Source organism: Diceros bicornis, chromosome 26, assembly GCF_020826845.1.
Source record: "Diceros bicornis minor isolate mBicDic1 chromosome 26, mDicBic1.mat.cur, whole genome shotgun sequence".
NCBI classification, from domain to species: Eukaryota; Metazoa; Chordata; class Mammalia; order Perissodactyla; family Rhinocerotidae; genus Diceros; species Diceros bicornis.
This window is the reverse complement of record NC_080765.1, coordinates 40,352,372-40,424,165: the sequence shown is the minus strand read 5'-3', so window position 1 is coordinate 40,424,165 and position 71,794 is coordinate 40,352,372. Positions and strand designations below refer to the sequence as shown.

General features: G+C 45.0%; 1 protein-coding gene across 1 annotated transcript; it reads left to right on the top strand.

The window, feature by feature from the left end:
* The first annotated feature begins 35,066 nt into the window (after positions 1-35,066).
* HAPSTR1 (HUWE1 associated protein modifying stress responses) lies at positions 35,067-60,626 on the top strand. Its single transcript, XM_058570081.1, has 4 exons — positions 35,067-35,670; positions 36,197-36,277; positions 45,808-46,083; positions 58,217-60,626. Exons 1-4 carry the CDS (start codon positions 35,445-35,447, stop codon positions 58,459-58,461), a joined length of 828 nt encoding a protein of 275 aa, XP_058426064.1. The 5' UTR covers positions 35,067-35,444; the 3' UTR covers positions 58,462-60,626.
* Positions 60,627-71,794: the final 11,168 nt, after the last annotated feature.

Sequence of the window (71,794 nt, the reverse complement as noted above, 5' to 3'; positions counted from 1 at the left end):
AGACTTAGCCGCTCTGCAGGCCCTGGCCGAGAGCCTGCGGTCTCCAAGAATTTGGTTTATCTGTAGAGACAGGTTGGGAGACGCTTTTCAAGGAGGAAAGAAGGAAGGAGAGATGGGAGACTTAGGTCTCCAGAGTCCTGAGGCCCTCCCTCTTCCTCCAGGGAACTGATTCAGCAAAGGAAGGCAGGCTTTGTTTCTGAGCCTCCTGGGGAATGATTTGTAGCTCCGGGAAAGCATCTGCTGAGTAATGTCCTACCACTATTGATGGGGATGGCGATGATGACAAAGGGTCCTCGGTGTGACTAGCCGGGAGGCCTGCCAGAAGCCGCAGAGAGCAGGCTTCTTCCCTGTGGAGAACGCCTCCCTCTCAGGAGACAGGCTAGCTGGACAAGGCTGAGCCGCTGGGGCTGGGGGTGCCCACAGCAGCTTGACATCGCCACACTGTAGAGTGCAGGTCGTCAGAGCAGAACAGGGAGCTGGAGTGGTAGGCAGGGTCAGTGCACAAAGCGGGACCTGAAAGCCAAGCTGGAGGCGGGGCGAGGGGCTGTGACAGCAACCCAAGATCCGTGGGTCACCACCCACCGGAGGGGCGTCCGAAGTCAGGCAAATATGCATTTGTTAGAAAGACGACGCTGGCTGTAGTATGGAAAGCAGACAGCAGGGGGCGAGAGGAAGACAGCGGAGGTCATCTCTGGGAAGTAAACCAGCAAGTCCATGGACACCCTGAACCAGTGCCCCGTGCTGCTCTAGATGCTTCCACAGACACAAAGCCAATCCAGGATGTGGCCACGGCCCTCAAGGACACCGCAGCCACGTCGGGGCAGGGGACACGTGTTTGCTGTTCCTGTGCTGCAGCAAGTAGAAGGTGAGTGCGTTTCAGCAGCAGTTCCTTACTGTGGCACGAGTAAATAAATAGCCAAACAATAAGGCAAATTCCTTGTGAGGATGTGCTTTAACCCCCAAGGCCAGTTGGCTGCATGTCATGCCCAGCCACAGGCACTTGCCACCCAAATACCACGCCTAGAGTTTTTCCTAGAAGGCAATATGTGCGTTCGTAAGGTCATGACAATTCACTCCTGTTAATTCACCTTTCTGAGCTTCAGTTTCTTCATCTGTAATATAGGATCAGAAGATTATCTCCATTGTGGTGTGCTTCTGAGGATTAACTGAGATAATGCATGCAAAGTGCTCAGCACAGGGCACTCAATAAATGCTAATGATTATCTTTTTCTATTATTATCTATTATTTTTTCTTGATTAAGAATGTAATCCACATGTCATTATTAAGTTATTATTATTCAACCACATAGCTGTCTCTCCCAGAAGACTGTGAGCTCCCTGAGGGCAACGTCTATATCTTAGTCATCTTTGTATCTACTACAAACCTAAACTAACTACCGGGAGTGGGAGTGGAGGAGAGAGCCGTGCCCCTGTCCACAGTGCTGAATCTTCATGGCCTGGGTATCTCTTGTGATGCCTCCTCTCCAACCCACTCACTTTGTGCTGTCTACAAAGATGCCCTCCAGAGCTGTGCAACACAGTGGTCCTGGTGTCAGCCCTCATCTGATCTCCCAGACACATTAAGTGAATAAGGCAGATAGTAAAAGAGCACGTACAGCAGGATCTCACTGTCTAAAAACACACACTGTACGCGCACCCATTTTCATAGAGCACAAATTGTGCACAAATTATCAAACATATTTATAAAAATATATGGGGGGATATATACCAAACTGTGAGTGCTGTTTATCACATTAAGTGGCATTGGTGACTGCAGGGGAATTGCTCTTTTTAACTTATACTTTTTGGTATTGTTTTTTTTGTTTGTTTTCACAATAGCCCTACATTATTTTTGTCAAATTAATTTGAAAATAATGTGTTTAATCAGAAAACAAAGCTAGTTGGGAGAAACTGCAGAGGGAGGGTTTGGGAACCACCTTCAGGGTCCAAAGGCAAAAAGATCAGCTTCATAATTAAGTGTCACATGTTTATAGCAGCATCACAGTCCCGGGACATTCAGAAGACAATGGATTTTGAAGTTTTGTTACTTATGGGTATCAAAGCATCCCAGAGAGGGAAAGGACTTTAGAAACCAGCAAATCCAGCCCCTCATTTTACAGATGAGAAAATAGACTCAGAGAGTAGAAGGGAAGAAGCCAACATCACTTGTCTAATCAGAGGCAGCTCTGGGATTAGAACTCACGTCCTCCTGGCTTCCAGGCACAGCCTGTGTATCAGTTTCCTCGGCTGCCGTAACAAAGTACCACAAACTGAGTAGCTGAAACAATAGAAATTTATTCTCTCCTGGTTCTGGAGGACCGAAGTCTGAAATCAAGGTGTCCACAGGGCATGCTCTCTCTGATGGCTCTTGAGAGGGATCCTTCCTTGCCTCTTCCTGGCTTCTGGAGGCTGCCAGCAATCCCTGGAGATCTTAATTTACATTTTAATTACATCTGCAATGACCTAATTTCCAAATAAGGTCACGTTCACAAGTACTGGGGTCAAGACTTGAACATGTCTTTTTGGGGGACACAACTCAACCCCCAACACCCTGTTTCAGCCGTACCAAGATGCCTCATCATTCAATAATAACTGTTATTAACAATGGCTTCTAATTTTCACTGACCACTTGTCGTGTCGCAGGCACTGTGGTACGCACTTTATATACATTATTTCACGTGATTCTCTCTCTGTACTGTAGACTCTATTATTATCCCCATTTTAATGATGAGGAAACTGAGGCCCAGAGGGATGAAGCAACTTGCCTGGCATCTCATACAGTTACTGCGGCAGGTTGTAATTTCCAAAAATGGCCACAGCAATATTTCTGGTCCATGTGCCTTTCCAGAACCTTGTTGCTCCCCATCAAGAAGCAGAATCTATTTCTTCTCCATCTGAACTTGGGCAGGACCTTGAGACTTCCTCGATTAATAGGCTATGGGGAAAACGACTCTACGTAATGTCCAAAACTAGCTCATGATCAGTGATGGAGTTGCATCCCAGCTGCCTCTCTCTTTCAGGATGCTTGGCCCTGGAACCCGGCCACGGTGCTGTGAGGAAGCCCAAGCCAACCACGTGGAGAGGCGCACGTGGAGAGAAACGGAGGCCCGACCCAAGAGCAGCATCAACCGCCACGTGTGTGAGTGAGGGAGCCTTCAGATGATCCAGTCCCTGGCCTTCGAGTCTTCCAGCTGGGGCCCCAGATAAGGAAGAGCGGAGACCAGCCATCACGACTGCTGTGCTCTGTCTGAATTCCCGACCCACGGCATCTGTAAGTACAGTAAATGGCTGCTTTACTGCACTAAGTTTGGGGGTACTTTGTGCCGCGACTGGAACAGCTAGTAAGTGGGGGAGTCAGGGTTTGAAACTGGGAATCCCAAGCTCTTTCCTCTCTACTTCCGCCCTCTGCCACTCTTGCTCTCTGGTGGCACGCCAGCACTATCAGCAGTTAGCAGCCTCCTCCCTCCCAGCCTGGGGACCTCTGACTAATCTCAAGAGCACTCATTTTTATTTGGAAGAAAAATCTGAATTCAAAGACAATTGTTCACAGGATGTGTGAAAGCCTCTCTTGGTGACAGCTGTGGTTTTTTCCACAAAGGAGAGCCACCAGCCCACTTATCACCACCCCCACCCCACGTGAGAGAACCTGAGTCAAACAAAAGTAACGAGAATGTCTGTTCCTTCCGGCCACCTGTGCGGTTTGCTCAGATCACAGAGGCTCCTCTTTTTTTTTTTTTAAATACGGTCTCTGAGGATCTGCTAGGCCAGGCATTGTCTTTTCCATGCTACCTTTCCTCCCTCCAAAACAGTGGGCCTCATTCCTTCCGTTTGGTTTAGCACTAAAAAAAAATCGCATGTAGCTTCTCCTGGGCAGGTGTAGAAGCACATCCGTGCACCTTCAGGCTTGAGAGCCAAGTTCGACTGAACGTGAATCTGTTTCCTTCCTTCTGGGCATGTGGTTCAACTAGGACTCACGGCAAGGTGGGAAATGAAAAGAACAAAACCCCAAAAACCCAACAATCTCCATCTAAGCCGTTTAAAAATAATGATAATAATTAAAACAAAGAAATGTATTCACTTACACAAGTGGGAAGTTCAGATTTGACTTCGGATGAGGCTAGATCCAGGGGCTCAGATAATACCATCCAGACTCAGAATCTCTGCCTCCCTCAGCTTTGCCTTCTCTGTGGTGTCTTCATTTTCCGGCTCCTCTTGGGGATCCCTGGCAACTTCAGGTTCCCCATGTCACTGAACCAAATGCAGAGATTCTCTGTCCGATAGTTTGAAAGGAAGTCGAGGAAAGGAGCCTTGTGTTCTCTGGCTGGCCCTTCTGGGGTCATGAGCTCTGCCCTAGACCAGGCGCCATGGCCCAGGGAATGGAGTGTACCTGTTGGCTCCCTTTAGGTCAAAGGCTGTGGATCTGACTACACAGAAGGCTGGTGAAAAAGACACGGTGACTGTTATCACAGGAAAGGGGAGAGGATTTGGACAGCAGGAACACAAGCAGCTGCCACAGGGTGGAACTGGGGTGCACTGAGAAAGGAACATTACATATCCACAGCCCTAAGAGACTCCAACAGGCCATTCACAGAAGATAATATAGAATGGTCACTACAAACATTTGAAGAGTAAACAAATGGGACTATATCAAACTAAAAAGTTCTGCACAGCAGAAGACACCATCAACAAAATGAAAAGACAACCTACCAATTGGGAGAAGATATTTGCAAATCATATACCTGATAAGGGGTTAATATCTAAAAATATATAAAGAACTCATACAGCTCAACAACAAAAAAAACAAACCACCTGATTTAAAAAAGGGCAAAAGATCTGAACAGGTATTTTTCCAAAGAAGATATACAGATGGCCAACAGCACATGAAAAGAAGTTCAATATCATTAATTATTAAGGAAATGGAAATCAAAATTACAATGAGATATTACCTCATGCCATCAGAATGGCTATTATTAAAAAGACAAGAAATAACAAGTGTTGGAGAGGATGTGGAGAGAAGGGAACCCTCATACACTGCTGGTGGGAGTGCAAACTGGTGCAGCCACTATGGAAAACAGTATGGAGATTTCTCAGAAAATTAAAAATACAAATACTATATGATCCCGCTATTCCACTTCTGGGTATTTATCCAAAGAACACGAAAACAGTAATTAGAAAAGAGGTATACACCCCTATGTTCATTGCAGCATTATTCACAATAGCTAAGACTTGGAAACAACCTAAGTGTCCACTGACGGATGAATGGATAAAGAAGATGTGGTATAGATACACAATGGAATACTACTCAGCTACAAAAAGAGATGAAATCTTGCCATTTGTGGCAACGGGGATGGACCTGGAGGGTTTTATGCCAAGCGAAACAAGTCAGATGGAGAAAGACAAATACTGTATGATTTCACTCGTATGTGAAAGATAAACAAACACATAGACACAGAGAACAGACTGGTGGTTACAAGAGGAGAAAGTGGGTGGGCGGAGGGTGAATGCAGTAAAGGGGCACATGTGTACAGTGAGGGACGGCAACTAGACTTTTGGTGATGAACATGATATAGTCTACACAGAAGTCTAAATATTATGACGTACACCTGAAATTTATACAATGTTATAAACCATTGTTACCTCAATAAACATTTTTTTTTGAAAAGATGCTTGAGCTCACTGGTAATCTGGGAAATGCAAAGTAAAACATCACATGAGATCTAACGTTTCCACCTCCCCCGTGGCAATAAACGAAGGCTATGTCCATCCAGTGTCGGCAAGAGCGTGGGGATCAGGTGCTCATACACTGATGATGGGGTGTAAGTTGGGGCATCCTTTTGGGAAGACAATCTAGCAATATTTCTCAAAGATTTAAATCCTCACTTCCAGAAATCCCTAGAAATAGCTCTGAGTGCATAAAGACATGTACAAGTAATGATGGCCAAAGGATTGTCTGTAAGAATGAAAGACTGGAAAACACCCTAACAATCCATCAGCAAGAAATGGACAAATAAATTACAGCGTCTTTGTGCTGTGAAATACCACTCAGTACTGTGCCATCATGAACATGAGAGGAGTAGACCTGAAAGAGCTGATGTGGGATGCTCTCTAAAATATATCAAATGCAAAGGCAAGATGTAAAAGGCACACAAGGTATGATCCCATTTATGGAAAAAAGAAAATATTTGAGAGACAATCGAATGCAATGGTTATGTATATAGACTCTGGGCCAGGCTGCCTGGGTTTGAGTCCCAGCTCCTCCTCTCCAAAGCTGTGTGACTTTGGGGAAGTTACTTCACCTCTCTGGGGCTGAGTTTCCTCCTCTATAAAAGATAATAATAGAATTTGCCTCATGTGTTTGTTGGGAAGGCTAAATAAATTAATCTATGTAAATTGCTTGGAGCAATGCCTGACATGTACTAAGTGCCCATAGTGTTAGCTCTTAGCCCTGTGCACGTATCTACATAAATGCAAAGAAAAGAGACTGTAAGGATGTGCTCCAAACTGTTGATAGTGGAAGATGATGAAGAGGGACTTCATATTTTGCTCCACATAGATCTGCATTGTTAGAATCTTTCACAACAAAAATATATTCTTGTATTACTAGGGTAATAATTTTAATATCTCCCACCCTCAAATCTCCAATCACAATGTCAACAAACATTCTTCCTTTTGTGGAATATTCTCATTCTGTGTGAGACATCATGGTCTAATTCTTTGTGGGACAGCACAGGGTCCAGCATGATCTAATCCCCAATTTTGTACAGTTGGAGCAAAGGAAGCTGCCAGAGGTTAAACCACTTGTCCAGCCTCAGCCTTTGACTCACTGACCAGCCTGGGGCCCACACCCAGAACCTTGTTTACCTCCAACCCCACCCCGTTCCCATCTCTGCTGTGGGGTTCAGTGCCTTGTCTTTATGCCCTTAGAGCATGTTTTCCTCCTTCTGGCTCCCACTCCAAATGTCCTCTTCTATCCTCTTGCCAACCCTTGGAAGCAGATAATATTATTACCTCGTTTTCCAGGTGAGGAAATTGAAGAACAGAGTGGTCAAGTAGTGTGCCCAAGGGCACATAGCTAGTAAGTGGCAGAACTGGGCTTCAAACCCATCTCTTTGTGATGTTAAGGTTCGTGGTCTTTTTAAAAAAATTAGATTGGGGCGGGCCCGGTGGTATAGTGGTTAAGTTCGTGTGCTCCGCTTTGGTGGCCTGGGGTTCACAGGTTCGGATCCAGGGCATGGACCTACACACCGCTTATCAAGCCATGCTGTGGCAGGTGTCCCACAAATAAAGTGGAGGAAGATGGGCACGGATGTTAGCCCAGGGCCAGTCTTCCTCAGCAAAAAGAGGAGGATTGGCAACAGATGTTAGCTCAGGGCTAATCTTCCTCACACACACACACACAAAATTAGGTTTAATTCATGTTTTAAATGTCAGGTATGCACAGAGTTACTGCTGGTGCCGTCCATCCAAGAAAACCTAACAGCAGGAGCGCTCTCCTCTGTCTCAACCCTGCCTACGTTCAGACCTTGCAACGCCGTCGGATTCTTGTGTCCAGATCTGCGTGGCTCTCTGGGGATGCTGGCCTGGACTCACATCTGTGGTTTCATCTGGGTCAGACCGTCTCAGCCAAGAGGGCAGAGCTGAGATGAGAAAGGTTCCCTGGACTGTGTTGAGCCCCTGGCCTCACCCCAGAGCTCCGGGAGGCCGAGGACTGGAGGAATGAACGAGTCAGCACAGAGGGAGGCGGCAATGGTGACTCAGCCCCGGGTCACGATCTCCCTCTTCTTTGCCTAAGAGCTGAGTCATCATCCTCATCCCTTTAGTTTTCAGACTCCTAATCATCCACGCAGGGTCTGGGAAGCTGCTGAGGGAAAGCCCCCTGTAGCATGGGCTGCCCCCCCATGGCCCTGAGTTCAAAATTTGGTCTCTGCTATTTACTGCACATGGGACTTGGGCAAATCGCTGAGCCCGAATTTCCCCCTTTGTCAACCGGAGGTGCTAATGCCTGTCTTGCTAGGTTCCTTCACCTCATCAGCATCTACTGAGCCCTACTATGTGCCAGGCACACAGATATAGTAGTAAACAAACCAAAGTTCCTGCCCCCATGAAGCTTACAACAGTGAGAAAAAACAAGGAACATATATGTACAGATAATGTGATGTCAGTTAGTGATAAGCACAGTGAAGAAAAATTAAGCAGGTGAGGCAACAGAGAGTCAAGAGGATTGATGGAGACAGGGTCTGTGAGGTGTCTGGCGCACAGTAGGGCCTCGATCAGGAACCATGAATTCCCCTCCTTGCAGTGTAGGGAGTAAGGGCCACACGGTTTTCAGGACTGAACAGACCTCCCCTCCCAGGAGGAGATGCAAGGTGACGACTCACACACAGCGTTCCAGGAGTCCCAGCCCCAGGCCGTGGAGAGGAAAACTGCTCAGTGTGTGTGTGTGTGTGTGTGTGTGTATGTGTGTGTGTGTGTGAGATCGAGGTGAAATTTACATAACATAAAACTAACATTAACCATTATAAAGTGAACAATTCGCTGACGGTTAGTCCACTCACAACCTTGTGCAGCCATCACCTCTATCTAGTTCCAAGACATTTTCAGCACCCCAAAAGGAGATCCTGTACCTGCTAAGCAGTCACTCCCCATTACCTCCCTCTGCCCAATCCCTGACAACCACGAGCCTGCTTTCTGTGTCTATGGATTTACCTCTGCTGGACGTTTCATGGAAATGGAAGCATACTACCTGTGACCTTTTGTGTCTGGCTTCTTTCACTTATCATGTTTTTGAGGTTCATCCACATTGGAGCAGGTATCAGCACTTCATTCCTTTTCATGGCTGAATACTATTCCATCATAGGCATGGACCACATTTGTTTACCCCTTCATCAGTTGAAGTGCCTCCCTAAATTTTACACTCTAGTCACATGGCCTGCCTCATCCCAGCCCTTGGAGGTGATTCCAGGAAGCACTGGAGGGAGTGAAGTGAGGCAGGGAATGGAGGAGAACTGATAAAAGGTGTGTTAAGGAGCAGGTTACCACAGTGGGCGGCGGGGGCTCAGTTTCACTGGGGCTCCCCTGACAGACCGTGTGGAGCACAGGTCAGAGTGGCCCCAGCGGAGGGCGGAGAGCCTGAGGCGTTTATCCAGCAGCTTCCGTCCTCACTGGTTGAGGGTGGCCCTCGGACTTAACTCCGCCACATTTCCAGGGTAAGCCTGTGTCTGGTTGAGCTGGAGAGCGCCCCCAGGCGGAGAAGAGGAGAAATGCAGGTCCTTGAGTTGGGAGGCGCGGAGACAAAGGGAAACCGCCTCGCTTGCAGCTGCAGGTGAGCCCAGGCGAGCGAGGGGATGCGGGTCGGTAGCATCCACAACCTGTGGGATCCTTACGTGCGTGATGCGTGATCCCTGCCGGGCAAAGCTTTAAGTGCCTCGCGAATATCAAGTCACTGACTCCTCACGACAGCCCCACGAAACAACTACTGTTACTATCCCCATTTTACAGATGGAGAAACTGAGGCAAGGAAGAACGGCAAATAACTTGCATAAGATCACACAGCAAGTCGGTGGCAGGGCAGGATTCAAACCCAGAAAGTCTGTGCTCGTCAAGACCACTCAATATTCTTGCCCTCTCTGGTTTGCTTCCTTTCGTGCCTTCCATGCACGCTGAGCACCAAATCTACCTGGCTGTTTCATTCTCGTCGTTCAGGTCTCAGCTTGGGGATCACCTCTTCTAAGAAGCCCTCCATGATCTTCCATCAAAAGTAGACCCCTCCTGCTAGGATCTATGGCCGAGTTCTATTGTTTTCCTCATAGCACTTAACAGTCTGCAATGATTTTATCTGTTGCTTGACTTACTTATCATCTGTCTCCACTGCTAGACTACACGCTTTATGAGGACAGGGGCCCGTCTGTCTTGTTCACTATTGCACCTCCAGTTCCTATCTCGGTATTATAATTATTAATACTTTATAATAAATAATAAACATTAAGTGAGCCTGGAGTGTAGCTGAATAATTAAGTAAATGAACCCAACATACAAAACTAACTGATGTCATGTTTCTATAGGCCTGACAAATACCAATTATACTGTTTTCCAAATAGTAATTAATGAAGCCTTTGGAATTTCCCTCCGGGGATGGTCGAGGGTGCTTCCAGTGGATGATCCAAGACATAAATAGAGCGAAATGATTTATTGGAGTCGCTGATGACTCCATGTCTGGGAATAGAAGCATACTCCAAAACCTTTGCTCTAATTAGTCAAGGTGATTATTAGGCACAATAATTAGGCACGAATGACCTCAGCCAGGCTGTTTTGTAACCTCTGGAATTGAAGCCCTGTGCTAATTTTGCTTTAATGACGGTATTTGTTGTGCTTGCCATCCGCAAACCCTTTTTCTTTTTCTGAGCGATCAGACATTTGTCTCAAAATACACTCTTTTCAATAATAGATGCTTTGACTCACGGTCACATTCTGGAGTCGTCCCTCCAATTATTTCCCTCTGATATGATTCTTGTTTTGTGGGATTCTTTTTTCTTTTGGATTTTGGTTTTTGGCTATTTTTAGAGGTCAGCTCTGGTCGCGTTAGAAACTCATCTCCTGGGCCGGCCCTGTGGCTCGCTGGTTAGGTGCACGCGCTGCGATGCTGGTGGCCCGGGTTCGGATCCCGGGTGCGCATCGAGGCACCACTTCTCCGTCCATCCTGAGGCTGAGTCCCACATACAGCAACTAGAAGGATGTGCAGCTATGACATACAACTATCTACTGGGGCTTTGGGGGGAAAAAATAAAAATAAATAAAATCTTTAAAAAAAAAAAGAGACTCATCTCCTGGCTTATTGAGTTATTGGATGAATATTTAGTGCGCCCCCTACTGGGGGCGGGGCTCTCTGCGCCCCCCTGGGGACGTCAGGGAACGGAACGCGGTTTCCATCCAGAAAGAAAGTTCTCTGCGTGTCCTCACAGTGCGAGGAGGGTTTGCAGCGTTTCGATCACTTCCTTATCTTACTCTTGACCCCCACTCGTGGCCAGCGTTCCCTGAGCTTTTACTCTCTCTCTGACGCACGGCGTTGCTCAGCTTTACTCATTTAATCCTCAAAACAGACCTGCGAGGAATGTACTATTATTAGTGCTGTTATTATCATCCCCATTTTACAGATGAGGAAACTGAGGCACAGAGGGCTTCCGTGACTTGCCCAAACTCACACAGCTGGTAGGTAAGTGATGGTTGCAGGATCTGAACCCAGGGAGTCGCTGTCAGAATCTGTGCTTTTCCCCGCTATACCAGGTTGACTCTACTAGAATTTTTGATTGTCCAGAAAGGCCCCCCGATTCTCTGACATTGCACGTCCTCCTACATATTCATTCAACAAACATTTGCTGGTAACTGTGTCAGCAAGGCCCCAGTGAGGTGATGAGTGGGGACGTGGAGATGAACCGGAGCAAATCCTTGCCCTACAGTCAGGGCAGTTTGGGGGAAGGACCAAGACTTTGGAGCCAGACCCTGGACTCAATCCTGGCTTGGTCAGTAATTAGGGTTGCCAGATTTAGCAAAGAGAAATATAGGACCCCCGGTTAAATTTGAATTTCAGATAAACAACGAATAAATTTTTAGTACTATATAAGTGTGTTTCATGCCATGTTTTGTATTTTATCTGCAACTTTACAGGTAATTGCTCTGTGACCTTGGGTACATCACTCAACCTCTCTGATCTCAGAACGCTGTGTTCAAAATGAGGATACAAATCCCCATTTCACAGGGTTGCTTTGAGGAATAAAAGAGAATGTTTATATAAAGTATTTGGAATGCTACAGGTCCATTTCCACAGGCAGCCCACTCCAAACTGCGCTCCATGCCGTAGCTGGGGGAGAGGGGACTTTTAAAATCAGCTCAGGCCACTGCCTATTGAGAACCCTTTGAGGATCGCACGGCTCCTAGACTAAAGCCCCAAGGCATCTGGAGGTTTCTAAAGTTCTTCAGGCTGTAGATGGTGTCCAGGGCAGAGATCCTTCTCAGGAACTCACCCAAGGGCTAACATAATAGTGCTCTTCTCCCAACCCATCTTCTCTCCGGAGGGCCAAGTGCCGGGTACAGTAAGCTCTCAAGGTGAAGGAGGAGGGAAAACGCATAGAGATTCAAGGCATGAGCAATAATAATTGAGTGGGATACCACCAGATGTAATTTGAATCCATCCGCCGCTCTCCAGCCTCTTCTGTCATCTCCATCACGGCTACCCCAGTCCAGGCACCACCACTTCTCATCTGCACAATTTCCATAACCTTCTTGCTGGTCTCCCAGCTTACACGTTAAACCTAACCGGAGCAAAATTTTTGTTTTATGGAAAATTTCAAAAAATATACAAAAGCAGAGAGAATAGAATGATGAATGCAATTTCAACAAGGATCAGCTCACAGCCAAGCCAGTTTCTGCCACTCCCCAGCCCCCTGGAATTTTTAATTTCTCCTCCCCAGGTTTTTTTCTTTTATTTTGAATATTTTCAGCCTTAGGGACAGGGTAATCTGATTTTTCATCAGTTCCCCTGCAGACGTACTGTCTGTTGTGGCGTAAACTTGATTCCAGCATTCCTTCAGGGATTTGCTCTTGAATCAGAGTTTTGATACTCAAAACCAAAGTTTAGAGACCTTTGGGAAAAAAAGCCTCTCTTTTGCAAATCTTGCAGATCGAAAGCCTTGGCTTTCAAGATGATCATCTCTGCCATGAATTTCAAAAGCCTGCTTAGGAACTCATAAAAGCCAAGCATTTGGCTCCTTGGAGCTTTCTGTTTTTGACTTGGGTTGGATCAAGCCTCTCCCAGGGGTGTACCCAGAATGATTCAGGCCTAAGCCTCAATACTTGGTTTTGTGGGGAGAGGGGTCACAGGATTTCCTTAAAAAGGGAACAGACATAGCATTACTACATGTACAAAAAATGTTACCCATTGCTATTTTCATTGTTGTTAAAATAATAATTTTAGTGAATTTAAATGATTTCTCAGAAATGTTCACAGATGTGATGGCTCAACCCTGTTTTTCCATATGGTTTTAAGCTCTTCAACTACAGTTTCTCCTGATGTAAACTTTCACAAGACCCTAACTTCCAAGTTTGGGGTGGTTATTTTCGGTTTCGTACATCGATATCCTAGGTGTTTCTGCAAGAGCAGCTTCTCATGGCTGTGCACCAGTGCACGCTTGCAAATCGGTGTCCTGGATGTCACCTAAAGTCCCGTGTCATTTGAAAGTCTGACACTCCTGCTGAGCCTTGTATCATCTAATTTCTGTGGTCATAAACATCGACATTAATGTTGAAGTTAGTCACCTGTTAAAAAAAAAAGATAAGGGGACTGCCCGGTAGCGCAGCGGTTAAGTGCTCAGGCTCCACTGTGGCAGTCTGGGGTTCGCGGGTTCAGACCCTGGGCGCGCACCGACGCACGGCTTGTTAAGCCATGCTGTGGCGGCGTCCCATATAAAGTAGAGGAGGATGGGCACGGATGTTAGCCCAACGCCAGTCTTCCTCAAGAAAAAAAAAAGGGGGGAGGATTGGCATCGGATGTTAGCTCAGGGCTAGTCCTCCTCACAAAAAAAAAAAAAAAAAGGAAAGATTTTACTTTCTAGGCAAACCCACTGAAATCTGCCAGTATTTTTCTTTTTTTTTTTTTTATAATTTTATTTATTTATTTTTTCCCCCCAAAGCCCCAGTAGATAGTTGTATGTCATAGCTGCACGTCCTTCTAGTTGCTGTATGTGGGACTCAGCCTCAGCATGGCCGGAGAAGCAGTGCGTCGGTGCGCGCCCAGGATCTGAACCCGGGCCGCCAGCAGCGGAGCGCACTCACTTAACCGCTAAGCCACGGGGCCGGCCCTGCCAGTATTTTTCAACACCACAAGTCTTCCAGAATCAGGACTTACCCGGAGAGGATAATTCAGGCCCAGGCATGATACAGACAGACTAAAGGGGAAGGAAGGATGGTTAGTGGTGAGAGCCGCTTACTGAGAATAGAATTGCTGGTGTTTATCCTCGGCCCAGCCAACAGCGTCCCTGGTGACCTGGCATGCCACGGCTGGGCTCGCTTTCCAAACGGGTGGTTTTCCTGATGACAAAATCAGAATAGCCTGTGTCCTTACAGCCAGAGGCAAGAACCCTTGTGTTTCTTTAAAGCGGCCCAAATTATCACCTTTGGGTGTGTTCTGATTGTTTTTTTAATAAACTTTTAATTTTAGAACAGTTTTACATGTACGGAATAGTTGCAAAGATAGTAAGAGATTTCCCATCTTCTCTACACCATCTTTCCTCTATGATTTTCCTCTATTATAAACATCTTATATTATTACTGTATATTTGTCACAGTTAATGAAGCAATATTGATACATTATGATTAACTAAAGTCTATACTTGGTTCAGATTTCCTTAGTTTTTACTAATGCACTTTTTCTGTTCCAGAATTCCATCTGGGACACCACATTGCATTCAGGCGTCATGTCTCCTTAGGCCACTCTTGGTGTGATAGTTTCTCAGACTTTCTTTAATTTTTGTTTTAATTGAAATACAATTCACATACTGTAATATCAACCCGTTTAAAGTGTACAATTCACTGGGTTTTAGTATACTAAAAAATTGTGCAACCATCACTACTGTTTAATTCCAGAACATTTTCTTTGTCTCTATAAGAAACCACATACCCACAGAGCAGTCACTCCTCATTCCCCCAACCATCTGCTGCTGGCGACCACTAATCTACTTTCTGTCTCTATGGATTTGCCTGTTCTAGCAGTTCTGGAATCATACAATACGTGGCCCTCTGTGTTTGGCTTCTTTTACTGAGCATATTTTTGAGGTTCATCCATGTGGTAGCACATATCAGTGCCTTGATCCTTTTTATGGCTGAATAATATTCCTTTCAATGGATATACCACATTTTGCTTATCCAGTTCATCAATTGATGGACGTAGTCACTTTTGGCTATTATGACTTTCCTAGATAGTTTTAAGGAATACCGGTTGGTATTTTGTAGAATGGCCTTCAATTGGGATTTGCCTGATGTGTTTCTCATGGTTTCTCATGATACTGGGGTTATGGCTTTTTGGGAGGAAGACCATGGAGGTAAAGTGCCCTTCTCATCACTCGTATCAAAGGTGTGTACCACCACTATGGTTTCTCACTCTTGATGTGAACTATGATCATCTGGTGGAGGTAGTGTCAGATTTCTCCACTGTAAAGTGCCTGATTTTGGGGCCAGCCCTGTGGCATAGTGGTTGAGATCACACATTCTGCTTTGGCGACCTGGGGTTTGCAGGTTCAGATCCTGGGTGTGGACCTATACACTGCTCATCAAGCTATGCTGTGGCAGTGTCCCACATGCAAAATAGAGAAAGATTGGCACAGATGTTAGCTCAGGGCCAATATTCCTCAGCAAAAAGAGGAAGATTGGCAGCAGATGTTAGCTCAGGGCCAATTTTCCTCACCAAAAAAATTAAAAAAAAAAGTAAAGTGCCTGGTTTTAATAGACAATTGCATCAACTTCCTCTTCACTTTGGCCATGTGGTTATAATTCTAATATTAATTTTTGCAGCATAGATCTATTCAAAGAAAGAGCAGTTTTAAATTATTTCATTTGGATTCACACTTTAAATAAAGATCTTTTATTTTTTTCAGATAGAAGACATTTAATTACATTAAAAATATCACACGGAAGAGATTTGCAGAGATTTTTAAACAATTATTTAATATCCAACAACACTTCAGAGGCTATCTGGCGTTAGAGTGGAGATGGGGAGGAAATGAGGCAATTCACATCCAAAGCCTTACAGTGTGCCACCCGAATCCATCAATTCTATGTTTAGAAATTTATACAAAGAAAACAAATATATATGCAAAGATTTGACCAAAAAATACAAAAACAACCCAATTCATTACAGTATTATTTGTAGGAACCAAAAACTGAAAATAATCTAATAATAATCTACCATGGTGTAGCTGTTAAGTGCGCGTGCTCCGCTGCTGGCTGCCCGAGTTCAGATCCCGGGAGCGCACCAATGCACTGCTTGTCAGGCCATGCTGTGGCGGCGTCCTGTATAAACTGGAGGAAGATTGGCACGGATGTTAGCCCAGGGCCAGTCTTCCTCAGCAAAAAAAGAGGGGGATTGGCATGGATGTTAGCTCAGGGCTGATCTTCCTCACAAAAAAAAAAAGAAAGAAAGAAAGAAAGAAAATAATCTAAGTGTCCCAAATAGCTTTAAAAATTGATGACACAACCCCACAATCCAATGCCAAACAACTATTTAAAAGGACATAAAGACATAAAAAGATGATCCCAATTTATTAAGTAGGAAAAAAAATTAAAAACATTGTGTATAGGGAAATTCTAATTTTGTTAAACAGATATATACGTATATGCATAGAAAAAATAATAGGAGGATATATATGAACATATTACATTTGTTTTTCGGGTGGGAGGCCAATAGTTTGTTTCTTTCCATTTATTTGTATTTTCACATTTCCCTACAATTAATATGTTTTGATTTCGTGATAAGAAGAAATTAGTTTTAATTTTAAAAGTTTTTTTTTTTTTTTTGAGGAAGATCAGCCCTGAGCTAACATCCATGCTAAGTCTCCTCTTTTTGCTGAGGAAGACCGGCTCTGAGCTAACATCTATTGCCAATCCTCCCCCTTTTTTTTTTCGCCCCCAAAGCCCCAGTAGGTAGTTGTATGTCATAGTTGCACATCCTTCTAGATGCTGTATGTGGGACGCAGCCTCAGCATGGCCAGAGAAGCGGTGCGTCGGTGCGCGCCTGGGATCCGAACCTGGTCCGCCAGTAGCAGAGCGCGTGCACTTAACCGGTAAGCCACGGGGCCGGCCCCATTAAAAGTTATTTTTGATTTACTATATTAAATGATGTGACTCCTACGTGTTTAGCCATCAAAGTGAACTTTAGAAAGACACCTGATGAATAATTGTATCATCACACCAGGCCAGTCCCAGCTCTACTGTATCAGCCAGAGTCCCTGCATCAAAGAGATGGCTGCTCACATGGGGTGATTTGTGGAGAGTGCAGTCCAAGGGGTCATGTCCTACTCCGAGGTCAATGACAGCTGAGTTACTACTCCTGTGTTGGAAAGGATGAGCAGAGAGAGTGGTCACCAGAACTCAGCATGGGGAGCCTCAGGGAGGGGTCTTGGGTCCAGGCACAGATCACACCTCCTGCGACCCCACAGGTAAGGAGCTGGGGGAATAAGCACACCAACTTATGTCCCTCCTTCTGCTCTCCTTCTTGGGCTACCCATTGGCCGAGACCAGCAGAAACGAGAGGGCATTGCCGTCTGCTGACGTGGGCCACACGGGTCAGCCTCCTGGGGCTGAGAGCAGGGAGGAGAAGGAGCAGAGTGGATCAGAGGGGTGGGCAGAGGACAGCCAGCACAATGGCCATGTGACCTTGGATGCGTTGTTTAACCTCTGTCGTATAGTAAGAAATATATTTGGTTTTCATCCCTGGTTCCTGGCACAGAGCTCCTAAAACCCTTAGAATTTCCTGGGTGACTGGAGTGTCTTCTGTTATTCATAATGAGCTCCTCACCATCACACCTGAGTTTATGCTAATGAGGTGGCTTAGGGTGGGGCCCCTAGGTAGCCTCGGAATTGGGGCTGGTCACCAGAAAGTCCAAGTTATTGGAGGGTTAGAACTTTTAGCCCCAACCATCAACCTCCAGGAAGGGGTGGAGAGGGGCTGGAGATTTAAGCTCTATAAAAACTCTCAAACAACACGATTTGATGAGCTTCTGGGTTGATAAACACATCAAGGTGCTAGGAGGATGGGGTGAGCCCGGAGCGGCTGGAAGCTCTGCCCCACCTCCCCCCAGGCCTTGCCCTATGCATCTCTTCTGTTTGGCTGATCCTGAGTCTTATCATTTATAATAAACTGGTACTAGTAAGTAAACTGTTTTCCTGAGTTCTGGAAGCCCCTCTAGTGAATTATGGAACTTGAGGAGGGGGTTGTGGGGACCTCCAGTTTACAGCTGGTCAGCCAGAAGTACGGCAGGCCTGGACTTGTGGTTGGCACTGAAGCGGGGGCAGTCTTGTGGGACTGAGCCCTTAACCTGTGGGGTCTGACAATAATTCCAGGTAGTTAGTGCTGGAATTGAATCAATGGGACACCCCGTTGGTGTTCAGAGAGTTGGAGAATTGGTTGGTGTGGGAAAAACCTCCACACATTTGGTGTCAGAAATGTTTTGTGGGTAGAAACAGATCTTAGGAACCTCTTTGTGCCTCAGTTTCTCATCTGTGAAATAGGAATAAAAATACCAACCTCAGGACCGGCCCCGTGGCTTAGCTGTTAAGTGCGCGCACTCCGCTGCTGGTGGCCCGGGTTCGGATCCCCAGCGCGCACCGATGCACCACTTCTCCAGCCACGCTGAGGCCGTGTCCCACATATAGCAACTAGAAGGATGTGCAGCTATGACATACAACTATCTTACTGGGGCTTTGGGGGAAAAAAAAATAAAATTAAAATAAGTGTTTAAAAAAATACCAACTTCACTGGGGAGTTATGAGGATCAAATGAATTAATACAGAAGAAGGACTTACCACAAATATTAAAACGTGGAATCGTATGTGTGGCGGAGGGACCTTCTATTAAAATGTCGTTATTAACATATTACATTATTAACATTAACATAACAATATCCAGTTCTCCTTTGCTCTTGGGTAGATGGAGATACCCGTTCCAGTCCCCTTGAGTTACGTGGGGTCATATGACTGGTTCTGGCCAATGGAATACGATCAGAAGTGACTGTCACTTCCTTTCTGAGGCAGCAGAAAGCCTCTGCAAGACTCTGCAGGCTTCGCCTTCCCCTTTGAGGAGGAGGCCTGGTATTGAGGGAGTGGAGGCCCCAGATGGAAGCCACCTGGACCCTGAGTCAGCGTGCATCACCGGTGGAGGGCAGCAGCCCTGGGGACTCGCCTGGGCCCGCAGCAGGCTTTGGAATTGACTGCTGTGGTGTTAGCCGCTTAGATCTTCTCCTCACTGCTGGTTGCTCATCTGCGGCAGCATCACCTCTCCTGACTAGTACAACATATCGATGGATGTTTCCAGAAAATAACCAGTTTGTTTGGGGGACCCAGGCTACCACTCCTCACGTCTTTCATCCCACCGCCATTCTAGGTCTCTCCTGATCTCTTCTAACAGGTTGTTGCTTCAGCCACTGGGAGAAGCCACACAGACCCACTGCCAACTGTATGGGCACCTTCAGCTCTTAGGACCCCTGAGGTGGGAGCCGTGGTGCCAGTTTTTTAAGAAGGAAAGAAAATGTCCTTGTGAAGTGGTTCTGATCTGCCGGGTCATGATGGATGTGCCCTCGTTTGGGTGGGGCTGGAGACCCTGCACGTGTTGCATGCTTATACTCACGTTTGCATCTGTTACTTGTGGTGGACAGCCTTTACGGGGTTCCCAAAGATCCGCATCTCTTGGTATTCATGCCCTTGTGTAATTCCCTTGTCTTTAGTGTGGGTTAGATTTACTGACTTGGCTCAAATGAATACAGTTGGGGAGAAGTGATGGATGTCACATTCAAGAGTAGGTTATAAAAAACTGTGGCTTCGGTCTTGGGTGCCCTCTCTCTCCCTCTGCTGATGAAGCCAGCTGCCAGGTGGTGAGCTCCCGGTGGAGAGCTAATTAACATAACTATCACCCAAACTGTTTCCCTTCCCCCAGCGGATCCCAATGGAATCACCTTTGTAATCCCTCTGTCTCTTCCCTCCCTACTGTCCCCGACATCCAGGTGAACTTTGATCTGTTTTCTATGACTATAGATTTGTTTGCTTTTTCTATAATTTTATGCAAAGGGAATGAATCATAAAGCACATACTCTTTTTTCATCTGGCTTCTTTCACTCAGCATAATTATTTTGAGATTCACCCACGTTGTATTGTGTACCAATAGTTCATTCCTCCTTATTGCTGTGGGGTAAGTCCACTGCATGGACGTACCACGGTCTGGTTATCCTTTCATCTGTTGATGGACATTCGGGTTGCTTCCAGTTTGGGGCTGTTACAGATAGAGCTGATATGAACATTCATGCATAAGCATGGACATTGGCTTTCTTTTCTCTTTGATAAATACCTAGGAATGGAATGGCTGGGTCTTATCCTAAGTGTATGTTGAATTTTAAAAGAAACTCTTGAATTATTTTTCAAAGTGATTGTAACATTTTACATTCTCACGAACACTCTACAGGATGTTTGACACCCCTGGCGCTAACCCACTAAATGCCAGAGGTCCTAGTCATTGTGACAACCCAACCCCCACCCCCTTTACAAATGCCCCCTGGGATGGGGCAGTGCTGCCCCAGCTGAGAACCACTGGACCAGAGGCTCTTCTCCAGTGGTAGGAAAGGATAAGCCCCCATTTAGGAACCATGGAAGAAAACTCGTGAACCCATATTTCTGAACTGAAATCACGGTAGCTGGAGGTACAAGACGGTAACAAGAGCCAGAGGTAGCTGCTAGTGATACGTCTTGGCTTGGTCTTGCATTTTGTGGTTCTTCAGTTTCTGAAAAGACCAACATGCTCTTTATTTAAAGAACCAAGGTTTATACACAGTGGTGAGACACAACGGTGGTGGTTAGAGCCTAGAGTCAGATGACCCATTCGCTTTCTATTCTGAGCTTTCTCTCTGGCCCTAGAGCCTCCCAGAGCCTCCCTGGGGTGAAAATAAGTAGTGTTTGGTAATCCTGAGCTGAAAGGTGGTGCTTAAGTCAAAAGTACACCTGAACTCAGCTAATTTGCACTAATCACCTACACCAGCCGTGGATCAGCCAGAGGGAAAGCATCCTTGTGATGCAATCATAACCACACATTGCGGGACGCCACCCACGCTCCAACACTGTTTTGATTTCTAAAACCTTCATCCTCAGCCCCTTATCAAACTGGAGTGTGCATCAGAATCCCCCTGGAGGGCTTGTTAAAACACAGATTCCCTGGTCCCACCCTGGAGACTCTAACTTGACGTGTCTGGAGAGGAGCCTGAGAATTTGAATTTCTATCAAGTTCTTGGGCGGTGCTGATGCTGCTCGTCCACAGGCCACACTCTGAGACCCACTTCCCTACTGGAAGCCTGTATTTGTCAATTTAAAGTCCAACTATGGCAATGATCTTCGACTGAGCTGATTTTGCCCCCCAGGAGACAAAATTTGGAGGCAATTTTGGTTGTCATAACTGGTATGGGGGTGGTGCCACTGGCATCTAGTGGGTAGAAGCCAGGGATCCTGCTCAGCATCCTACAGTGTGTATAGGAGAATGCTTAAATAAATTAGACTAGTTTCACAAGGAAGAAATATTATGCAGCCATTCAGAAGAATGCTCCTCAGACCTTTTTAAAACTTGGGGAATTGTTCATGATGTGATGTGAAAAAAAGAAAAAAGGTAAAAGGAATCTATTCAACATATCAGCTGTTTCATTTAATTTTCTTCATACCTTATCACTACCTACAATTATCTTTTTCTAAATTATTATTTTGAGGTCATATTGGCTTATAACACTGTGTAATTTCAGGTGTACATCACCGTATTTCAGTTTCTGTATAGATTGCATCGTGTTCACCACCAGTAGTCTAGTTTTTATCTGTCACCATACATATGTGCCCCCCTTAACCTCCCCCCACCCTCTTCCCTTCTGGTAACCACTAATCTGTTCTCCTTATCCGTGTGTTTGTTTATCTTCCACATATGAGTGAAATCACATGGTATTTCTCTTTCTCCGTCTTACTTATTTCACTTAGCATAATACCCTCAAGATCCATCCACGTTGTCGCAAATGGCATGATTTTGTATTTTTTTATGGCTGAGTAGTATTCCATTGTATATATACACCACATCTTCTTTATCCATTCATCTGTCGATGGGCACTTGGGTTGCTTCCATGTCTTGGCTATTGTGAATAACGCTGCAATGAATATAGGTGTGCATAAATCTTTTTGAATTATTGATTTCATGTTCTTTGGATAAATACCCAGTAGTGGAATAGCTGGATCATATTGTATCTGAAAATTGGTTAATTTCCAAAATATATAAAGAACTCACACAACAACAACAAAATGAACAACCCGATCAAAAAATGGGCAAAAGATGTGAACAGACATTTTTCCAAAGAAGATATACAGATGGCCAACAGACACATGAAAAGATGTTCATTATCACTAATTATGAGGGAAATGCAAATCAAAACTGGAATGGGGTATCACCTCACGCCTGTCAGAATGGCTGTAACTAACAAGACAAGAAATAACAAGTGAGGGCCGGCCCCGTGGCTTAGCGGTTAAGTGCAGGCGCTCTGCTGCTGGCGGCCGGGGTTCGGATCCCGGGCGCACACCGACACACAGCTTCTCCCGCCATGCTGAGGCCACGTCCCACATACAGCAACTAGAAGGATGTGCAGCTATGACATACAACTATCTACTGGGGCTTTGGGGGAAAAAAAGGAGGAGGATTGGCAATAGATGTTAGCTCAGAGCCGGTCTTCCTCAGCAAAAAGAGGAGGATTAGCACAGATGTTAGCTCAGGGCTGATCTTCCTCACAAAAAAAAAAAAAAAAAGAAATAACAAGTGTTGGGGAGGATACGGAGAACAGGGCACCCTCATACACTGCCAGTGGGAATGTAAACTGGTGCAGCCCCTATGGAAAATAGTACAGAGATTTCTCAAAAACATAAAAATAGAAAGACCATATGATTTACCCAGTATTATCTTGTTTGTTTATATGTTTACTTATGTATCATCTGCCTTTATTTACTAGGATGGGAGCTCCTGGGTTCTTAAGGAGAGTGTTAGCTAGTTGGCGGATACATGAATGGGTAAACCCAATGTCTTGTAAGTAAAATCAGTGGTGAGCTGGTAAATATTTAACAACCGACTCTCTGAAAAGAAAATCCCTCATTTGTAGCGTTTGCTGATTTCCGTGGTGTAGAGACTCCCATCATGGCTGATTTCAAGCTACCTCATGATGTCACAGAAGGAGGAGTTGGGTGGATGTACACAACTGGCCAGCCAAGCCCATAGGAGCCAGCTCCAGCACACCACTGGACAGAATTATGTTAATATAAAAGACTGGAAGGAAAAATGCTAAATGCTAATGGTAGAGCAGTGGGGTCATACATATATAGAAACCATTAAGCTCCAGTTTAATAAGAAGCAAATTTGAGGGGATGGCTCCTGGGCTAGTTTATGTCATCCCAGGAAGAATAGAATAACTTGGCCCTATTTCTGGTCTCAATCCAAACTCTAAATTCCTGACTAGAGAATCAGTTGACATGATCTTGTGTTAATTATAGTGGGAGTTGGGGTGAATGATGCATAAAAAGTGGGGCGTGGGGGCCCATACAATGTAGGTGTTCGGGTTGTGAACTGCATGAAGGGGCACATCTGGGGGGTCCCATTTACCTCATAGACATGTATCAACTTGTATGACAGAATGCAGGTGGGCTTGGGGATTCTGGGCTTCTGAGTTCTGAGACAGCAGGGGAATAGCCTCTTTTAAGCCCCATGGACAGAAGGCCATGCACACACTCTGTAGTCTTGTTATATATGCACACACATGGCTGGGCAACCCCTAAGCCCCTTATTCTCAGAGGACAAATTTCACCCCCTCAACCCCAACTCTGAAGCTGACTTGGTTGTTCCACTTGGGGGAGAGGGCAGTAGGGTATCGACACTGTTGGTGACACATGTAAGTCCTGGGACGCCCTCAAGTGGGTAAAAGTGAGGGTATATTTGACCCTCAGCCAGGGCTGCTGCCCACCTGGCCACAGGAAGGTACTTAGCAGAGTTTAAAAAAATCATTTGAGATATTCAAGAGAATTGAAAACACATGTTCACGCAAAAACTCGTACACAAATATTCATAGCAGCCTTATTCATAATAGCCCCAAAAGTGGAGACAACCCAAATGTCCATCAACGGACGAATAGATAAACAAATTGTGGTCTACCCATACAATGGAATATTATTCAGCCATAAAAAAGAATGACGTATTGATACATGCTACAATGTATATAAACCCCAAAAACATTACAGTAAATGAAAGAAGCCAGACACAAAAGGTCTAGTTTTATGATTCCATTTCTATGAACTATCCAGAACAGGCAGATCCATAGACAGAAAGTAGATTAGTGGTTTCCAGGGGCTGGGGGGAGGGGGGAATTAGGAGTGACTGCTAATGGGTGTGGGGTTTCTTATAAGGATCACGAAAATGTTCTGGAGTTAGTGGCAATGGTTGTGCAACATAGTGAATATATGAAAACCACTGAACTGTAAACTGTGCACTTTAAAATGGTGGATTTAATGGTGCATGAATTTATATCTCAATGAAAAAAATAATTTGAGGAACTTTGTCCTAGTTTGCGTGTACGCTGGAAATGTGTGGGCTGGAGGTGGTCCCCGAAACAAGGCTTCTAGGGGTTCATCTTGGTGACCTGGGGATGAGGTGGTGGGCAGGCAGGGCCCGGAGAAGACAATAAGTTTGTATACTGGACAGACACTCTGCGTGGCAGACCCCGTTGGCGCTCCCTGTATCTCTGTGACACGCACCATGCCTGGGGACATCATCGCTCTGTTAGCACCTCTGATGTTTTGGCTGAGGCCTCACTCTGGCTGCAGGAGAGGGCTCAACCCACTCACGGGTGGCTGGAAATGCTAGGGCATTACTGCCACCTACCCAACCTCAACCAGTGACAGACAGGACCCCAGCGTCCTCACTCCTGGAGGTCCCCAGCGGGACGGGACCCCAGTTGCCCACAGCAAACAACCTGCTCATTAGTGCACCCGAATTAGCTCCTCTCCTCCCCTGTCCCGGGGTCACCTCCCAAATCAACTACTTGCTCTCTCATCCTTCTTTCCGGTTCTGCTTCTGGGAGAACCCACTAGGTAACTGTCTCTTCTTATTTTTTGGAATTTTTTTCATAGTAGACACAGTACTTTCCTCAACAGAAAATAAAAATTTTTTCAAGTCTTGAGATATCTGAGAGCGACCACCTCATCTCTGGAAGAACATTCTGGCTGAAGGAGAGGTCGAAGGTATTTATCAAAGGCCTACTATGTGCCAGGCAGTGTTCTAGGCACTGGAGATGCAGCGATGAACAGGGCCGCAGGCAGACAGGGCCTCTGCTCTCATGGAACATTCTAGTGGGGGTGAGGAGAGACCGACAAGCAAGTGAGAGAATGAATACGCCTTGTGCATCCCAAGATTGGTGAGCAACGTGAAGAGAACTCTGAGTGAAGTGGTGAAAAGTGATGGGGGTCGGGGAGCTCTATTTAGGACTGGCTGGTCAGGGAGGGCTGCTCGGAGGAAGTGACATTTGAATTGAGACCTGAATGACAAGGAGCCCGAGAGACTGGGATCTTTGTTCGAGCAGCCAGAAAGTGCCTTCATACTCAAGATGAAGTCTGTGGACCAGCAGCCTCAGCATTGCTGGGAGCTTGTTGGAAATGCAGATTCTCAGGCCCCACCCCAGACAGACAGAACCAGACTTTGCATTCGATGCGATCGTGAGGTGATTCGTGTGAGAATCACAGAGTAGTGGATTAAATACGAGAGCCTGTGTTACTGCTGTTTCAGGACGCAGGCTGTGCTCAGACAGTGTGACTCTATCGTGTAGCTATCTTGTCTCAGTGAGAGGCTGGATCTCGTGATCCCCTCCTTGGCAAAGGGACCTGAGCTCTTGTTTTTGCTTTTAGAGCTATGTCACCATTTTCAGGAACAGTGAGGGATCATTTAGCTGTCAGAAGCAGAAGACCTGAGAAACAGAGTCTATGATGAGGGCTCTTTCATGGTGACATCACCATTGTGCTGAAGCCTGCCTCCAGTCCCTGGCAAAGTTGTGGCAATTCGGGAGACCGCAGGTAGTCTTTCTGAAAGTGCACTTAGCTGCTGTGATTCACCCCTCAGGTAGAGGTCAGCATGAGAGATCACATTCTTAACCTGAGTCTGTCTGACAACTGGCAGCAACTTGCAGCCGTAGTTCCAGGCTGAGGACCAGACGTGGATGGAGCACCCTGTTGTCATGGGGAAAAGTTGCGTAAATACAGTGGGTAAAAGCAAAGCGAACACACAAACAACCACAAATCTCCCCAAACTACGGAATACTCCATTTAATTAGTACTGTGCAAATTTCCATGAGCTTTATATACAAGAGTAATGAATTGTGTTTAGCTGTTGGTACAGAGACCTGACCACAGTTGCTTATATAAACTAGAGGTTTTTTTCTCTACTTGAAAAAACGGTCTAGAGGTAGTCCAGGGACGTCCACAAATTCACCAGAGACTTCCTCCTTTCTACTTTACCATCCTTAGCATGTGGCTTCCTTCCTTAAGGTTACCTCATGGTCAAAGATGGCTGCTGCAGCCCTTGCTCTCTTGTTTGTGTTCCAGGAAGGAGGAAGTAGCAAGAGCAAGAGGGCAAGCTAAGTCAGTTCCCTTTAAATAGCTTTCCTGGAAGCCCCACCCAATGACTTCCTCTAATTATTTCATCATCCTCCATTAGCTGCAAAGGAGGCTGGGAAATGTAGTTCTTAAGCTGGGCACGTTGCCCACTTGAATACAATTTAGACTCTGTTAGCAAAGAATAATTGCGGAATGGATATTGGGAAGGGAACTAGCAAACTCTGTTATGTATATATTATCCCAGTATATGCTCAGTTTTGAGAAACTCTTAGGAAAATTTGCTATTTCCTCCATGAGGTCTGAGATTCTTTTTGTTTTTTAAATACATGTATTTTTTCTTGAGGTAACACTGGTTTATAACATTATATAAATTTCAGGTGCACATCACTGTACTTTGACTTCTGTATACACTACACTGTGATCACACCAAAAGTCTAGTTTCCACCTGTCGTTGTACAAATGTGCCCCTTTATCCTTCTGGCTCTCCCCCTACCCCCTTCTCTGGTAACCACCAATCTGTTCTCCGTATCTTTGTGTGTGTCCGTTGTTGTTGTTGTTTTATCTTCCACATATAGCTGAGATCATACGGCATTTGTCTTTCTTAGTGTGGTTTATTTTGCTTAGCATAATACCCTCAAGGTCCGTCCGTGTTGTTGCAAACAGCAAGATTTCATCTTTTTTATGGCAGAGTAGCATTCCATTGTGTATCTATATACCACATCTTCTTTATCCATTCATCCCTTGATGAGTGCTCTGAGATTCTTTGACACTTCTGGGTAAGACGTTTTCAGTCTCACAGATAACAGACTCACAGCATTTTCTATTGTTTTCTAAGGTGGGTAGAATTTACTTCTCAAGGTAAACTGCATTTCATAACAAGGGGAGGAAAACATATAAGGCTTCCATTTTCTGCTAAAAATCTCTGTCTTTAAAATTTAACTTTGTTTTTTTTATCTTTGTTTATATTTAAAACATGAGTTCAGGGAGAAACATGTCTTTCAGTTTACCGAATGAGGTGAGTGAGTGGTGACTGGATTCCACCATGAGCTTGCCCCTTCTGCTCCGGGAAAGGTATTCAAAAGAGGTCAGAGCACATCTCTTCTCCTTCTCGCTTCCTTACTTGCCAGAACGGTCATCATTTAATAGTTGTTCCTATATGATGGCTGTGGAGTGTGAGTCGTGGGCCTTCCGGGTCCACCCTCATCTCCAGGCAAGCCATGCCACCTTTGGAGGTTAGGACTGTAGGAACAGTTGAAGAATCTCACCTTCACTAGAAAGCTGAAGGCAGCATGGGTAAGATCTAGATGTGGTGGGTTTTCAATATGTCCCCCAATTCTATGTCACTCTTCCCTTCAAAAGGTGGGGCCTAGCTTCCCTCCCATTGAATGTGGCCCAAATTTGGTGTCTTGCTTCTAAGGAATAGAATGTTGCAGAATGATGCTATATGACTTCTGAGCCTAGGTCATAAAAAGGATAGTTTCTGGGGCCGGCCCCGTGGCTTAGCAGTTAAGTGCGCGCACTCTGCTACTGGCGGCCTGGGTTCGGATCCCAGGCGCGCACCGATGCACCGCTTATCTGGCCATGCTGAGGCCACGTCCCACATACAGCAACTAGAAGGATGTGCAACTATGACATACAACTATCTACTGGGGCTTTGGGGAGTAAAAGGGAAAAGAAAAGGAGGAGGATTGGCAATAGGTGTTAGCTCAGGGCCGGTCTTCCTCAGCAAAAAGAGGAGGATTGGCATGGATGTTAGCTCAGGGCTGATCTTCCTCACAAAAAAAAAAAAAAAAGAAAAGATAGTTTCTGCCTGGTGTTCTCTCTCAGCTCACTCACTCTGGGGGAAGCCAGCCGCCACGTCTTGAGGACACTCAGGTAGCCTGTGGAGAGCCTGAGGCCTCTCACCAACGGCCAGCATCAACTTGCCAGCCAGGTGAGGGCGCCATCTTGGAAGTGGATCTTCCAGCCCCAGTCAAGCCTTTGGATGACGGGACGCCTGGTTGACACCTTGGTTGCAACCTCATGAGAGACCCTCATGTCAGAACGCCAAGCTGAGCTGCTTCTGAATTTTTGTTGTTTATTGTTGTTTTGTACCACTAAGTTTGGATTGTTTGTTACACAAGAGTAGACAATGAATACACTGGACATTGCTAAATATTATCTGAGAGGAAATAAGTGGAGAGAGAGATTCCTCGGTTGGTTTCTGTCTCTAGGTTTCCTAAAGCTTCTTGTTAATGCTGAAGTGATTAAAACAATCAGGAGGATGGTGCAGGCCAGAGGAACAAGTCACACTCGATTCCAGTACCTCTGACAATAGTCCTAGCCACCCCATGATGTGGCCGTTGCGTGAGTGCTGCACTTGACAAACCAGAGAACTTTTGAAAATACAGATTCCAGGGCCCCACTCCTGAGGATTATATTTCACAGCTTTGACTGGGCTCCAGGGACCTATATTTCTAAAAGCCCCATGTAGTTCTGAGGAGCAACAATACACATATTCTAGAACCATATCTAGGTTATTATGGAGCCCACTCTTCTGCCTTGGGAGAATTTTCTAGAGGAAAGCATCCTGCTCAGCTTCAGGTTAGCCAGGCCTGATTGCTCATTTCACGATCCTGGCTCACTGAAAGATCAGACTGTGGACCAGGAATATGAGACTTATCGTGATACTGTTCAGATCCGTTCCTCTCCAAGATCTTCTCACAGTCATGCCCTTCATGCTGTGCTGCCTCAGCAAGGGGTGGGGATTCGGGGGACAGACTGCCTGAGCTTCAGTCCTGGTTCTCCCACCTACAGCTGTGTGGTTTTACATGAGTTATTTAACCTCTCTAAGCCTCAGTCTGCTCATCTGTAGAAGGGGACAATTGATGGAAATAGATCAAGGTTTCTCAACCTCAGCACCTCTGACATTTGGGCCAGCTAGTTCTTTGTTGCGGGGTTGTCCTGTGCACTGTAGGATGTTTAATAGCATCCCTGGCCTCACCCACTAGATGCCGTAGCAACCCCACCCCCCCAGTTATGACAACCAAAATACCTCCAGACTTCACCAAACGTGCCCTGGTTGGGGCAAAATCGCCCCTATCGGAGAACCAGTGCTCTAGGGCACTGAGCTCTGTGCGCGGTGCTCAGTCAGCACTCGATAAATGATAATCATTTTCATTTTTCTCTCTTCAGATTGCAACAATATTAGATTTTAGCAATGTTTTTTTCCGAGGTGTTCTTTTTTTTAAAAAAAGATGCTACTTGTATTTTTGTGACAATTTTTTTTTTATTGAGGTCATATTGGCTTATAACATTGTGTAAATTTCAGGTGTTATTATTAGACTTCGGTTTCTGTATAGACTGCATCGTGTTCACCACCAATAGTCTAGTTTTTATCTGTCACCATACATGTGTGCCCCTTTATCCCTTTCACCCTCTCCCTACCCCCTCCTCCTCTGGTAACCTCCAATATGTTCTCCTTATCTATGTGTTTATCTTCCACATGTGAATGAAATCATACAGTATTTGTCTTTCTCTGTCTGATGTATTTCTCTTAACATAATACCCTCAAGGTCCATCCATGCTGTTGCAAATGACACAATTCTGTCTTTTTATGGCTGAGTAGTAGTCCATTGTGTATATATATATCACATCTTCTTTATCCACTTATCCGTTGATGGGAAAATGATTTTTTTAATTGTATGCAAAATGTTTAATTTCACGTTATATGAATTTTAGCTCACTTAAAAAAAGTGTGTGAGCAAAACAGCAAAAGAAAAAATAGATAAATTGCACTACATCAAAATGAAAAACTTTTGTGCTTCCAAGGACACCATCAATAAGTGAAAAGACAACTCACAGAAGGGGAGAAAATATTTGCAAATCATATATCTAGTAAGGGACTGGTATCTAGAATATACGAGGAAATCAGACAACTCAGTAATAAAAAGACAACCCAAATAAAAAATGGACAGAGGACTTGAATAGGCATTTCTCCAAAGAAGATAAACAAATGACCCATAAGCGTGTGAAAAGATGTGGGCTGTCAAAGACAAAGCGGTGTGTAAGATTGGAAGCATGGCCCAAAGGCAGCAAAATGGACAAGTGTGTTCTTTCCTGTGCTGAAACCTGTGTGTGCAGAACTGGACTTCTCATAGTCCACTGCAACAGAAGCGAAATGCAGGAATTGACTCAAGGATGCATTTCTATGTCAACATCGGTCCTAAACTTGAACGGGTAATGTATTAAAACACACAAAAACACTGCTCTTATTTAAACATGTTTGCTGATTTGTATGCTGTTAAATGTTAAATAAAAGATGTTTTATTTTGTCTTGTTGTTTGTATTGCCTTTTTGTGATTACAATATCATTTGACTTTTCTCCTGTCTTTTGACTCATGCCCTTGTGTCTAACTTTGAACTTTTCTGGCAGCAATGAATCTATGAAACCACTTTTGCAAGCCTGAGGTATTGTGAGAAGCTATAGGTATCCTGTATTCTCTTGACATTTCGGTTTGGTAGTCAAATAGGTGAGGAAAAATGGGCTGCCATTTCAGTTTTAAATCTTGGAGTGTGGGAAGCCTTTCTAAGCCTGATGCAAAACTCAGAAGCTATAAAGTAAAAGATTTCCCTATTTTAAAAAAATTAGCAAAGCAAGAAAAATGAAAAAGCGTAAACAAAATAAAAAGCCAATGGCAACCTGGGAAACTGGACTAATCAAAGTACAACCACAAGGAGACACCCTTTTTTTACTTATTTGATCAGCAAAGTACAAAGTTGTTTATAATACTTGCTATTGACAAGACTGTGGAAAAACAGCACACTCAGGTACCGCCTGGAGGCAGTGCCAAAATGCCTTTCTGAAGGGCATTTTTGAAGTCTCTTATAAAATATTTAATTCATGTACCTTCTGACCCCAAAATACTATTTCCGAGGCTACATATTTGCACATGCATACATGTATATACAGGCAAAGATGTTCACTGCAGCACATATATACAAGGATGTTCATTACAGCATTGTTTATAACAGCCAAAGACTGGTCACAACCGAAATTTCCATCAATAGGGAATGTGTTAAATACTTTATAATCGATCCATACAATGAGATATTTCACAATATTTTAAAAGAATTTACGTTGTGACATGGATGATGTCCAAATTATATTAAGGGAAAACAGTTTATATGATAGTACACATAAAATGTGTACTATCATACATACTGTGTCACCTTTTTGCCCTTAAGGGGGGACATACATGTATATAGCTACGCGTATACACATACACACCTGCCATACACATAGACACAGTTTCCGAAGGTTACAAATTATTTCTTGGTTATAGGATTGAGGAGGATCTGGAATAAGGTAGGTAGAATGACTTGTACTTTTTGCTTTACATTCTTCTGTGCAATTGGAATTCTTCAGTTGAAACAAGCAGTACTTTTGTAGTAATAATAATAACAGAACCAGTGAATACAGAAAAATACAGTGCTTTCACCAAGTAATTCTACTGTATGGAATTTATACAAAGGAAACAATTGAATGAGTGTACAAAGATGGCTGTATGAGGATGCTGAGGACATGTCATTGTGGGATTAAAACACTGAAAACAGCCTAGGTGCCCTTAAACAGAGAGCTGTTAAATACATTATGATGTGTCCAGATCATGGGATGCTACGTGCCTGCTAATAAGAAGGAATGAGGCAACTATATACTGTTGACATGGAAAAGATGTCCAAGATATACAAAATGGAAAGTAAAAGGTAGGTTTCACAAGCTGCGTAATATATCTTTTATGTTGAAAACTGTTTACATTTACATATTTAAAAGTCTGGAAGGATATTAAAAATGGAAAGTATACATTAACCCACATTTTCTTGAGTCATCAAGCTCTAGCTATTTTAAATGGATGTGACGTTTCCAGATGTTCGCTGAGAGAGGGCATATTCATCGTGGCGCATACAGGTCTCCCAATTCCAAGGCTGGAGCCTTATTCAGAAGCACTTTCCCAGGCCCCTTGAGTGCTAGTCTTTATTGAGTGATTTTGTGTGCTGGTACAGTACTCAGTTTTTTTTCTCACTTTATTATTATTATTATATTTTATTATTTAATCCTGAGAGCAAACCCTATGAGTTTCTGCCACCATCTCCATTTATGCTGCTCAGAGAGACTCAGTCATTTGCCCAAGGTCACTCAGCTAGGAAGTGCTGGTACAATTATTTGGGAACTCCCCCAAGAAGCCCTCCAGGATTCCCACCACTGGGAAGTATCCTTTTCTCCTCCTCACCACTCCGACTTTATGCCCTCAAGACGTTTGACGCACGCTGCTTTTCACAGTGGCCACTTGTGAGCCTCACCCCACAGCTCTTGCAGGTCGGCTATGAGCACCCACCAGGTGTTGATGTGTAATAACATTGCTTAGGTTTTATAAAGGGCAGATTAGAAAGAAAAAAAATCATCTACCAGTAGCCTGGTCCCCAGAGTCACCTCCTGGGTGTGTGTGTCTGTGTGTGTGTGTAGAGAGAGAGACTCATTTAAGGCCTTGGCAGGTCTCAGAAAGATCTCTTATCACAGAAAATATATTAAAATGCACTCATTAAATTTTTTTGCTGTAAAAATTTTCTATTGTAATCATTATTGCAAAACATTTGTTTTCATATTATAGAATCAATAAATCCTGTTTTTCCAGTGCCTGTACAAAATAGGGAAACCCTAGACTGTGTGCCTCTGACACTGCATGGACAAGCGCCCTGCCTGCTGCCCCCCCCCGCCCCCGTCGGCCTGAAGAACTTGGGGTTCCCCTATACCCTCTACTTTTGCTTGGCCTGTCCTTTCGGCCATGGCCTCTATCCCCATTTCTTCCTAAATCCTACGGATCTTCTAAGATTCAACCGGAAACAAGACGGCCAAGATCCCTGCCCTCTAAGAACTCAGTTTTTGGTGGGAGGAGACCCATAAGTAAACACATCAATAGAAAATCATTTCAGATAGCGATACAGGGTACGGAAATATAAAACCAGGCAATAGGAGAGTGGAGGGCGCTACATAAACGAGGCTGGTCTGACAAGGGCTCTGTGTCTGCGGGCCATTTGAGCAGAGCCTCAAGGATTGAGGAGGAAAGGATTTCCGAGAAAGCGGGGACTGCGAGGGCAAAGGCCTTGAGGCAGAAAAGAGTTTGGTGTCCTGGGGAAACAGAAAGAAGGCCAGTGCGGCCAGGCGGCACAAGCCAAGCAGGGGATGGCGTGAGATGAAAACAGAGGAGGCGGGGCCAGATCCTGCAGGGACATTGAGGCCATTGTGCGGAGGACAGATTATATTCCCGAAGCTGATGGCTTAAGGCCAAACTGCTTGGTCGGAGCGCACCCTGGCAGCGAGCGGGAGACGGTGCCCCTGGCCGACTTCTCCGAGCCCCCAGTGCCTCCCGCCGCCGCCGCCAGCGTGTAAGTCTAGAGGGCCAGCTCTGCTCTGTGTGGTCATCGCCGTTTACGTGGCGATGCGCCCCTGCGCCCCAGGGGAAGCCCGGGCGGGTGACCAGGGCGCGCAGCCCCGTCGCCGCAGGGGTGACAGGGCGGCGGCGCACGGCGGGTGAAGGCGAGGCCGGCGCAGGACTTCCCCCTGGAGCCGGGCCTCCCACTCGGCGCGGCCACGCGGGTTCCGGCCGGAGGACGCGAGGCCGGCGCGTGACGCGGGCAGCCGCACGTGGCCCGGGAGTGTGCTTCCCGGGACAGGTGCGGGGGCCGCCACACGCGCGAGGGCGCACACGCGGCCCGGCCTCGGCACCCCCTCTCCGGCTCCGGTTTATTCTCGGCCTCGCGGGCCGGCTGGGCGGCCGCCGCGGTCTCAAGGGACGATGTCCGCGGAGGGCGCCAGGGTGCCCGCGGGAGACCGGCAGGAGAGCCTCCCCCGCGCAGCTCGCGGCGAGTGTGCCGGCCGCCCAGCCCGCACGAGGAAGGACCCGCTGGCCTTGCAACTTGGAAGTGTTTCTTTGGACCCTGAGGCTCGATTTGCCCATCCAAGAAATGGGACTGAAATAAACAGAAGGGGGAAGGACTTTCCAAACTTGAACACAAGTTGCGCTTTTATTCACTTTCTTTACTTCCCTCTCCCCTTTCAAAGCCCAAGGGGCTGGAGTAAATAGGCTGCCACCCACCACACCCCTGCGGCCCGGCGGCCGGACTCAACTTCGCGTCCCCTGGGGCCCAGGCGCCGGAAAAGCCCCCGCCAGGCGCGGTCGCAGGGCCGGGTCACGTGACGCCTGCTCGACACCGCGCGGCGCGGGGAGGCAGTGGGCAGCGAGCAAGCGCGCATGCGCACCTCTTTATCTTTTTTTTTTTTTTCCTGGTTGGCTTGGACGCAACCACTGTCAGCTCCTCCCTCTCCTTCTCCGTCTTCATCCTTCCTGACATTCCCTCCCTTTCCCCCGCCCATTGGTTACGTCAGGCAGACAGGCCGACGAGCCAATCACGGCGCTGTGTTCAGAGGCCGGCACGCGGAACCGGTCGGATCGGACCAATGGGGGCCCTCGGAGCGGGCGCGCCCCAAGCGGGCAGGGGAGCCGGGGCCGAGGGGGCGGCGCTTCCTCAGTCAGCATGTGGGCGGGGGAGGGCGGGGACCAGCAGCCGCAGAGGCGTCGACGGCGGCGGCGACGACGACGTTCCTCAGTCTTCGGGGTGGGCTCGGCGGCGCTGGCTGGGCTGCGTGGAGGGCTGGGCGGTCAGCGGCGGCGGCCCTAGTGGGGGCCGCGGCGCCATGGGGCGGCGGTAGACGGGCTCGGGCCGGCCAGGCGAGGCGCGGCGGCGCTCATCCGGTCCGCGGCGCCCTTCGGCGGGGCCCGGGGCGGGCGGGCAGGCCCGGGGCGGGGGTCGTCCCGGGCAGCGCGGGGCCGCGGGGCGGGGCTCGCCGGCCGTCGGGGCGCAGGAGGCCTGGGCCGCCGCGAGGAGCCGCCGCCGGTCGCTGGGCCCCGCCGCCGGGCCGCTCGACGACGACGCTCCCGCGGGGGCCCCGCCTGAGGAGGACGCGGCGGCGGCGAGGCCGCGGGAGGCCGCGGGGGATGGAGGAGCGGAAGGAGGAGGGCGAGGCCGAGATCCAGGAGCACGGGCCCGAGCACTGGTTCTCCAAGTGGGAGCGGCAGTGCCTGGCCGAGGCCGAGCAGGACGAGCAGCTGCCCCCCGAGCTGCAGGAGGAGGCGGCGGCCGCCGCGCAGCCCGAGCACAAGCAGCAGAAGCTGTGGCACCTCTTCCAGAACTCGGCCACCGCCGTGGCCCAGCTCTATAAAGGTGAGGCCCGCCGCCGCCATCTTGCGCCGGGCCGCCCCTGCGCCCGGAGCCCCGGCCGCCGGGCCCGGCCGCCGCCCCGCCGCCCCCTCCCCAAAGATGGCGGCGCGGGAGGGCGGCGGGCCCCCGGGAGGCGCCGGCGGCCGGGGCGGCGCGGGGGAGCCCGCCGGGGGCCCGTCCGCTCTGGGGCCCGCCGCCGGGCGCCCCGGGCCGGGGGGCAGGGAGGAGCCCCCGGTCACAAAATGGCGAAGGGAGGCGGCCGCGCCGGGGCGGGGACTGAGGGGCCTCCCCGCGCCGCGCCCCGGCCCCGCTGCGCCTCGGAGCCCCGCGGCCGCCCCTTCCACCCCGCCGCGACCCCCTTCCCGCCGCCCTCCCGCGCGGTGGGGGAGACCGAAACCCTGAACAAAATGGCGAAACCTAATATGGCCGTTGCGGAGCGATCGACGCCCGAGTAACAGTGCTCTCTCTCTGTTTTTCTCTTTCTCGTCCTCTCTCTGTCTCTGTCTTTGTGTCTTCTTTCGTTTTTCAGACCGAGTGTGTCAGCAGCCAGGACTGTCGCTCTGGGTCCCCTTCCAAAACGCAGCCACCGCCGTCACCAACCTCTACAAAGGTAAAGATAACCTTGCTGCAGTGCCGCCGGGGAGGGCCTGCGAGCCCCGCTGTGGCCTCGCTCCCGCCCTGCGCCCGCCCCGCCAGCCCGGCCGCTGTTTCGGGGCGTTGAGAGCTGCCGGGGTGGGCTAGCTGGGCCACCAATTCTCACTTGGGGCGACTGTGACCCCCTCGTCCCCCGGGACGGTTGGGCCTGTCTGGAGGCGTTTCTGAAAGTCATCGCGGAGAGCGGTCTGCTGAGGATCCTGCAGTGCACGGGACAGCCCCTTGCCCACCCCCTTGCCCCAAATGTCAGAGGTGCCACAGTGTCAGGCGGGGAAGCCTTGAGCTGGGAGGCGGCTGAGAGGCGCTTCTCCTTGGAGGGGGGCCCCGGGGAAGACAAGAACGGACGGTTTTGTGCCGCAGAGAGGTGGGAGGGACACTTGTAAGCTCCTCAAGGAAAGGCTTCTTGAGTTCGGCCGCTTCGAGCGTGGTAGTTTGATGGCGCTGACACGCGTGGAGGATAGGCTGATTTGGATAAGCTGCGCGCGTATCAACACGCCGCTCTTCCCCGGCAGCGTCGTCAGATACGTGCCTTCAAAACTACCTAGTGTCTGTCGGTCAGTTGTTGGCAGGAGGTCTGTGATGGGAGTGTGAGTTGATAGACGTGTATTTTATGGTAGTGGCTTTCTGGCGTTAATTCCCCCTTCTCTGTGATGACGTGAAGGTTTGTATGGAGACATTCTTGCCCATTGTGCTCGCTAAGGTAACAATGAGTTTAGATTTTTTACCTTACGATCTTGAAGATTTGGAAACTTGGGTTTGATTTTTGGCAAGGTTTCCATGGAAAAGATTTGAATTTGACTGTTTCCATAAAAATGTAGCTACATCAAATGTTTTCAGATTTCTGGAAGCTTCTGGTAACAGTAATGGAACTTGGTGCATTTCAAAATCGTCAAAATAGGTTGAAACACAGGCTGTGGAGCGACTTGATTCCCGGATTCTTATTGTGTAAGAATGTGGAAATGACGGTAGCATTCTGTAGGAAAAACATCCCATGTTGTGAGATTTCTTGGGTTAGAATTTGCAGTTTTTTGGGACAGTCATTTGAGAACGTAACTTGAAACTGGTGAGTAGAATGTTAATTTAAGGGAATGAGGAAGTAATAGTCCGGGCTTCCCGAAAAAAGGGAAACACAATTAAATGGTGCCCCAGTGGCCAACTTTGATTTTATATAGCTGAGTTCCTGAAATTGTGATTCCTGAGTAAATTTCCTTAATGTCGGTCAGTGCTTGAGGGTCTTGAGCATTCTCTGGAATGGCTCTTGGTTTCATCCAGACAGGGAATTCTGAAATAATACTTAAAACTCATTTTTTGAAAAGCTCAGGTTTCTTGGAGTATAATTTATATACAGTACAAGCATTCCTTTAAGATGTATATCTTGAGTTTGACAAATATACTGCTAAGAAATAGAATATCTCCATCCACGCGCCTGGTGACTGCCGATCTGATTGATGTCTGTATGGTTTTCCTGTTTCTGTAATGTTGTCAGTAGAACTTTACAGTATGTAGCTTTTCGTGTCTGGCTTCTACTGACCATTACGTTTCTGAGATTGATCCGTTGAGTTCACATTGCAGGTATTAAGAGATAGCGCCCTTTTTTTTTTTTTGCTGAGTAGCATGCTTTTGTATGGGGATACCATGGTTTATCCATTCGCTTGTTGCAGTTTTTGTTTAGAGGGGAGGCAACACATTTTGAGTGCCTTGTCTATGCCAGACTCTTCGCCTAGACCATGCAGAAATATGACTGTCCTCTGGCTTTTCTGTTCAGTTTTTGGTGCTGTTGTGTACTTCTAGAATGTATCCCTTTAGGACTAAAGCTGGCAGTTTTCTGTAACGCTAACTCTTCATATAAGATGAGCTCAGAAGCTGAACTCTGAAGTAATCCCTTAATTGATTGATTAGTTGATTTGAAGATCTTGTAATTTACTAGTTTTCTTTGTTCAGAAAACTTAATGAGATACATTAAGTTTTTTTTACAATAAATATTATATGAGGTTTTTGCATTGTTGCAAATGCAGGATTTTTAAACTAGTTTTTTGTATCCTGTTTTTGTAAAATGAAATACGTCCGTTTTTTCCTGATGGAGGAGGTAAGTTGTGGTTTGTGGAATTTGGTAGTGTAGCAACATCAGGGAGAGCATGGATAATGCTCTGCAGATCCTCACATTCTTCGTCCTTTTCAGGGTGTGGTCTTTAGAGAACATCAGTGCTGCACAGCTGTGGGAATAATTGGATACCTTAAATAGAACCAATACAATTAGCAAGGTAGTGTCACAGTGCATGCAGCATTAAGTAGTGGTAAATTTAAATGAGTGTTCACAGTTCTGATTAGATATTTAAATATAATGGACAGGGGGAAGATTTTGGGGGGATCCCTTCAAGTGGGCAGTGCTCCTGTGTGTTGTATGATTAAGCACTTATCTGGCAAGCTAAAAATGGCTCATTCTGCAGCCTGGGAGAGGTTGGCACTTTAACCAGCTTCTCGATAACTCCTAAAATGAGCACAGAGGAAGGTCAGAATTGAGGTAAAAGCCTAGCAGGGGACCCCTTTTTATTGCCCATGGGCTTTTGAAAAATTGAACAGTTGGCTCCTTCGGTTTGGGATATGTCTGGAAGGATTTGGAGGAGAGTGAGTGGGGGTGTTCCCTCAGTGTGGACAGAATTCAGTAAAATGGAGTAGGTGGTCCCTTGTGGTCCACATAGTAGGGCCAGAGTTTGGCATCCTTTTTTGGAAAGGGGAAGAAAAATCGTGATGGCTGGTTCTTGTTGCTACCTTGATTTGATAAATCTAAGAGGGATGATGTTTGTTCAACATTCAGTCGTGTTGTGCCCTGGCCTAGTAATGGTTTTTGATATCTGCAGCTAAAGAAGGGAGTGAGAAGTTAAACTGAGGCGCTTTAGTCTAGCTGGGGTTGATGCTTGCCTGAGAAGTGCTTGACCAAGCCTCTCTGGGTTTGCCTCTTAAATCCACCCCCCCCTCCCCCCCCCCCGTTTCCTCGGGTGAGTGCTTTCAGTCTCTTGTCTCCTGATTCCGCATTAGGGAAGTATTCTCTCTATCTAATTCTGAATTGCTGCTGCTTGCTCAGGAGAGAGGTTGGACTGGCTGTTGTCCTCCAGGACAGGGCTCTCCTGGGTGCCTCAGCGGGTCAGCCCGAGGTGGGGGCTGGTGCCCTAGCTCTTCCGCAGCCCCTCTGAGCCAGTGCTTGATCACACCCTTTAGAGCCCTTCTCAGTGCTTCTCTAACTGTTCTTTCTCTCAGGTTTTTAATGTTTTTTTTTTTTTTTGTGAGGAAGAGCAGCCCTGTGCTAACATCTGCCAATCCTCCTGTTTTTTTTTTTTTTGCTGAGGAAGACTGGCCCTGGGCTAACATCTGTGCCCATCTTCCTCTGCTTCACATGGGACGCCGCCACAGCATGGCTCGCCAAGCAGTGCGTCGGTGCGCGCCCGGGATGCGAACCAGCGAACCCCGGGCCACCGCAGCGGAGGGTGCACACTTAACCGCTTGCGCCACTGGGCTGGCACCATGTTTTTGTTTTTTGGTTCTTGTTTTATGCAAAGCTCCATTTCTTTGCCTCCACACTTTAAAACTGCATCTGAAACTTTGGTTGCATACTGAGTCCTACCACATATGTCCAGAGCTTTCTCTTGGTGGTGTTTATATTAAAGTTGTTTGTGGTTCTCTCCCTGAGCAACGTTTGCCCCCAGGCGCCTCTGTACTCCAGAGGGGCTTGCAGAAGGCCAGCGTTGTAATCCTACGATCTCTGGCCCGGTTGTCCGAGTTCAGGTCTCAGACCGTTATGGCTTGGCCTTGTAGTCCTGGAGACAGATAATGGAGCAAATATTTCACCATTGTGCTCCTTGGTTTTCTCAGCTCTCAGTGGGGCTGAGTACCCACAACTTGGAGCACAAGTTCTTATTTGAGGGCTGGCATATAATGGGTGTTCAAGCGTTGACTCTGTTGGTGGCTAAGTTCTGTTTTTCAGGTGCTTCTCGCTATGGGTAGAGTGCTTAAGATGAAGGGGAGAAATTCTAATTTATTTTTTTTCACTTTTCTTGTGTTGGAATAAGCTTTGTAGCGTGTACTTTCCTTTTTCATCTTTCCCTAAAAGGGCTAAATATAAATAGAATTGATAGGTGAGAAAAACAGTATGATGCCCTTTGAGTCCTTATTTTTGAGACATCTTGATGCCAAATCCTCTTTATAATATGTTGTCTCGCTTCAGTGTAGCCATTTTGGGCCATATGTAAACTGAAAGTGAACTGAACATATTGAAAATTCCAGGTCCAAGTGGCGAGTGATTGACAAAGGACCAGAGAAAGCCTGTTCTACCAAGACAGATACTGGAATTTCAGCTCCTTACAACTTGACTTTCTGGAGCTGGTTTGTGACTGTCCTTGCTAACTTTGAGACTTGGTTCGGTGGCGTAGCGATTAAGTTTGCGCGTTCTGCTTTGGCAGCCTGGGGTTTGCCAGTTCGGATCCTGGGTGCAGACCTTCTCACCGCTCTTCAAGCCATGCTGAGGCGGTGTCCCACGTAGAAGAGCTACAGCTTTACAACTATGATACACAACAGTGTACTGGGGCTTTGGGGAGAAAAAAGGAAAAAGGAAGATTGGCAACAGATGTTAGCGCAGGCCAATCTTCCTCAAAAAAAAAAAAAACTTACTGTGGGTTACAATTAGAAACCCTCAGTCTTACATTTTATTCTTAAACTTGCTATAAAGAAGAGTAGCCTCAGTCATTCCTATTGTCTTTTGTAGATCTGCCTAAATTTTTATAGAAGACATTCCTTTTCTTATGGGTAACTTCTCTGTAAAAGGCTGTTTTGACTGCCGATACAAGTCAGGCTCGCTTCAATGGTATGGACATGGATTGACATCCGTCTAACTCGAAGGCCAAGGATAGGATTGACTTACTCAGCGGCTCAGGCTCCCCTGCTCTGCAGCTCACCACTCGCAGTGTGTGCTCATGCACATACGAGCTTTGTCTTCAGACTGGTTGCAGTATGTTGGCAGCTCACATCTCAGGGCCACTCACTGAAGCTTGGAAGAGCCTGGCACCTTCTTTCCTAGGAGCTACCAGCAAATGACGTCTGTTGGCCAGAATTGGGTCACATGCTTACTCAGAACCAGTGTCATAGCTACGGTTTGGGGTTATGCACAGTAGTCTGGACTCACCACGTGTTCCACCCCCTGAGCTTGTGTGGACAAGCGTCCCCCAGAGCTATCTAAACAGAAACTTGGAGTGCCTTTAGGAAACGGAGGACAAGAATGGATGCCAGGCAGCGTGGCTGCTGCTTCTTCCCTGGTCCCTTTCCTTTGTTTTGTGTGCTAGGTGAAGATTAAAAAAATATAGAAGTTAGTGCTTATTTTTGGGTATTTCTTCGTTAGGAAATACATAGGAGGTGTTTTCTGAAAACATTGGAAAAACAGTTTTATTTTGGCGGTGACTCAGATCTTTGTTTTTAAAAATGAAACGTTTTTAATATATTTTTTCCTGTGGCAGACTGGTTGGTTAGTGCAGATTTAAGAAGTTCAGATATTTGTAGTTATTGGTATTCCTTGGAAGTGTGGCTTTGATCTAGCAGTGTGCTCTTATGGTTGGTAGATCCTCTCAGGAGGACGGGGGATGGCTTCTCTATTGTGAGGAAGGACTGTGTTGTAGAAGGAACTCTGCCACTTACTAACTTGGGGCAAGGCCCTTGAGGCTCAGTTCCTGTTCCTTGTTTGTGAAATTTGGATATCTGTTCTGGCTAACTCATAAGATTTGTGAGTATCAAAAAACTATAGGTAGTAAAATGTGATTAATTTTGATTGTGTATCATGTGAGAAAGTTCTGCATTTGGTCTTCACCTCAGAAATCAGTATGATTCTGTGCCTCCTGCCCCCTGCCAGTGGTGGGAGGATTAGACTTCTAAAAATCTCTCGAATTCAATTTCAGCTGCATATATAAAAACATTAAAAAAAAAAAATGAAACGGGAAGTCGGTTCTGACTTGTATGAATCAGTGTGTTTCTTGAATAAGGAAATGAGTGTGTTGTGATTAAAGGTTAGATTGACATTATGATGCCCTTGGGCTTTGCCTAACCTTTAAGCTTATGGCCCTTTTCCACAGTGGCTTTGGCATCAGTAAAACAGTGTTGGACACAGACTGTCCCAGCAGTTTCTGTGCTCTGCACTTCTAGAACTGGGTGTCGTATTGTCAAGGTTCGGATACATTCAAAACAGTCTTTGGCTGAGAGCCTTCAGGAGGCCACCTGAGTGTGTGTGTGTGTGTGTATCATCCTACTGGACGCTAAATTAAGCTGTAATTATAAGTCTAGTCTAGTCATGCCAAAGATTCTCCAATAAGCATTCAGGTCTTTCCTACTTAGTTTAAGATATGATAGGAGAGTTTTATTTTCAACCCAGTAACTATTTAAAGTCCTGAACATAAGGACTGTATTTTAAATGCTTTATTGTCAAGATGAGATTTTTCTATTTAGGGAAATAACAGATTGGATTAATCTGGGTGGTAAAGTAATTGGATTTGGCTTTCAGGATATGCTGTTAGTGGTATGAAACCAAATTATGCTCAGGCAGTGTAAAAGCATGAACCTGAAGACCTTAAATGTTGTATCTGCTTTTCTCCTTTACCCATCTAGTCTGTAAAAGTCATTGTTTACAAAATCCCTGATTTTTCGTGCGCTCTTGGTTCTGGTGTTGAGACTTGAGCAGTTTTTTTGAGGTGAAATGATTGGTCAGTTGCATAAATTTTAAAAGATGTTCACAACTTATTCCATAGCTGTCATCCATCTAAACCAGTGAAGGTTGAGTTTTCCAACTTTGTTCGGGTCTGTGATTACAGCATCAGCCCCTTGCAGATCTGACTTTTGGGACTTCCTTGTGACTTCAGTCAAAACCAACCAAACTTTTCCAAGCACTTTCTTCCCAGGGTTGTCAGTTTTTTTTTATACCACCTCACATGGCCCCTTCCCTTTGGCTCTTGAGTTTTGTATCAAGTTTAGCTTCTCTTTTTTTGCTGTCTGGTTTGCCTGGTGTACGTTTACAAGCCTCTTCATCTTACTCTGCACTAACCAAGCCTACTTGGAACTTGTTTCTTCTGTCTCTCTCATGCTTCCAACTTTTTTTCCTCCATATTTTCAGTTCTGGGCCTACCTCCATTTGGTTCTTGAAAAACAAAATTTCCTCAGTCATTGTGTTTGGAAACGGAAACTTCTCCAGTTATGAGCTTGATTATAACAATTCTTTTAGGTAAGGCAGGTTTGTAGAAAACTGGTTGCTCCTAGGTTCACACAGTTGACACTTCTCCTCCTTTCTGCGGTCCTGTGGGTTGGGCTTAGTTTGTCTGATGACTTGATTTCTCTTAAAATGCTTCCAGCTCTTTCAGAGTCACTTAAGGTCTAGAGATAGCTTTCCAAGGTCGTCTTATTCGAGTTTATCCACACTTCTCAGGTTGGCTTCATCTGAGTCTTTAAGACTTAAGAGATGAGCAAGTGCTGTATTATCCTCTTAAATGTTATTTGCCTTCAAAATGGAGTTCATGCTTGCTTTGTTATGATGAAATGAGAAATCAGAAGACATTGATTCACATGGTAACTGGACCATTGTTCTAGTAATGAGACAGTGGAGAAATTACTGCATTTCTGAGCTGCTTTTTATATCTGTAAAATTAAAATAGTGTAGTTCCTCAAAGATGTGATGGAGTTTAATTCAAGAGTGAGTGCTCCCATGGACAACTTCTTCCATCTTTAAAAAAAATTTTTTTTTTTACCAATAAGGACTGATCATCTGCTAAGGAATAGGCCTTGTTATAAAAGTTTTGCTTGTGCTGCCCTCTTGCCATCTTTTTTAATAATGCAAATTCTTGCAGCTTGGGAGCCTCTGTGGTGTCTGGATTATTGTCTATCTGTATGGGACACAGCTCTTCATTCATTGATGATTGCTCTTCTTTTCAGAGTCTACTTTAGATGTAACATACAAGGAATCAAGAAAAGTCAAGGCCAGGAAAAGTAATAGAGAAATGATTCTTTGTGTTACCAAGAATTACTGCTTTTACAAAAGGTCTGGGGATAAGGAACCATCTTCTTTAATGTCATTGAAGATATACTGGTGATTTTCTGCTAGCATAGCAGCTAAGCTAGAAATAAATTGCAGTGATTTAAATTTCCAAATACTTTTTTCAACTATATAAAATCACTAAAGTCAGGGATCATTTTATTGAAAACTTGGATTCAGTATATACAGGGGACAGTGTCTACAGGGAGACTGGAAGGCCAGTCTGAGAGATTTCAGGGCAGGATCTTTTGGGAATGGTTATCAGTTACAGAAAACTGTTAGGAACTGGAAGCAGAATGAAAATATGCCTACTTCCGGAAATGAATGAAGCCTTTCCTGTTTCCACTGTGCTGTTTGGTTTGGTGTTGAGTAGTTGATCAGAATTAATTTTCCTGGGACCTGGCCGGTGGTGTAGTGGTTAAGTTTGCACACTCCACTTCGTTGGTTCAGGGTTCGCTGGTTCGGATCCTGGGCGCAGACCTAAACACCGCGCATCAAGCCATGTTGAGGCGGTGTCGCACATAGAGCAGCTAGAAGGATGTACAACCATGACATACAACTATCTCCTGGGACTTTGGGGAGAAAAAAGGAAAACGGGGGGAAGATTGGCAACAGATCTTGGCTCAGGGCCAATCTTTCTCAAAAAAAAAAAAAAAGAATTTTCCCCTATTATTTCTAAAATGTTTGCCACTGCCTTCAGTGTGTTCCCAATTCTTGGTGCTGAACCTGTCAGTAGGAGTGCACCTGCAAAACATGGTAAATGCAGGTGAGCTGGGCCTGAGTGATTTGCAGTATTTAGTCATCTGTTGAATGGTGTGATGCTCCTACTTAGAATTCATGAGAATTTGCTCTTTTCTGGAGGAGAGCAGTATAGCTTAGTGGTTAAGAACCACAGACTCTAAAGCAAAATTCCAGCTCTTGTGTATATTCTGTGACCTTGTAGAGTTAACTCAGTGCTCAGTACCTGTTTCCTCATTTGCAGTAAGGGGGCAGTAGGACCGCTCTCCATATATTCATGTTACCTTTTTTTCTCAGGCGAAGCTGAGTATAGTACTAATAAACATTTAATAATTTACCTATTGTTAGTATTATTAAGCAAGCTAGCTTAATTAGATTAAATATAGCAAAGGTTTTTAGGGAATAGCATTTTAAAAATGGTAATTTGGCTAGCAGTAAGTAGTCCCTCTATTTATATTTAAATATTTTTTTCCTAAGAACTGTGTGATGTGTTAGCTCTGAATTTAGACCATTAAGATTGTCATGTATAACATTTCAAACATGAATGAAGTATGTTTTAATAATTACTGATAGACTTAGAGAACCCCATACTTCCTGGTATTCGTCTTGGTTAACTTGTAAAATGGTTTTCTTAAGAAGAGGATGCAGCATGGCTACTGATCATCATGTGTCTTTTTTCTCATTCTTTCTAACAGAAAGCGTGGATACCCATCAGCGAAGTTTTGATATTGGAATTCAGATTGGCTATCAGCGACGCAATAAGGATGTGTTGGCTTGGGTTAAAAAGCGCAGAAGAACTATTCGTAGAGAAGATTTGATCAGCTTCCTGTGTGGAAAAGTTCCTCCACCACGAAACTCTAGAGCTCCCCCAAGACTGACTGTAGTGTCCCCTAACCGAGCTACTTCAACGGAAACTAGCTCATCTGTAGAGACTGATTTGCAACCCTTCCGGGAAGCCATAGCTCTGCATGGTAAAGCCGTTTAAACATATTTCTTTGGAAAAATGGTTAAGAGTGTGCCTGTGGACCCATTTTCACATTTAGGTTTAGGTACAGATACACTGTCTGTTTTTTTGTCTATTATAGTAACTACTTGCTCCAGAAAATGTTTAAATAGAATGTAAGCTAAGAACTTATATGGGCAATTTTTGAATGTTAGCTAGCCCATCCTAAAAAATGTTTTTAGAAAGTTAGTTTGAGCTTATTGGTGTTACAATAACAGAGTCTTTTACAACATTGATTAGCATTTATTGCTTTACACTTATATTGTACGTGTTTTCTTACTCTTCTGAGTCAAAGAGGAAGTTCTTGTGTCTTAGGAATTCTTACATTTATAATTGCCTGGTCAATGACAGGCAAGAAAGGCAAGTAATTATTGGGCTCGTTCTCATGGGAACTCCCTTTGACACCCTAAGTTACTGAGTGTGCCTGTAGAGGGCGAGAGTTGATGACCCGAGTGGGAGTGGACAGATGTAAGAATAATCAACTTTCCTTATGTCTGTTGTCCCTTAGGTCCTTGCTTTGATAGTCAGGACTGTCAGGACAGTCCATTACCATTTCCCCAGGCCAGACCCGCCATAAAAAGGCGTTGTTGGCTGAGGGGTTTATGTATTACTGGAGAAGCCTGGGGTATGTAGTCAGTAAGTCTGTTGTTGCTTGTTGTTCTCTAATACAGACTTCCAAATAGAACTGGGAGAGGTTTTCTGTATGACGACATTTAATGCTGCTGTAAAAACAAAACAACAACAAAATAATAAGACTTGGTTGAAACCACAGTGAAAACATGGATTGTGCAAGTGACTAAGCAGATAGAAGTAATTAGTGAGTTAGGTCATGAGCGCTGTAAAAAGTTCAAATTTCTGGGCCATAGTGTAGGTCATCCAAAACAAAGTAAGCTGGTAATAAAAATAGTGGGATTTATACGAAGGGCTTCTATATCATTGACGCTTTAGTGCTTATAGAGATTCTTGTTCTCTTTGGCAAACCTTAATTCTTTACCTAAAACCCCAGTCAGGACATGGGGTTGGAAAAAGCGTTGTTCTTTTCCTCCCGATTGTGAGTTTGTTTATAAGTTAAAAAAACATTTATTGCAAGACAGTCCATGAGGTATGGATGCACTACTTAAGACTGCTTGCTGTTTCTAATACAGTAGAAGAGTTAGGCCATCAGAACTTTTGAAACTCAGGCAAAAAAGAGATTGATGTGTTCCTATTGAATTATGAGTTTTATATCTTTACCATTAAGTTTGGAAAAAATTACTAGACGTGTACATAGTTTGTCAGATTAATTGTAGTGCATGGTAGTAGTATTTGATGTTGTCTTCCTTAGGCATTCTCATTTTCTTCCTTTATCATCAAGTGGATTTATGATTCATTCCATACTTCTCTTGTTAAAGTGTCTTTTTTCTGTGTTATACTATACTTGAGAAGATAGTTTTAAGAAACATAAATGGCACTCTTGTTATAAAATCTTAATGCAGTTGTAGATATTGTAAAAAGGACAAGCCAGCTCCCCCCAAAAAACTTCTACTATAACCTTCAACTTCCATTACATTTTCTTAAGTTGAATCTGTTAACTGGTGATTTATTATTTTCCTGAACTTTGGGAGTTTTAGTGATGATGTAGTTTTAGGAAGAGATTGTTTATAGTTTTGACTTAGGTTTAAATTGTGAGGGTTTAAAAACTGTAATTACAATTTGACATAGGTTTAAACTGTGAGTGTTAAAAACTTTTAATTACAAAGCTATGTTAGAAAAATAATCTTTCCCTTCAATAAACTTACCAAGTAGCACCAATCTAGAGTATGTTGGAGACTCAGTGTACTCTTATTCCTAGAGTTTGTACACCAAGTTATTGTAGTTGAAATAGTGTTGTGGTGCAGTAATAGGACCCCTCGAAAGAGTATACAGAAACATAAGTTATATTGAGCCTTGTGCTCTGGTGGTTTTAGGGAACATCAATGTGTTGAGGGGAGTACTAGTCTTATTTGAGTATTTAAAGTAATTTGAATGATTTCTAGTAATAGGGCATTGTTAACTAAATTGTAATTCAGGTTAATGACTAACTTTATAGCCAGGTGGCCTTATGATTGCTTTATTCAATAGTCTGTAAATAGAAGTGAAAACTGTTTAGATGATCTTTTAAAATATATTTGGAAACATCTTGATTAGGCTACATGTCAGAATTTGGTTTTGCATATAATTTGCTTAGCCAAATCTATGAAATATAAGGGACTTCAAATTGAAGTTCTTGGAGTTCTGCGTTGGAGGGAGGGTCTAAATTCGTGAAGTTTTGGAGTGCTTGAGGGGACGTAGGAAAAGAATTGATATGTTGAAGCAGACTTCCTAAGTTTATAATCAAACTAAACATGAGTGTAGGAGGTCATAGTGATTTCCTGGGGATCCTACCCCTTTTTCTAAGAGAGGATAATTCTCCCCCATAGTTTTTCTTTATCCTAAATACAAGCCTGCACCAAATGCACCCATATGTACCTAAGATATGCCTTTATCTGAAGAAAAATGGCCAAGACATAAGATGCTTACAAAGTATTTTATGTAGACAGTGAGGGTGTGATAATGAGTAAGATCTTCTGATCAATACCCTCATCAGCCTTAGACCTTAAGTACACTGTTTCAATCAAAAACACATCAGTTAATGGTTATCAAACAGTTTTAATCTAAAGGGTCGACGAATGGATATTGAGGCTTAAAGAACATAATCCAGTGCTTTATTTTGGCAGTTGTCTGCAACATATTGCTTATTTTCTGTGTACCATGGGATCTAGTTATCTGAATATTAAACTCACAGAGAAATCTAAGAAATACATAAGCATGTGCTAAATTGATTTCTGTCATTGCCTTGTTGATCCTTGTCTTAAAATAAGAATATTTTTCAAAATTTACTGAGAGCTGAATTAATACCTGGCACCTCATTTTTATGTGAACAGAAAATTTCGGATAGACCAAAAATCATCTGGACCATTTTGTCATTCTATACCTTTCTGATTATCTCTCTTTCAGGTCATCCTTTCTCTTCCGGAGCTTTTCCTTTCCTTGTTCCCTCTTCTTAGGCTACTGGGCCTCTCTGACCTTTCCTCAGGCTCTTTCACTGACTTAGATTACATTCCCAGGATTCTAGCCTTAGCCACCTCCTCCTGCAGGCCCTTCAAGAGCCATCTCAGTCTTAGTTTCTAAAATGTGTGCTTCTGGTGTAGACCTTCTCTCCTGACTCTGTGCCCTGTTGTCCTCTGGTGGACGTCTCCACCAGGGTGTCCCACAGGCGTTTGTCTCACACAAGGTTTCAACCTGAACTAAGCCTTCCAGCCCCCCAAACAGCAGATACTTGTCTTTTCCTCCTTTAGCCCTTCAGCAGGCGTGTACATGGCAGATTTTGTGCAGTCTCTAGGAGTGTATAAATGGATAGAGTGCTTCCTTTTCTGTTGAGGTGAACACGTACTTGGGTAATTTATTTTACCATCGTGACTGTGGTGTGTGTAAATGTCCATTTCTGGAGGCAGAAATGGACATTTCACAGTGCAGCCTGGCCAGGGCTTCCGAGGAGCCCTCTGGAATAATCTCCTTCCTGCTCTTGCTTCCCAGCCCTGAGTTGACCCATCACTAGTCCATCTTTCCCGGGCTCACTGGAGAGATCTTTTTGATCTGTCACTTCGTTGAAAAAAAAGCCTTTGTTTACCTATGGCCTGTAGGGTGAAGTCAGAACTCAGCACGGCATTGCAAGACCCTTCTGATTTGGTCCTGACCTTGGGTCAGATATCTTAGCCGTACTGTCCAGTCTGTTGAGAGCTTTTCTCTCTGCCTGTTCATCCTTTAAGACTGATCGCATGTCTCTTCTGTGATGAAGCTTTCCTTGTTCTCCCCGTTCCCTCAAGCCTTCCCTGAACTGTGCGTCTCCTCTCCCAGTTTGTTTCCATGGCTGTTCCTTCCAATAGACTGCGCTGTGTTAGGGCAGGGGCCTGGTCTTGGAGCTTCCGGCTTTAACAGAACCTGCCAGAGAACCTGGTGTAGGTGTGTTTTGAGTTTAACACCGGTGAAGTGAAGGGATACAGCACAGTGGGGCAGAGGACCTTTAGAGAGCGTTGAGGATTGCAGGTTCCTAGTGACTACAATAAGGGTAGAATGTAACAGGTGTGCCTTAGGAGTAGTGCTACAGAGTAAACTCCTCAAATTAGAACAACGGAGACTGGGGGTTGGGCCTGAGGATGCTACACCATTATAGCTCTTCTTTTAGCGTTTACTTTGTGTCAGCACCCTGCTGAGGAAGGGCTCAGGTAATCCTGACACTTACCCCAGGTTATTGCCATTTTATTGATGAAGAAAGGCTTATTTGGCTAAATTGGAACAGATCAAGTAAGTCGTAGGCTAGATATTCCAGATATGTCTGCTCCAGAATGCGTGTTCTTAACCTCCGTGGCTCTATATTTGTACATTTGAGGTCCCCCCTTGTAGGTGTGGGGGGTGGATGGGAAAGGTCTCTAGGCTTGTTTTTCTTTGAAGACATCAGAAAAATACATGAGTGTTGTATCTGTTTCTGGGGTTTTTCTCCATGGGTGAATCTGGTTGAGTAGGCTTGAAGATGAATGGCTTGTGACCTGCTATATTTCTGGTTCACTTTAGTAGGAAGAGTATGTAGGCTTTGTGTATAGGCTACATTCCCAGTATGACGTTGGGCAAGATGGTTAACCTCTCCAAGGCAGTCTTGGTGAAAGGTGATGTATTAAATGAGAAACTGAGCAGAGTACTTACCCTTTCACAACACTGTGTAAGTGTTCTTTGCCTTGAGAGGAGGACTTCTGGTTCGTTCTCAGTCCTGTGAGCGCCCTCTGCCTCTGGATGGCATTACTGTAAAAATAGCCCCGGAGCTCCAGTGGCCTTTGAGGATACTTTCCCTTCCATTTTCAGTAAGAGTGGCTTTTTAGATTGCAGTTATCGCTCCAGGGGGAGCGATAATTTAAAATTTGTTAACTACTTTCTTGTGTTACTTGCTAAGATCTTGAGCTTGTTTCATGTGGATATAAACCGGTGAAGTTGATGATGTTCTCTGTACTGGATGGAGAGAGAGGTTCTAAGTTGACTTGCCCAAGCTAGTGCTGTGTCTGGAAAGCCCTAGATTGAAATCTGCTCTCCTCCTGCTGAGCTCTGTTTGTCTTCAAGAGGATTAGGTGAAAAGGGTCCAGGGTAAGAGCGGGGCGTGTGTTCATGGAGGGAAGATGGAGACCTGGGTGGGAGAGGAAGCTGGATGCCAAGTCAGGCTCGACTCATTTGATAACTTTGTTCAAGCCTTTCTCTCACTCACATCATCTCAGAGGTGGTCTCTGTAACAGGTTTCTGGCTCTGGTTCAGACTTAAAATCAGAGACACTTGGTTTTAGTTCCAAAAGTCATTTTGATGACGTTCTTAACTGCAGTACTAGGAGCTAACCCCACTGGGCCTGGGTTCACCCTCTAAAATTCATCACTTCAGACTCAAAGGCCTCTAGCATGCAGAGTCTGGTGTAATAGGCATTGGTGGGAACCATTGCTGTCATTGGCATTTGGCTTTAAGATACCACCTTGCCCAATTTTAAGTTTCTTTTATGTTTAAAACAAGTTTGAAAAAGACAGTGGGCTAGTGCATCCGCTGGTGTGAGTGCTGAGAGGACTCTGGCAGAGGCAGGCAGTCTCGGCTCTAATATGACACTGAGAATGCAAAAAAAGGGAAAGAAACAAAAGGGAAGGCTTTTTTAAAGAAAGCAGTTTGTGAGTTGACAGCTTCTTAGTGAGTGTTGAAGTCTGAAGCCTTTTTGGTTGAAAACTCTTCTTTTTCTTTTTATGGATGTGGTGGTGTGAGTTCTGATTTCTGCAATTAAAATCCCTCTGTGGAAGATGTGGTCTTTCAAAATGAAGTGTACAGTGTCATTCTGTAGCCTTTCCTATTGCCCAACATGTACTGAACCCAGTCAATACCAATCACTCTGTTGATTAGAGGCTTAGTAGTAGGGGCAGGTGATCCAGAGATGAATCACTCTCTTCCAGGAGTTTCTACCCTCATAGAATTATCTGAGACCTTGCAAGTGTGTAAACCCAGGCTGGCAGATTGAGGCACAGTGCCCTCACCCTAGGAGTTATAGGCTCCATTTCTGCATTTCTGGCTTTTCCTTTTTTGTTGTTGTTGTAACAGAGTCTTTCTCTGGGCTACTTAAAGATCCTTATTCTCTCTTAAATCATTAAGTTGCTTGACAGATTCTTGGATCTGGAGAAACTGGAAGTAGGGCCTTAAAAATGCAATCATTTGAAATCGTATTCAGGGGTATAAGGTCAGATGGGAATTTTTACCTAGAAAAAATGTAAGGCAAATTCCCAGTTTGTCGTACTAAATACGTAAAACTGATACCTTCTTCCCCTGGAGTTTATGGAAAGCTGTGATTCTAGGCAGCCTGAACCAATTGGATTTTCTTGCTCCTTTGAGCACAGGTTTTTGTAGCTTTTGTTATTTTGTCAAAACGTTCTTTGGCCTCTGTGCACTACAGTGATATAGAAGACAAGTTACCAAATTTTGGTGAGAACAAATCTTCCTGGTAAGATTTCCTAGACAGTTGAGATCCGGTACATTTAAGTAGAAGTTTAAGTATTTGTGCTTGGTTCTCCCCCCCTTTCTGTCACTTTTCATCCCTTCCATGGATAAAGCTAAATATTTAGAAACAAATTTTGACGGTTAACACAAGTACTTAGGTTAAGTACTTTTAAACTGATGGTACAATGTAAAAGAAACTCGGTGCAATTTTCTGTTGTAGAGGACTCATGGGAACTGACCTGTGTGGGGTGTATATCCATCCACCTTTTACAGTCCCCTTTTCTCCTCTTGCCCACACTCTAGCACAGTGTGTGGAACGCAGTAGATTCTTAGTGAATGCATGTTGAATGTTGCAGTCTGCATCTTTCTGAAGTAACAGAACTGTCAATAGTTATTTATCAGTAAAATGTCTTAAAAACTTTTTGGAAATTAAGATGTAAGAGATTAATGCACCAAAGCAATCTCATCTCTTAATTGCTTCAAATTGATTATTTCAAAGAATATTCTTCAATTAAAATTCCTCTGAAGGCTGGAATTTCTAAATTAATGCCCTTTGTTAAAACCAGCTTCTGAGAACGAGAACAATTAAAGGCAATTAAGATAGCATTCAACTTTTAATGGAAAGTTGGCATTTTTTGTATATTAAGATTAGATATTAGCTACTGAAGTTTCTGGGGGTAGAACTTAACTAAAGCTTCTAACATCAATGGTACAACATTGCTTTGACCTTGTAATAAACTTTTGGTGGACATTTTTTTCATTGAGGTTAAGGAGTCCATGCAGCCATGCCTCAAAGCCAGTTTACTCACGTGGTTCTTACTTAATAATCCATTGGTAGTTATGACACAGTTTAACATTTGAGTTTAATTTTTTTACTAGTTTTCTGATTTATAAGTACTAATTTCTTGGAAAATTTGAAAATTTCCGAAAAGTAAAAATTTCAGTATTCTGTTATCCCACTATACAGAGATAACTGCAGTTAAATGTTTGGTGCATTTTCTTCCAGTTTTTTTTTTCAATGTATAAATATTAAAATTATTTCATAGTTCAGATCATACTGCATATATGGTACTGTATCTTGCTTTTTTCATTTTAACGTCGTGAGCATTTTTCCCATGGCATTAAAACTGTCTTTGAAAAATTGAAAGCATTTTGGGCTGTCAGCATAACTGAAAATGTTTTTTTGGTGTGACACATGTATCTTTGTAATTGGTTTGATTTAGTGTGCTTTACTTCAATAAAAATTCAGTATTACAATTTACAGATTGGGGGTGGGGAGTGGTATCTACTTCAAATTACCAAAGTCTTCCTAGTAGATTTGCTTTTTCAATGATTGAACTCCTCCCCTGGTGCATTTAAGACACGACATTTACACACGAGTGCTTGCTTGCTTAAAATCAGAACACAACTTTGTACAAAGGGAGTGCTATCAATTTGAATAGTGCAATTCATTTCAAATGCAAGAATGCCAGTTTCTTAGGGTTCCCCGTCAGATGTTAATCACTTTGTTCAAGCTGTGGGGATTTCAAATCCCTGCTTTCTACTGGAGATGAGAAAACTGGTGGAGTGGATTGCAGAGGGTCCTGAACCCGTGCTGCGTGGATCAACAGTAGTCACGGTCTGCTTCTCTCCTGGGGGTCAGCTCTGCTCTGGCAGGTGCTGCAGGGCGTTGGGAAGCAGTAGAGAGGTAGATGCGGCCTCCAGGCCACGGCTACCCAAGGCAGGGAGGGAGCTTCACTGGGTTCTGCATTTGCTCTTTCTGTGCCTGTGTGTGACCTAACTCTGTGCTGGTAAACTGGAATTACATGTAATTAATTTTGAAAACAGGATTTTCTTATTACCCTAAGCATGAACTTGGTATGAAAATAATAGTTATGTGCTACTTTTAACAATTTACCATGTAACCTAAATTCCTATAACCTGGACTGTAATGCTGTTTTAGCTCCAGTGGGAGCTTTCTTTTCAAAGTATGATTGAATCATCCTGATCTTTTTTTCCCACTCCTGCACTAATCATTACAAATGGATGCAGAAACTTTAAAACTGAGAAGTTTATCTTGTGTTAAGCAATTGAGACTTTTCTGTCTAATCATACTACTTGTTCTACTGCTTTTGTCAATTGATATTCCCATGGCCCTTTTGAAAAAGTGTGTTTTTGGTAGAAATTAAGTTTTATGCCCTTGGGCGTTATAACTTAGTTTTTAGTTCTGAAGCCTGTTTAGATTCTCTGTACTTGTATAGGCCTGACTGTTCATGTGGTCAGCTAAGGTTTCCTAAAGCATCTTCTAGTAGCTGTCACTGGTTTATAAAATAAAATTTGGGCTGTTTAAAATATATATTTTTTGGTTGTTAATCTTAATTTTTTTTTGACACCGTGAAAAAGTCTTTTTGGGGAAGATTAGATAGTTAAACTTGGAAAAGAATTTTCACTGCTGAGCGTGGATAATATGTAGGTAATGCTGCACATGGTGATTTTGCTTTAGCTGACAAACTAAGCCGCACGTCATCCACCCCACCGAAGAAAGATGGTGATTTCCCGGAAGTTACTGGGGAATTTTCAGATTGACAAAACTGACGTTTAATGTCTCTTCTTTTTCATGGAGAATAGCGGTGAGGTGCCTGTTCCCTTCTGATGGAGTGCTTTATGAGCCTTGGGTGTTTGTCCTTCGTGTTAAGTGTGCTGCCCTGCTGCTTCTACCTTACAAGAAGGGCACTGGGGTGGGGTTTGTTGAGTTCTTTTGTAGTTTCAGATGATAAAGGTATCCTGAGTTTAATTACTGAAGTAGCCCGGTTTCCTGCTGACGACCCAAATCTTGCGGTATAATTACGTTTAGAACCTCCTACATTATGAAACAAGTATGAAAAGGTTATCATATCAAGTACGCGGACATCTTTTAGCAGTATGTCATGGGCAGTGAGATGAGAAAAAAAGAGGCACAGCTCTCCCCTCAGGGAGTTTACAGTCTTAGTGGAGAACTTACAAAAAGAAAAACCAGCAATTTGGGAATGATTGAGTTTTAAACTTGATGGTGAAGATTTAAGTGAAGAGGGCTGCCTGGTTTATTTCCTGTCCTTGGAGAGGTGAATAAACAACAGCTTTGGATTCCAAAATGTGGGCTAGAACTTACAAGCATTCTGTTTGTTTCAGAATCCAATGAAGGTTATGTGCCAGGCACCGTGTTAAGTTCATTAGATACAGGTGAAAAGATACTGTCTGTAGGATGAGATGAATGATTCTTCTGTGCTATATAAAATTAGCCTGAGATGTTTCTTTCCCTTTCTCTTATTTATTCATTTTTAATAAACCTGTGTGGGCTGGGGGAGCAGTGCAGTTTCTTTTTGAAGATGTTAAATTTGAGATATCCAACAGGCAGAAATATGGATGGGTCCTTGAGCTCAGGAGAAATGCCTGCTTGGGTGGCACCGATTTGGAAAACAAGGCACTGTGGGTAAGCTGAGGGGTCAAGGATATCACCCTGGGTGACACCAACCTGTCGGGCAGAAGAGAAGCCCACAGAGGCCACTGAGGAAGGAGCTGGCAGGCTGGAGAAGAGGAAGGAGCGGAGAGTGTCAAGCAGGAGGGAGGAGGAGCCAGCAAGAGATTAAAAGGAGAGGTAGGAGAGCCAGGAAAGAAGCCTCAGAGGGAGCAGGTGCAGGAGGAACGAGGGGCCGAGGTCGGCAGGCAGGGAGTAACGTGGGAAGGGTTAAGGAAATGCAGATCATTTGATGTTGGCAATGCACAATTCATTCTTACCGTGGGAGTGAAGAGAGCAAGAAGGGAGAGGAACTGTTGAAAGAAGTGAGGCCCAAGAGGCAGGCAGGGCCCCAGACCCTGAAGCCACTTCATGCTAAAATAATTCAGACTGTAAGAGGAGGCAGTATAGCAGTGGATAGGGATACAGATTCTGCTAGAGTTTGAGGCCCAGCTCTTGCTTGGTAGCTGTGTGACCCTGAGTGGCTTACTTTTAACCTTGGTTTTTCATCTGCAAAACGGAGATAACACAGATGTCATAGGGTTATTTTGAGGGTGAAATTAAAAAGTACTTCATGTAGTGCCTGACACGGGAAGTACTCTAATGTTAGAGCTTTTATTTTATTTTAATAGGCGTTAGCCTTGGCAAGGTTTAGAGCCAGAGAGGGTCACGATCAGGTTTCCTCTGGTCACCAGTGGGTAGGGACGATGCATCTTCCACAGGGAGAGCAGTGAGGGGGCTGGTTTGTTCCTCGAGGGGGGAGTTGAGGGCCGTTTAGGGGAGATGTGTGGTCTGCCGAGCATGATCAGCATGTATGGGAGGTGGTTGAGGCCATGGGTGTGAGGATGTTCACAGAGTGTTTGTAGAGTAAGAACAATGTCAAAGCGAATTTAACAGATTTGATGTGATAGGAAGCAGAGAATCCTTTTTCAACTTAATGTTCAAATTTCAATCACATTTATAGAGTATAAAATTAGAACGGGCCTCTATGAAACCAACCTCTAAGCTTATTTTAAAATCTAAGATACAAAAAACATTGATTATGCTAGATCATGTTATATCAATTTAGTCAGGCCATAGCAAATCCCTGTGTGAGGCTAGAATAGCGTAAGGGGAAATGCATAAGAAGGAAAGTCCACTGTCAGTGATGTTAGGTTTTTAACTTCAGTGCTATGGTTTCTGTTTCCTGGCTCTCATGCCTTTCACAGGTTTATCCTGAACGTTTAGGAGTGGAACATAGGTTTGCCTCCTCAGCTGTTCAAGAGTTTAAGGAATGAGTGTCCAAATTGAGTGCTGGGTCTATCCTGGATTAAGTAACTCAACATCGGAAGTAAAGTAGCAGATTTTTTTTCTACCAGCCTCGCCCGCCACCACTTCTCTAAAGGATTATAGACTATACTGAGTTAGGCTGTTCTAAGGGATATCTACCAAAGATAGTCCAGACCTTGGGTGATCATATGGCCCGATTTGTCCGGGGCAGACTCACTTCATACTTGATGTCCTAGCAAAATTTTTAATAGTGACCCTTTTTCAGGCTCAATAGTGTACTGTTTTGGATGATCAATTATGAAGTCACCTTATCTGGAGGGGATGTTGGAACAAGCCCACGCAGGCCTGGAAATGATCGCTGTTCCCCTGTGTGAGCACAGAAGTATCAGAGAGATCTTTTGGAATAGTAACCTCAGATAACCAAAATGTACTCCTGTTGAAAGCAAGCACCTCCTGTCCCCAGCTGTAAATTAATACAGTATGTATCTCATAGAATAGGTGGGAGGATTTCATGATACATTTGTATACTTAGCACGGTGCTTGCCACATAATAAGCTTCCAATAATTGGTAGTGACCAATATTGTAAATGTTGGTAGAATTACCAATAAAACATCTCATATGTCAAAGCCAGATGATTCGTTTTTCCGGAATCAAACTTAACTGCTCCCTGGTGACCCCTTACAAAGAAAAGAGGCAGACGTCCTTTGACACTGTGACAACATTGGAAGTAAAGTGGGTTGCTTTCAAGAGGGTTAAATAATCGAGCAAGTCTAAAACCTTTTTTCTTCTTCCTAGGTCTTAGTGGTGCAATGGCTAGTATAAGCGTGCGTTCGAGTACCCCAGGCTCTCCTACACATGTAAGCAGTGGATCGAATGCTAGTCGAAGGAGAAATGGACTCCATGATGTCGATTTGAACACTTTCATATCAGAAGAAATGGCACTCCACTTGGACAATGGTGGAACTAGAAAGCGTACCTCAGCCCAGTGTGGCGATGTCATTACAGACTCACCAACCCATAAACGCAACAGAATGATCTAAACTGCAAACATTTTCACACCCACCATGCTGCTTGAAAGCCACTTGATCCTCAACATATACTATTATTGCAAAGGAAACATGAGGCCATCTTCCCTTGTTCACTGTTTAAGACAAGTGAATTCTCTAGTGGTTGCCATAAAAGGAAGTTCTAGGTATTTCCAGTAGATGCCTCTTGTAACTATGGCTTTCTTAAAACTATAATCCTAGCAGAGGACATCAGATATCGTGTAGTCGTTAGCAAGATCATCATAGGCAAACATATCCGTTCCAAGGCTAAAAGTGACCTTAACTGTATTTATTCTCAAAGGGAAAGGAAATATCAGATGTTTATTTGGTTATAGAATGCCCTTTTTTTTTTTTTGTCCATTTCCTGCTGTGTTGAGTATTTTGCTTCAACAGTATTGCCAGATTCCTAAAATTGTCTAAAACACACGATTTGGCTTCCTTGTCAAATCTGCAGGCTTCCATTTTTGCAGCAGCACTGTACCATGCACCTGGTTTCTCTATAGTAACAGTGTGCAACTTCTAATTATTGGACTGTGCCCTGTTTTTAGTTTTCAAAGCAGTTTCTAATTCTGGTGATTGTGTGATATATAGAGGTGCTATGATGGTCATGCAATTAATACTTAATATTGAATCAATACACAGAACTTTATTGGATTCACTTTGTGTGTGTTAGTGCTCTAAAAGTAGCAATATTATTAAATTGCCCCCAGATTAACCCCGTAGGCTTAAAATACTCAGTTTTAAGACAAGTACTACTTCCCAGTCAGGGTACTGTCCTTATGGTAAATGTAAACATGTAGACTGCATTCAAGGTGACCTCAAGTAGAGAGGTCATGAACTTTGAGAATGGGCTTCCTTTTTGGTTCAGTATTAGTGAGAGGGAGATGGATGGTGGTAGGGTAGGTATTTATTGTAAGCTTTTGTATCCTGTTGGACATTTCTCATGAATACACTGATTTGTGCAGTTTCCATTGGAATGGGTGGAAGATAAAGGTCTTATCTGCTAATTATGTGATCACAACTTAAATAGCAAAACCCAACTCTCCAATCCCTCTCCTCAAAAGTGCAGTTTGGAATCTCATTCTGGAAAAGATGGAATCGCATGGAGGTTCTCTAGATGTTAGGTAGACCTAAATTAAAGTTCTGAATAGATTCCTCTTTTGAGTAAATATAAGACCTCTTGTAGCTACAATGTTTTAGAGCATGTTTCATCTTCATTTTTAATATCTTGAACTGAATGATAGTCTTTTTTAGATGAAGAACTGATGTCAGCCTGCCAGGTACTGTAATTTATTCTATCATATTATTATATTATATATCAAGTAGGACAGTGAAAATGTTTCCTTGCAGACTTGTAGTCCAGTGTCAGTTACTTCCTGTTTTTATCCTTAAAAGACCATTGCAAATCAGTGTAAGGGTTTTTCCAGTAATTACTCACAGCACTTTGTTAAAGTTTGCCATTTCTTCAGCCATTTAGTAATACCTTTCTGTGAAGAAACTTTGCTAAGTTAACTATAATATTCATTGACTGGGTGGGATGTGAATGGGATGTTAGAAATGTGTGAACTGAAGTTCTGTATTCATTATAGATATAGCCCTTATTTAAAACAGTCAATTCCATACTAAAACTAGGAATGAAAGTGAGGTATTTCTAAATTTTTGCAAAAGTGGATCATTTTTTGTTTGAATATAATGGCAGGAAGAATTATAGCAGTCTGTCATTTTACCTGAAACGGACAAGCCTATGTATTATGAATACTTTCAAGCTTCCCTTTGGAATATGCCAAGAAATGCATTGGAATTATCTTTGTTTTTCTATCGTTGTAAATTTAGATTCTGGAGTTTGGTGGTGTGAAGCGTTGCTCACAAGTGGCCAGAACTCCTATTCCTACAGAATTTTGAGACCGAGGGACACATATTTAATCTCCCCTTTATGCCTTTGTTCTAGTTCCTCTTTCCAAGTTGAGTAACATTTTATTTTTTGGTTATTTTTGTTTTAGTTGGTGCTCTGAAATTTAATCTCAGTACCCTTTACTCTCGATTGTCAAATTTTGGTAAAACACGTGCCATTTTCTTTGGTAAGATAAAGCAGGTCTTAATGTCTGCCAGAACACAATTTATATGCCTTATTGGCTCCATTAAACTTTTTAAAAACTTTAGCATTCGTTACTTTTTTCCATCGCATTTAATCTCAAATGCTGTTTGTCCCCTAATCCGTAACTCCTGCCCTCCCCCCCTCCGTCCCATTGCTCTCATGTGCCACCTGAGCACAGAATAACCCTGAGACCTAGGAGTAGAAAGGGAAATGATTTCTCTTAGGAAAACTTAGTTCTTGTTTGAAGACTTTCTTTGTGCCATTTTATATGCAAAACAAATCATGGAAGATTGCATATTTGTGTGGTACTTTTTAAATGATGTTGATTTTTTTTTCAGTCTCTTGAACAGTGTAGGCTGAATTTTAAAACTTAACAGTTGACTTTGGGGGAACAGAACCTCTTTTCATCTTAAGCTCGAGTTTCTGATTCTTTTCGACATCATGGCTCATTAGTTCTGTTCCTGTCCCCCTAACTTGGCGTGAGTGGGTTGAGTTCATCCTTATACTGCAGTGTTCTGAGCATGACTGAAGCATTAAAAACTTCGTTATAATGTTTAGTATTTTATAGAGCGAAATGAATGGAAAGCATTTGGCTGAATCTAAACACCTGCAGTCAAATTCTTCCATGTGGTTCACCCAACTGGAGTAGTGGTACACACCTGAAATCATTCAATGAATAAATAATTGAAAAACCAAAAAACTCTGGGGCTTGTCTGCAGTTTTGTTTTGGTCACCACATCTGAATAACTTTTTGATGTAATCAAACAAAGTTGAGGCTTTTGAAAAAGAACTAGCCTTCTAAATGTTTTTTCCAAGGGCTATTGGAACTCCTTAAACTTGAGTCATCATGGCTTTGGGCCTTAAGGTTTCTGGACAGCCATGAAAGCTGGGCTAGCTTCTTGTAAGAGGGGATGGCCAAGGTCTGACAGAGGGTGTCACACGGGTGACGCGAGGGCAGTGAAGGTGCAAGATGCCCAGAGATGATATGGAAATGGGTCCTGTAGCTGGGGACACGGGTGGACAGCACAGTTAATTTTAGAAAATTATTATAAACAAATCATTAAATTTTTGGCATGATTACTACCTGAATTTTTTGAGAAGTGTAGTGACCATGTTAGCAGATTTATCTCATTGCATTTTATTTCATATAGTTTGGGACAACCTGCCACTTCATCCGTTAGATCGATTACTGAGGTGTCTAGTTATGAGCTTGGGAATCTTCAGAGAGATAATCTGGGCTCTTGGAATGGAGTGACTTGAAAAGTTCTGCCAGAAGAAACTCTTTGTTTATTTTAAAGTTAAAAGAAACTGAAGATTCATCTGTTTAATTTAGTTACAGGAGGTTGTTCTGATCAGATATTTGTAGTACCTGCTTCCCTCTTTGAAAGCTGTTACAACTGTGATCAGTTCAGACGACTGTACCTCATAAGTGTAGCTTCCAAACCCCACACTGGAATGTGTCCGAGGTGTATGACGTTTTAGTGGGGACGTTTCGGCTGTCACTCCGTGTGATACTGATGCATTGGACGTGGTGAGATCCGGGGTTTTACTTCCCATGGTGGGATCTGCGTGTTCTTTCTGAAGTTCAGCAGATGGCAGCCTGTGACGTGAGAGGGTTTTGAGGGTCCAACACGAATTTTGTGGCCCTCGGCAAACCTGGGAATTTTGTTGCTATTCCAAGTTGCTGATGGCCCCTCATTTGTATGGAGTTAATAATGCTTTAAAAAAACATTTGAAACTGCAAAAATCCAGCCACACAGCAGCTTATAGTGTATGCAGGTCTTTCTACATCAGAATATATATGGTGATATTTTTTGACCAAATAGTATTCCATTGTATGGATGGGCCTTTATGGAGGTCACAGTTTTTCATAGTCGTAGGGCAGCAGTGAGTATTCTAGCTTCTTTAAGTTTCTGTAGGATAAATTTCTAAGGTAAAATTGCTAGGTCAAAGGAATTCATATTTAAAATATTGATAGGTCCTACCAGAGTACCTTCTGCAAGGTACCAGTCAATACTCCTATCAACGTGGTTATGAGAGTGCCTTCTCCCCTACATCTTAGCCAGTGTTGGGTATCTGTACTGCTTGCAGGCAGAAATAATCTTACGATTTTCATTTGCTTTTTGCCCCCTCGTGTGAAGGAAGAATCTTCTTGAAATCATGTGGATTTGAATGCTGACTCCACCACTTACTAGGTGTGGGAACCTGGGTAAGTTGGCCTCACTGGGCTCAGTTTCATCATCCGTGGAAGAGGTATAATAGAAAAAAATGGTGCGAAGCTTTGTGACTTGAATTCCTTGGCTACATTTACATCTACATTTATAATCTGCCTCTCATCAGTGGAGCCCTTGAGAACTCTGGAATGTGGCTGGAAGTTTTCTTAATGTGCCATTGAAAAAATCAACACACATGCATTTTTGAACCGAGTTTTGCAGCCTGACTGAGAAAGAAGGGTTTGGGGCACCTGGGGCAGCCGGCCGCCGCTGGTTTCCCCCAGCTGCTTTCAGCACCTGGGGGCCAGTGGGCTCATAATCCAGATGTCCTCCATAAATCTACCAAAGTGTGTGCCATTGTCACTTTGAGCTTTGAGGAGAGATTCCCAGACTACTGACATCTATTCCTTAGCTGGTGCCAGGGCTGAAATGTCTTAGGGGAGAGGGGAACACTTACCAAATTGTCTTTGAGTGCCCTGGGAGGAGGTTGATGGCTTTTTCCCCATCTCTTCTCCCAAGATGACTCTCCTGACCACAAAGGCAGCGTTGATTTCAAGGTGTGTCTAGAAATTTGTAACTACCATGAGGTTCTGATTGGCTATTTGGGACTTCTTAGGTTAACTTAAATGTACAGAACTGTGTTTGTTTATTACACGGTTACATTTGGTATATGAAGCCTTGTCTCTTGCCCATCTCAGTTTCTCAAACATTTTGGACCGTGATCCACGGTAAGAAATAACCTCTCCCATCAAGACCCAGTGTGACACACACACCTCGTAACAGAAACAAGTTGTAGAGAGCAGTTTTTACCTTCTGTGTATGATGAACTCCACTTTGTAGTTTCTTGCTATTTCACTAAACAATATGCTGTTTGTGAACTGCTACACTGATTTCACAACCAGTGTGAAAACCCAGGCTCTCGGGATGTCAGTGCCTCGCACATAGCGGTACTTGGACATTTCTGGAATGAGTGGGTAGATAAAAGGTGACTTGAAGAAGTTTTCTAGGTTTTCATGAAAAGTCCCTGTTTATTCCTCCTGGGCCTTCGCAGTCTGTCAAGAACCAGGGTGTGGTGGGTAGGAGCAGGACTTTGGGGTCATTGAGGTAGGTGTGGGTGGGCCCTGCCTCGGGTCTTTGGTGAGATGAAGATGCCTGGGACGACAGCTGGCACGTGGTAAGCACTCACATTTTAGCCGTTAAACATGGTCATCGTTGTCCATCTGGCTGGATGAAATTCCCTCTCGGGGTCTGTGAGAGAGGTCTCCCGGGTTCTACACTAGCCTCCAGCCCCACTCTCCCCCATTTCCTCTCTCCTCTCCAATTGTGTGGTTCTCTGCCTGCCTGCACAGTAGAATCGGCCATGGTCAGGTTGTGCCCCAGACAAACAACAGGTGGACTCCTTGGGGTGGGACACAGGCACCAGCAGTTTTCCAGCTCCTCCAGTAGAGAAGAACCAGTGTCCAGGTCCTCGGGTGCATTCTGCCGAGAAGGCAGAGGGGAAGGTCGTGGCCCTGTCCAGATGGTTTGCTTACCGGGCAGGTGGCCAGTGGCACTGGGCTTCTCAGGGCCACCCCTGAGGCTGAGGGCAGTGGGTGCTGTCAGAGGACTCCGCCCTTCCCCTCAGGCGCCCTGCCCATCCACCTTCAGTCGCTCAGCTTTGAGGAAGTCTGGACAGGACTAGTGCATTGCTTGGGCAGGATGTTCCACTGGGCTTGGCAGGAGGCAGTTTGCACCCACAAGGCCCCAGGGCGCCGTGAATCACAGCTCACTAGGAGTGACCCAGCAGGTGTGTCCCGGGAGATGTCTCCTGCACCTGGCGGGGCTGTGTCACCTTGGGAGAGATTTAAAATACAGATTCCTGAACTCCCCACCTACACACTGAATCCAAAGGTCTGGGGTGGGTGTAGGGTATCAATTAAAAAAAAAAAAGCGGCAAATTAAAGAAGAAAACAAAATGGATCTGAAGTCCTATCTCTTGGTTACCTGTGTTTATATTTTAAAAATGACATTGATAATATGTGCACCTGAGGGGAGATTGTACAGAAAGGTTCACGGAGAAGTCCTGAGCCGTCTCCTGGATGTCATCGTGTGTGCAGGTGAGCCTGGAGTTGTGCAGCCTCCTGGGACTACGAGGGAAGCAGGGCCAGGGTTGATGCTACCGACACAGCAGGAAACAGGGAAACCCTGGGCCTGGAGCATGTTGGCCATCACAGCAACTCGACTTGGAATCCTGTTACAAGGAGCGGTTCCCTATTCCAAAAAATCAGGGCAGGGTGCGCCCCACCCACGCCCCTGCAGACCCCAAGTCTCCCTGCCTCTTCAAGAGTTATTGGGGGTACTTTAAAAAGAAATCGCTATACATGTGTGTACCTGTATATATGTATGTCTGAAAAAAATCCACAAACGGGGTCATATACGTGCTAAACTGAGGTTTTGTTTTCAAAGTAGGTTGGAGCTCTTCCCCTTATCAGCCTGAATGGATCTGCATCCTTTATTGTAATGAATGTTGTGATGCAAAAGGGCAAAAGAGCTCAGTGCTGATCGTCGCACCCACTCTGTTGGGGTTATCTCCATTTACCAGATGAGGAGACGGAGGCTTCGGTGACTGGCTTTGTGACCCCTGCCCTGTGCAGGCCTGTCCTGGCCGCTGTGCCCAGAGGGCATAGAGCCTAGTGGTGACAGTGTCACCCATCTTGGCAAGTTCTGTAGCCACTCTGCCTCGGTTTCCCTGTCTGTAACGAGGGTTGTTTGTGAGGATGAAGTGAGGTAATACCTGACACAGAAGGGTACCCGGCACGTGGTGAACACTTCGTAAGTTCTTCATCCTGGCAGCCTGGTACGTGGCAGAGGAGAAGCGGTTGGCAGATTGTCCCCAGGCTAAGTGGCGACTTGGGTTGGAGGCTGCCCCTGGGTGAGAGAAGGCCACTCTTGGGGACGAGTGGAGTGCACTGAGCTTGGCAGACAGTTTAGGTGCAGGAGTGTCACCAGGAACGGCTTAGGTGACACTCGCTCCTGGGTTTGGCCTGGACCCACCTCAAAGGGCAGGAACGGTCTGTTCCTGGTGGCTCACGGCCTTGACCTTAACCCATATGCAACAGGAGTGCAGCGGAGGGGCTCCCGTGGGGCTGCCTGGACCTCACATGGGGAGGCAGAGCTGCGCAATGGAATCCCGCTTAAATAAGCTCTCCCGGGTTGCTGCCTGTGTCCCCGAGCAGCGGGCTTCCCTCCAGCTGCAGAAGGTGACAGATGTCCCCGGGCACGGGTAACTGGCCAGCGGGGTCAGCGGCCCAGCAATTGTTTACATCCTTGCACAGGCTCAGCCCAGCAGACGGGGAAGCCCTGTGAAGGCAGATGGGGTTCGGTTATTCCTGGGTCCCCGGGCGAGGAGCTGGCCCCTTCTGAGGCTGGGGAGGACCACGGCGCGGCGTGTCTCTGCTGTCACGGTGGGTGCCAGCAGTGAGGATTTCCCTTTCTGGGCGTGACCTAGTGGAGTCCGGGGTCCACCCCGCTGGAACCTCCTCCAGAGGCCTCCTCTTGTTCACGTTTACTCCAGCTGCCAGTTTTACACATACTGTGGAATTCTTCCGAATTATGTCTGCCCCAGGGATGCCCTTGTGCCCACTTTTGAAAAGTCTGTCCCCTTACTTTTTCTGGTTCATCTTCTATGTCATCTCATTTGCCCCTCCTCTCCTGCATTCTTCTCGCTGCCCCTGTTTCTCATTGTGTCTTGTGACTATTTACTGGTCTCCTTTTGTCTGGAGTGTATCCTGGAGGCCGTGTATGGTGTTCACTTCTTCCCCTGTCTGTGCCTGTCCCCAAGGAGGCCTCCAGGGAATAGTTGTTGAAGGAATGAGGACATCCCCATTTTACAGGTGAGAAGACCGAGGCACTGGGAGGTCAAAGGGGCCAAGCCAGGATCTGAACACAGACCCGTCTGGCTTCTGCCCTTTCTGGAAGCCACTTTGGAGCATTCCTTGTTGAGCTGGAGCTTGAGTTCAAATTCAAGAGGATCGTGGAGTGGGTGGTAGTAGGACCAGTTCCCTTCACCTGAGCCTCAGTCTGCTCACCTGTAGAGTAGGGATGACAAAGGGAACTACTCAGAGGGTTGTGAGCATATGACCAGTTGCTGGCTCTAGTGTGTGTTCAACAACCTCTTGTTTTGGGGACCTGGCCGGTGACCAGAGGATGCCTGTGTGACTTGCTTCACCTGGTCAACTCGGAGGAACTTGGGTTGAGTGTGAGACCTTCCTTCAGGGGCACGCGTGTCAGTGACGCAAGGAGATGCTGAAATCTTGTTCCCTCTGCCAGAGCCATGCACCCGACAAAGGCCTGACCCCACAGGGGGACCTGTGGATGGCCTTGAGCATCCCCCAAAGGCTGGGAGCCCTGCATTCTCCTGTGGTGACTCACTTCCTGTTTGGGCTTGGAATTTGGAAGAGGAAACAGCGCAGAGTCAGCTCCATGGAAACGACTGGGCCTGCCCACTAGAGCCTTAAAGGGACAGTCCTCCCAGAGCAGAGCTCCCCCGGGGGGGGGACCCTGGTGGCGAATGGGGTGCTGACGAATGGGCCCAGAAGTCCTGGAGTCAGAATTTGAATCCAGGGAGTCTGCTGCCAGATCCCACAGTCCTCCTCTTTTCCCCTAAGGAACCCCCTCCCGCCCCCACCTTCCCCAATGCTCCTAACAGTGGCTGGGCCATTTTGGAAGGACCTGCGCTGCCAGGACCTTAGTCTCTAATTTCGTTGAACTCGCTGCCCGGTCTTGGCCCTTGTTGCTTCTTCTATCAAACTGGGTAAGAATATCCCAGGCTGATTGTGAAAATTCCACGAGATCCTGTTTGTCAGGAGTGGGACACAGATGCTGACGGGGACAGATAAATGAGTGAAGCGGGCAGCCCTGAGACAGGGAATTACAGTGTGCACATCCGTTTAAGGACACTCTAAAATTCACATGTTTAGAGGCAGACCCTGTTGGCCCAACTGAGCACCTTCTGTGGATGGGGCTGGCTTTGGCCTCCCCTGGGTCAGGACGCCTGGGAGAATGGGTGGATGACTTTCCAGGCTCCTTCAGGAACAGTTTGCCAGCTTTCTGGGCCTCATCTTGCCCATCTCTAAAATGGGCCTTCTCAGCAGTCCTGGAAGTGGGGTCCTGTGTTGTGATGTCCAGGAAACAGCTGAAACTTGCAGTTCCTCCTTCCCAGGATTTATACCGTGCTCCCCCACCCCCCGACTCCTTCCTGTTCCCAAACTCTACCAGCGGGGGCTCCGGTGGGGCCTTGGGCCTGCCCTTTAGGGCTTTGCCTCGAAGTCCCTTCCTAGGCCCCTGTTGTGGCTGCCATCCCTCCGTGGCTGTGGACAGAGCAGACTCAGGCGTCTCAGTGTGCAGGAGGGTGAGGACTAGACAGATAGGAAGTCCACCAGTCCTGCAGGAATTCATGTAATGCCCACAGGGAGATAACCTGATAACCGCATTTCTTAACCGTCTCTTGGGTGCTTTACAGGCGTGTCCCATTGCATGGGTCTGCCAGCCCCTAAGGCATGTATATGTGCCTATCCTGTTGATGAGGAAGCTGCTGCTCAGAAAGGTTGAGTGACTTGTCTGGGGTGCCCAGCTGGGACACAGACTTGGAATTTTCTCCCTCTCAAGTCCAACTCCCTTCTCGTGTGTGCCTTTCCTTACCTAATCGGGGCACAATCCTTGTTTCCATGGAACTTGCAATCCGGTGGGAAGCGTGATGTTCAGCATCATTTTATGTGTTTAACTTTGCTTTTTATTCACTCCAGTTAAATGGTGTTTCGTGGTCTCAGCATAAAGAGAAAATAACTTCTTTTTCCGCTCAGTCATGCTTTTTCTTTAGTATAAAAGTGGAATTCTTTATTAAAGTGGGTGGTTTAGAATATTAAGCACACTATTTAGAGAAATAGAACAACACAGCAGGACTAAAGAAAGTAACGCTGATGTGCAGTTTGTGGACGTAGCTGCCTGGATTTGAATCCTGGCTTCACCGCTGAGGAGCTGCGTGACCTTGAGCAAACCTACTGAACTGCTCTGTGCCTCAGTTTCCTCATCTGTAAAATGTGGATAATGATAGTTTCTATTTCAAGTTGTTATGAGGCTTAAATGAATGTAATGACTTAATATTTATAAAGTCCTTAGAATAACATTCGCCATATAGTAAGCACTGTATAGGGTTTATTTAATATGATAAGAGATAAATACAATATGGAAAGGTCCTCACACATAATAGAGCTAATGGCCCCCTCTGTCCCCTAAACCCCAATTCTATTCTCTTGCGGAGGCAGCCTCTGAGAGCATTTTGGTATCTCTCTTTCTGGACCAGAAGTCAGCAAACTACAGCCTGAGGGCCGAGTTCAACCCACTGCCTGGTTTTGTAAATAAAGTTTTATTTACACTTGTTTTGTTTATGTATTGTCTAGGGCGGCTGTCCTGCTACAACGGCAGAGTTGAATATTTGTAACAGAAACCTTATGGTTCACAAAGCCCAAAATATTTACTCTCTGGTCCTTTACAGAAAGCGTTTGCTGACCTCTCTGTTCTAGACCATTTCCTACGATTTAAAAAAAGTAGATGGACTCATATTGTAGGCGTTCGTTGAGCAGTTTGCTTTTCTTCACTTCACGGTAAATCGAGAGCCTCCTTCCTTCTCTGCCCCAGTGGACCAGCCCGTTGCCGGTGTTGCAGATTTGACTATGCCGTAACTTACGAACCCATCCCTGCGATGTCATTTTGTGTATTTCGGTGTAGCCTATTGCAAAAAGTGTTGCAGTGAACAACTTTTGTGCATACATGTGTGATTTCTAGATATCAAGAAGTGGAAATTCTGGGTCAAAGCATACATACATTTAAATTTAAGCAGAGACTACCCAGTTTCCTTCCACAAAGGCCAGTTTATACCACATCCTGCAGTGTCTGCCAATACCCATTTCCCTCTCCACACCTGAGTGTTGATCCTTTCCAAATTAACTTTTAGTTGAATTTATAGTTCTAAGAAAAGTCCAGGGGGATTTTTGGAAATGGGTCAGAAGTATTTAAGCTCAGCTGAAAGAATTCACAGCTGAGAATAGCTAAAGAAATTTTGGAATAAAAGAAATTAAAACTTATTATAGAAGACTAATAATTAAAAGTTAGGTATTAGCACCAATAGTAAAACAGGATAGACACTCCAGAAAATACCCTGGCTTATAGAAGAACTTGGTATTCCATCAGGAAATAGCACAAAGTGACAGAGAGGGGGTGGATAGCCAACAAAAAGTGTCGGGAAAATTGACTATTCGGGGAAAAATATTGTTGAAGCCTCACTTCATGCTCCCAGGTATGATGACAGGTTGAAAAGTTAAATGTGAAACATGAACAATTAAAAACTGGAGGAAAATATATGCGAGTGTTTCTAAGCATGAAGGTAATGGACAGTATTTTTAAAGATAAAAGCTTGATTTACGAATTTAAACATCACCAATATAAACAAAATTGAAAGGAGAAAGGAACTATGACAAATATAACAAATTTAATCTCTCTCTCCACACACGCGCGCGCGCACACACACAGGGGGATATATATGTGAATAAGAAAGTAATATGCCAAAAAGGAAAAACAAAAGATGTGAACAGAGTGTTTTCAGAATCAGAAATACAATGACCAATCAATATGTGAATTAAAAGTTCAACCTTGCTTTGTGAAATTCGAATTTCAGAAAGAGTTACTGTGTTTTGAATACAGTTTTGAAAAGATAAGTGGATACTAAGCACAGGGAAGTCTGAGATGGCGTCCCCTCGTGTGTGCTGCCCCTGAGGGCGGACTGTTAGAACATTTTGAAAAATAAGTTGGCCATGTACATCAATATCTTTAAAAACAGTCCTAGCTTTCGATCCTGTAATTCCATTTCCCAACGTTAATACCAAGAGAGGACTGATCAGAGTCGGGGAAGCTGATTCTTATGCAACAATATGAAGTGTAGTAGTATTTGGAGTAGAAGACAAAGAAATAACAAAAAACTCAATGATAGGGGACTGATTAAATATATCAGTTTCATTAGGTGGAAAATTATGAAACCTTTATAAAGCAGGCTCTTGAAGAATATTTCAAGAAATGTGCAAATGCTCGTAATATAATGAGAAATATATGCAGCATGATCTTAATTTGGCTAGAACAATGCCTGGCAGCAAATTTTCAATAAATGTACCTACTGTCATTATAATTTCAAACCCTCAAGTGATCATTCACTCGTTTGTTCATCGCTCGGTTGACACGTATCTGAGTGTCCTGGCTGCTTGCCGGGCCCACCAGTGTGTGAGCCAGTTGGGAAGGTTGAGGGGGCGGCGGTCCTGGGCTTCTCTCTTCCTCTCCTCTCTCTGGGCCTTCAGCTGGCTCTGTTTCTGGCTGGGCGCTGCCATCTAGAGGCTCCTGGCCCACAGGGCAGCTGTCCCCTGCAGCCCCTTACCCACTGGGTTCCTGCCCCAGTGGCTAAGAGAGCCTTCTCATCACTGCACACGCGCCCTCTGCGAGGGCTGCTTGTTTTCTGGAAGCCTCTGAGAAGATCAGCGCTAGAAAGACGCTTCAAAATGTTTATATGAATCAAGGAAGCCTTTGGGGCAGTGTTGCTTAAAATGCAGTCTTTGAACCCGCATCAGTGTAAGCTGGTGGGAGACTTAATAATAAAGATCCAGAGTCTGTCCCAAGCCCCCTGAATCAGACCTTGCTGGGGGGATCAGGGGCGCTCAATGTCTAGAATTTTACCATGCTCCCCAGGTGATTCTGATGCACATTGAAGTTGGAGAGCCATGGACCCACACCAGTGATATTTTATAATTTAATGGGGGTGGGAGGTGGGGTCTTGGCGCAGAGCCTTTGACCTTCTCCCTAGACATATACACATGGATACATTTTAGGAGGTTCCTTGACTCTACTTTAAGGCTTTTTTAAAAGCAGTTTTAGGTTCATAGCAAAGTTGAGAGGAGGTACAGAGATTTGCCATATGCCTCCTGCCCCCACACATGCAGAG

Bases quoted from the DNA above. Each gene is read 5' to 3' on its own strand.
- HAPSTR1 (XM_058570081.1), top strand. From the start codon at position 35,445: ATGGAGGAGCGGAAGGAGGAGGGCGAGGCCGAGATCCAGGAGCACGGG. The intron at 35,671-36,196 runs GTGAGGCCCGCC...TTCGTTTTTCAG, and splicing joins CGTGGCCCAGCTCTATAAAG to ACCGAGTGTGTCAGCAGCCA. The intron at 46,084-58,216 runs GTAAAGCCGTTT...TCTTCTTCCTAG, and splicing joins GGAAGCCATAGCTCTGCATG to GTCTTAGTGGTGCAATGGCT.